Below are 72,089 nucleotides of genomic sequence, written 5' to 3' on the forward strand. Positions count from 1 at the left end.
TGTTAGGAAGAGGAGTAAGTCAGGGTTGTCCCTTATCTCCATTGTTGTTCAACGTATATGTCGAGGAAATGGTTGAAGAGCCATGGGAATGTAATTCGTGGGTGAATCCATAAAACCAGTTAGGTTTGCTGATGACCAACTTTTGGCTTGCTAGTCAGCCAAGGGGTTTCAAGCTCTATTCGGTGCATTGGCAGATAAGTGCTATAGGGATAGGATAAAAATAAATGTAAATAAAACAAAGGACATGCAGTTTTCGAGAAAGAGAAAGACTCATTAAAATATTAAATTAAGAGTTCATAAATTAGAGCAGGTGAAACAGGTTGTCTATCTTTGAGGTGTTTTGGATGAAGATAGGCAAATCTGGATTAAAATAGGTATAAGACGAATGATTTCACTAGGCAAAGAAGCTTTCACAAGAGGAAGACACTTGACATTGGGGACGTTGAATAAGGATGTACAGAAAAGGCTCGTCAAAACTTTGACATGAAATGTGGTTTTGCTTGGCGTGAAAATCTGGTCATTGAAGCAAGATGATTGGCTTTTATGGAGGATTTTGAAATAGGGATTGAGAGAGGGTTGGAAAGGGTGAAGTGGACTGAAAGGAAAACAAAATAGGATGTACGAGGCCTCGTGGAAGAGAAGAGAGTATTGTTGGATAAATCAAAGAAAGGCAGCAAATATGAATGCAGAGCATTTTGATTTGAAGAGGCTATTATTTTAGTTTGGGATGGCGAGTTGTGTTTTTTAAGAGAGAAAAGAGAATTGCAGCTGTACCGTTAGGTAACTTGTGCCCATTATAAACCTAACTAAACCAGTTGATTACCAGTAATAATAATTGAAAGAATTCACATTAGTAGGGAAATATTAGTATCATGAATATTCCCATTTGACTCGAATATCAATTTTTTTTTCATTTTGCTAGCCTTGTGGATAAACAATTCAGGAATAGAGGGCAAATTGGAGAATCATGTTCCTGGGTTCAAATCCGGGTTACGTCTCTGGGCATCCTAAACTGCGAATATCAAGCATTGCTAAAAAACCTTTGAAGACACATGATTGGAAACTGTTCTCCCTAATAATATGGCATATGGATTTCGTTTCCAATGCTCATCAGCCCATGGTGAGTTTTACCGTATTAGTTCAAACCAACCTTCGGGATGATTACAGTGATATAATTTTTCTGTCATTACATACTTTTTTGACACTTTATTGAGAGCCTTTAGCTCATCTGCACCATTTATACGGGCAGGGATTACTGAAAAACACCCAGTTGCGATTCCCTTTTCAATGATACCTTAAGCAGATCCTTTCCGCTCAGTGACGGTAACATGCAAGAATTAATGAAAGAAGAAATAATGAGAAATGGAATGGATAGAAATCATGAGAAACTAGAATGAATGCAAAGGTGTGGAAGGGGGAAATGTTTAATGAATCACAATGTGGCAAATGAGGATGAAATGGATTGAGTAGTCCGTGAGACCCAATGATTTTTTTAACGTGATAGAAGGAAAAATGTATGGGAAAGACCCAAGAGAAAGACTAAGAGAACTAGTCAAAGTCCAAATAAAGGGGATATAAGTCAGAGGATGGATCAAGGTCTTGCAGGATTGGGGAAGAAAGGCGAGCTTCAGTCAGCGTATCTTAGAACTGGACTGAGGGGTGAATGATTAATGGAAAGCGGTTAAGATTTTTTAAGAGATTGGATGAGAAATGGAGACTTTAAAGCTATCATGTATTAATGGCGTAATTAAAGAGGATCCTATATTCGCTGGTTCTTGTGTTTATTTATCTAATTTAATATTCGTTTACAAATTGCCGAACTACGAATAGCTGTTGGAAATCCATCTACAAACAAGTCCAATCTATAAATTTTCATTATTTACATTCAAGATAATTTCTTAATCATAATCTGAGGATCAAATGATCAGAATTATGATTTCTTTCTGTTTCTCTATCTTTCCCTAAAATTAAACTACTTGATTTTGACATTTGTAAACTTTCATAACAGTCTTTAACAAATCGCGCTAAGCTAAGATTGGTTTTTTTGATTCTATGAATGATTTTTCGAGGTCAGGAAGCTCATCATGTGATACTCGGAGGAAAAATAGTCATTGTTTAATCCGGGTAACATTGCTCACGCTAGATGAAATACAAATGCGTTATTCCTTTCACCACATGATACCCTCCGTGGATAGGAGAATTATATGCAACAATAATAAAAACAATAAAGCGTGATACAGTAGCATAAATGCTCCTGGGACTAATCTTTTCCGAAGAATGAGCGCTATTCCAAAAAAATATGATTTCGCAACGACATAATGCCCTTTGCGGTTGAAAGGGGAGTGTTTCGTGGAACCTATGAATTGAAAAGCAAAGACAATTCAAGAAGAATATGACAAACCGCAATCCTCGAGATGGCAAGGAATTATATTAAAAGCGAAATTAATTTTTTTCCTAAGTTGCAAGACAAACGTTCTTTAGAGACTGGGACTCTTGAAATTGTTAATAACAAGTTACCCTCATGGTTCATTATGCAAAATATAAGAAAACAAAAATAGTACCTAATTTTATGTAATACTTTTACTGTAGAGAAAGAGCTGAATCGAGGTTGACTTTAAAAAATGAAAATAAATAAATGAATCGGTTATACAGCATAGTAGTTAAATTGTACTTTCTACATCAGTAAATGGCATTAATGAAGTCGCCATACACACACTAATGGTTATTAGGTTAATTGGATTTTATCTAAATTTGCCTGTAATTTTATATATGGTATGTTGATTTGGACTTGTTATGTTTTTTGTGGTGGCGGCCAACGCTTTATGGATGTTATGAATTATTTCTAATTTTTAACTTTCAGGTGACAAAATGTGGCACCACCTCGCATATAGTAGAGTAAAAATTGATTTTCAAGATGTTTTGAGTGAAAACCTGGAAATACCCTTCATTACATGGTAAATTGTTGGTAAATTTTCTACTAAATGCATGAAAGTTAGTATATTCATCAACTATAAATACATAATGCTCATTTAGTCAACGCATTACCTCAATGAGTATTATTTAGATAGATATTTCCTAAAACAACAGTTAAAAAGCGTCTGCTAATCGTGTGATAAATATAGATATTTATATTGAAATGGTGATATAAGATAACTTACGAGTCGTTTATAAAAGCCAATAGGCATCATATACCGCATTATATTCATAATAACGCACATGCTACCACCAACCTAACCATGACCATAACTTTTAACCATATTTTATTCTGAAGCTTTCACACATCTGGTCATTCATCAAAATGCTCCCGCACTTTCTAATATCAATTACTGAAGTATTTGCATTTTAGGAGATTGGAATCCGCAAAAGTCATCAATAATAATTTTTGTTGAAATAAAATATCATGGGGTAAAAAAAATAATTTATAATATTACCATGCTTACATTTTAACTGAAGTGATTAGTATTTTGTTGGCTATCCTTAGACCAAATAAATTAAATAATTCAAAAGTTAGTAAATATATCATCATATAAATAGTGCCCAAAAGAAGCCAACGTAATATTATGGTATAAATAATGGCAGACTTTGCAAAATTTATCTATAAAATCAAGTAGGCGGCTTTCGATATCTATCAGAAATCAGTAGAAAAGCTTACCATCTATAAAATCACTTAGCCACTGTAAGAAAAACGCATGATGAAATCTCCTGTGATTTTATATGGTATTGGATACAAAAATAGTTGGCAAACAAAGGAAATAATGCGTCTCAAAATCGTTAATTCTTTAAGCGTTATACATTTCTTTACGAAAAAGCAATTCACAACTGGATTGACCGTAAAAGTAGAACACCAAATTAGATACAAGAATTAGAAAACAGGTGACATTTCAAATGCTAGAAACAGTCAGAAGAAATCCAACTTGACCTAGGTTTATCGTATTTATTCGATTTAAAATAGTTGAAGAGACATGACCATTCTCCGTAGATTTGAAGCATAAAATCCAATCACCGAAAAAAAGAATCCATAATTCTGTGAAAATTCCGATGCGGAATGTTTCTTATTTAGCAAAATGTATCAAATCGAAGCAAATTCAATTATGTGGAAGGAAACGGAGGAATTTACAGGGTGTCTTTCAAGACTACATGACATAGCTGCTTGCGGTGGTGACTGAACCAGGAATTCCTGAAAGCTCAAGGTAAATTTTGTATCACGGCCCTCACGTGCTAGAACAAATTATGATGAGATACATTGATAACAAATAATGACAAATTACCAAAAATTAATTATTTCCATATGACATATTTTGTATCATTAAAATATCGGTATCAAACCGTAAAGTAACGATTAAATAAAAAAATTGATGAACTTAAATTCGTCAGTTAAGATTCAATTGCTGTCACTAGTTACAGTGTCAGCTCAAGAAAGCGTACGTACTTTCTTTCTTCGTCCTATTATTCAATTTCAATATTCAGTAGTTCACGGTATTAAAAGGTTGAAGATTATCATCGCACGATCATGACCACACCCTTCATTTTGCGGAATTTTCTGTAAGATAGCCGAAATTTCCGTCATACGCACAGTCTTTTGAACGCTAATACCTCGCGCAAAACGAGACTCCGATTGAGTCACACACACGAAGAATCTTGCTTTTGAAACGAACCAAGAGTGGACAGCGAGTTAGTCCAAAGGCCACCAAAGCGTGCCTTATTCATCGCATGGGTTAAATTATCACCCCATTTTATGTAGAGGGAAGCTTCAGGCCTTTATAAATATATGAATACCTCTTTCTGTCACCTCTACCCTTACTCCTTCCTGTCTCATCCTTCTCTGCGCCCCAGTTCCTCTTACCCCGCTCCCCATCATTTGCATCGCCTGCTGGGGATTTTATCCCCCGGAGGAGAGGGAGGGCGGATAGGGGTGGAGCGGGTCGAGACTGGGTGGGTGGAGCGCGACGAGAGATGTGATGAATGGGGTAGGTCCTTCCTCCCTCTACCCAGTGGCTGTACGCCCCCTTGCGAGGGGGAATTGCGAGGAAGACGATCCAAGAGACGCAAAGCGGATTAACCTCAGCTTCACCCACGCTTGAAGCCAAAGAAAATATTGGCATCGGTGAGGATGGGGCGTGTGGAAGTCAAGATACGCACGGCTCCCATGTCATCCGCTCGAAAATTGCAAATTATCCAGCTGCCCTCAAATGAAAACACGTCTGTAATATGAAGCCACAGCAGAGCAGTGAGCACTGGTCAATAAACATTCTCCCGGTTGCGATGACTCTGAAAGAGGTAACATTTCAGCATGGCGTAAATTTAGAATTCATTAAGAACTGAAAATGTTTTCACCAGCTTTGAAGTTCCTGGGACAGTGGTAGACAGGCACACTCACGTGGTGACTGTTCTTCGTGACATATTATATATTCAAGAGAGAGTGAAAAAAAGGCGTTTAATAGTATTCTTAGCATCTCCGTGTGCTGCCGGAGAATCATTAAAATAAAATGGGTAGCCACAGTATACAAATGAAGAATTTAAAAGAAGAGGTGAAAATAAACTTACATTAAGGACACCTACAAGAGGAAAAAGAAATCTACGTTTGATGGGGCACATCGTGGGTTACGTTAGTTTGCTGAGGATCGCAACTGAATGAAGGAGGGAAAGAATTACAGAGGAAGGATAAGAATGAAATACGGGAAAAAGTGATGGAAATTTATGAGCATTATAGGCAAATTGAAGACATAGAGACATTGGTTGGGGACAGCACATTTGAAGGGTTGCATAAACTTCTCTTCAGGTCGAGTTTCCGTGACGATGATGGAACTCTGGATTAATTCGAAATTACAACTTCACTTGGTTAACGTCAAAAGTTCTTTATACGTTAGAACGAGGAAGTGAGAATGCAATAATGTCAAATGACTGGTAAATATGACTCAAAGAAACAAGACTGGGGTGGCTAATAGGGCTAGGGCATCACTCTGAAAGCAAATTAATATGATAACATTAGCTCCAGTCAATTAAGTGGCAGGAATAGAAGTAGTGTCACACCCTTTAAAGTGGGAATAGTAGACCAAAGAGATGACTGGGTGGTTAAGGAATATTTTAGCTGAGAGTGTTAGTATCTACAGGCTTGTAAAACATTTCCATATTTCTAAACCGCCGAGTACATCTTAAATTCATTGAATAACATGTAAAAATTAATTTTATCCAATAAATAGTGAAGTGCTGAGTATTCCAATTAAAAATTAAAATTTTAATTCAAGAAAAGAATGGATTTCCGAGTGAGTTAAATCGAATAAATTATAAATAACTATTAAGGAAAATTCAAAAATAATTTTGAAATCTTGCAGTATACTTCAAATAAATTATCCGAGGGGAAAAATAAATAAAATATGAAACCATGAGAATTTCAGAAGTAAAAAAAGCAAACTAAAACCGATTCTATGTCATCTGGTGAGTGGTGACTAAATGGATGCTTTTTATGATGTAAAATCAGGGTCGATTCATCGAATCGTCTTTGTACTTAGTCAGTCAATGTGCCGTGGGCATCCGAGCTGATGAGAATGAGATCTGCCTCTTTCAGTCATCGTTCATGGAACGGGCACTAAGGATTTGCCCGTTCCAGTTTTTCATTTGGAGTAAGCAAGTTCCTTTCCGTGAGAAAAGGAAATCCGTAGGATGATGAAGAGGCGTGAGGGGCTTTGAGAAAGAGGCTCTTTGGCAATCGTGGCAAGAATGTGAAAGGGAAAGCCGCGAAGTTCGGTCATATCCAGAATCTTTCGAGAAATGAGAAGAGTTTCTTGAACTATTGAGAGTGTAAGAAGACAGTTACGAGGAAATCGCATTCGTCATTTTAGTCAACGTAAAAGGAAAAAATCGTGATTCGAGGACTAGCAAATGAATACAACCACTTCACCCTTCCGATTGAATTTCATTCCTTTCCAACCCGTCATAATGGATAACGGTGTTATATTTCAATGTTATTTCAAGTAATACACATAGAAGGAAAACTCTATTATGAAGAATTAAACGGTAGATCAAGGATTAATGGAGAGGTACATATGGGTATTTTCATGAGGAGAATGAAAATGAGTACTCCAACTGGGATTCCTTAAAGTTTAATACCGTTTTTCGTCCAAATTGTTGACGGTTCAAATTATTATGAAAGTAAAGTACGATAAGTTCAATATGAACTGTACAAGTAGTATTTACCAATTACATCACTCCGTTTAATATAAAAATATACATTCTAAGTTGACATTCGGCAACTAAACTATAACTACTGGCTTAATAGCTGCCAACTTATAGAAATGTATGGGCTCCCTGTCATCACTCCCCTACTTTTGATGCTAATTAGCTATCTCTTTCATATAAAGGTTTAAAACTCTCTAATCCAATATCCAATTTCTATTGGATAAAAAAATGTGAGCATTTTATTTTTCATTTGTAAACACATTCACCCATTGAATGACTCTGAGACCACCTTTAAAGATCATATGAAAAACATTTACAACGATACCATCAAAGATTTAATGAGGGATTTTGATGTACCTTAGATTTCAGAGAAATTCTCAGAGGATTTTATGATGAAGAATTTCGTTTGAATTAAATTAATGCATAGCATACATTTTTAAACCAACTTATTAAGTAAGTTCCTTATTCCCTTAAACTATTATGCGTACATCTGGAAAGATATGATAAATAATGAATCCTAAAATATTGGGCATTAATATGCTGTTCACGTGATTTGGATGGTCAGACGATAAGATTCCTTATGGATCTTCATGATGGTAACCAACTTTATCCTCCAAAGAACTCATTTTAGGATATTGAAATGAAATTTCAAGGTAATAGATTGTTCATGTATAGGAATAATGCAATTATACACGTATGTTTTAAGTAAATCCTGGGAATCGGAAGTTAGAGGGTTCGCATTCAGCCTCAGGCATGTATACTTGCCGTGGAATGTTTTAGAATGATTACAAAATATCCATTGATACACCAAAATATGACAAATATTTGTCATTTAATAAAAATACAGAACCTTCAATGAACAAAAGTGCTCGCCCAAATGATACTATCTAGGTGATCCCACGGTTTCGGTTTTTAAATTTGAATGGTAATAAAATGAGACCCCTGAAAAATAATATTGATAGTTAATGTAAAAATACTTTTGGTAGGTTAAAACTTGGTGGGCATGGTAAAAATAATTTAGGTAGATCTGAGAGGTCAAAGATGAGCCAAAACTGTGGCATACCTTTTGGACCCTATATAATGTCACAATAGTTGTTGAATTTCTTGAATGAAAAATGCACGAAGGATTTTTGCATACACATGTATAAAACAAATCTAATAATTGAAAGCGTAAATGCACTGCGTTTGATTTGGAGAAAGAGTGATTGATTTCATAGGGATTGTCAACGGCGGCATGGTTTGAACAAGTGGATAACCTTATGTGTGCGGGCAGCAGGTTTTCAATAGATGGAAATACATTCAGAAATTGAAGAGCTGTGAATCCTAGCAGAAACGGTTATTAGAAATATGTAGACTACCTAAGGAATAAAAGGTATGAGGTAGCAAAAATAACGGTACTCGAAATTTTCCTTTTACCTACGTTATTGTGTGGAAATAAAACTGATGTGTTCTTAGGGGAATTAAAATGTATTATCATTCATGTCGTAATACGGTATGAGAGATCATGAAAATAAGATTAGAGTGAAGTGAAAAACCGATTAATTAAATATTTTCCGCAAACGATTAAGTATCAGAGTAATTGCAAACTGCAGCATTGAGAAGAAAAAGGCATTTAAAAAATTATTCATTTTCTAGCACGTTGTAATTATTTTTTAGCTTTTATTCTTTATATTTCTTCCTGATAGCAACTCGTCTAGAATGCATGGAAAAGTATTTTACACTTAGAGGCCATAGTTTAGGTACTGTGGTTAACATAATTCCATTTTTTTAAATATAAATATGTATAGGACATATTTTTTTAAGACCATAGTGAAAGGAAAGCGTGTAAGAAATATGATACTCTAGATTGGTTATATTGGAAAAATGGATGAAATGACTCACATAACATAACGCGAGGGAAGAATGACTGGTTTGTTTGAAAGGAATGGGTAGGCCGATAAAATCACGGGCGAACGCGGTCGATGAACCTATGGAAAAAAAGCTTTTAATCTCAGGAGCAGATTAATATTTATAGGATAATGAATGAAAATAACAGAGAAAAAAAACCCCGCAGGAACAGGATGGTAGCGAAAAAATTTGCGAAAATAAGGAAGATCCAATGAATGCTTATAAGGAAGTAATGCTTATTCAATAACCATAGATATGATTTCCACAAAAAAATTATTGCATTTAAGTCATCTTAATAGTGCATTAAAAAGCTTAAAAAGTCACAATAATCTGTAGAGTACTAATGAATGAAAAACATTTAGGAATATGAGTCAAGGTTCTCGGATAGTAAAAAGCAAATGAGTAAACGACTATCTATATTAATAAGCGTGAGAAAAAATACTGGGATATTATAGTTTGAAATCAATAATCATTATTAAATAATGTTAACATAAAAGCTAAATACGTCTTAAAATTTAGGAAGGTTTGAAATGAGTTGCCCTACCTTCAATTTGTAGAGATATCCAGAACATACAGATTTCATTCTTGAAATATAATCGGCGTAAAATAAAACTGGTACGATCTTCATTTAAAGTGACCCAGAGGCACAAACCCTTGAATACAATTAATTAGTTTTAGCACAAATACAGGTATGATATGTTTTCCTGAGAGTAGTACGACTATATCCTTGCCTGGTATAATTTTCCTAATTACTACCTTTCCTATTGTAACATATTTAGCCATTGAACTTTAAAGTGCCTTTATGAAAACTACTTGCGTATAATTTTCTTTTAATAATGGAGATGAAACTGAATAAGCTACATAAGTAGCTATTGCATCAAATGCGTTAAATGACCTCATTACGTTTTAATCAAAACTCATTAAAAATTGCATAGAAAAATGCATGAAAATTGACTATCACATTATTATTCTTATGCCAATTACATCTGTATTATTTTTCTTCCATGCTTTTGATTAAACAAGGATATATTTCTCCACATATGTGCATCATTCATTCTGCTACCATTGAAATAGGTATTAATGTTACCCTCATTGTGATTTTAAAAAATAAAAAAAAAATGATATTAAATATTTCTTTTAAATTTCCATGGCGTTAATGACTAAAATTTTAGTTATGACAGCGAGCAGCGATAAATTACGAAAATAATAATAAAAAGGTTGCACAAACAGAATGATTTTAATGAGGAAATAAATTTAAACTTATTCCATAAAACATCTCTTATTTTGCCGCGAGGTGGTGAGCGAAATCCTTTGACGACGCAAACCCGCCTCAGCTTTGTGAATGCGAAGGTTGAATTTTGCATGCAACCTATCGGTCCTTGTTTTGCCTCATAAAGATAAGTATTTAAGACCAATTTATTAAAAAGAATATTAGTACCAGGTTTTATTTATTTAGGAAATAGTACTATTTAGTATCATTTGCCTAAGAACATTGGAAAGTATCCTAAAAGAGCCATTCATTCGGTGATAAATGTTAAGTTAGACTATTGAAAGAAGCCCTTTGCGACTGGGTATATCATTATATTTATAAAATGTACGTAATAATGTATTTAATCACTTTCATCAATTTAAATTGTTCTATCAAGTTCTTATTATCTAACTGTTTGTCTAAACTGCCATGACACCTTGAATATAGTGTGCAGTCAACATTTTTTCACAAACCTACTTTACAGAAGGTTGACTGATGTTTTTCCGCCGGTAAATGTGCCATCACCCGTGAAGGGATTGTTTACGGCGAGTATCTTTGACCTTTGGTCATAAAAAAATTCGCTTTAAATCTTACGTCATTATTTGCACACTTTTTGCGTACCTTTTCTTTCTCTTTGAAGTTAGTTCCCGTTTCTAATGATATTATTAAAGATATAATGGAATCGGTTGGATGATTAAGGTAACAATCAGTTCTATAAAGTTGTGAAATTTCACTTTGAGTTTTCTCTTTGTTAAACGATGACTATTTTTAAACGACAGCCTTAATATTTTAATGCTTATTTAAAACTAGTAACAGCAATTCCTGGGGTTTTTTACTTATTACGAAGCCAAAATTATTATTTTCTGAATGAGTTACCATAAGGAATTTAAAGTTCAAGAAGAGATTCTTGTGTTTACACAAAATGCTGTAAAACACAGCGTAGTAGAATATGTGGTGGAAATAAACATTACTTAAAGATGGAAATGTATAAAATTGATCGAGGTTCAAAGGTATTTTGTAAAATGATATCATTATATTAAAATCATGGAAAAATAAATAGATAGAATTAATAGCCTTGGTTAACTTAAACGATACTCATTTTTTTATTTTTAACTGGTTTTCAAACAATAAAGAAAATTTCTAGGGATATAAAGCAATAAAAAACTACATTGTGAATTTAAAAATAAAATATACAGAAAATAGTTATAATTAACGTTTTTCCATTGACCATGACATTAGCCGTACTTATGAGAACTGCAATACTCAAGTAGAAAAGGTTTTCACTCATTATCATAAGGTAAAATTTCCCATTTCAATGAATTTTAAATGCGTAGGTTAAAGGACTATGTCAAAAAAACTTGCAGCTACATCTAGCAATACCCTATCATCATAATTTTCCTTTTCTTTTTTAGAGGAAGAACTTTAGATAATGCCTATTAACATGTAATATGATGGGAATAAAAATAATTCATTATTTGATATCATATTCATTAAGCTGACGTCCTTTAGGAATGTATGTGGACTGTGAAAACAAATGGGCCTTAAAATATTCTAATATACTCTTTATGAAGGTCAATATTACTTTTTGTCCTTCTACGTTTGGCAGTCCCATATTACTCGTATCTTTTATTGGTTAAATTCATTTTTTCCCAGATTTTATCGATTGATTTCAATTTATCTTCCCATAAATATAGGAAAATTTATAAATTTTGGGTTTTGAATTGTGAGCATAATTTTTTAATATTATTTAATGTTTCACAAAATGTTCATATTTAATTTCTTCATTACGTAAAGGATAATTTAAAATTACTCTCAATTTACAGTGCGATTTAAAGCAGTCTGATGTCGAATTCTAATTGATAATCAATTTGAAACTAAACGAAATTTCATACTAGAATTGAATAGAGGGAAGAAAGTTGATTAAATCATCATCTATGTTTGTTTGATAAATTGGTTTTCATTGGGATTGAACAATTGAACTGAATGGTTTCATTAGTTATTTTGGAAAACCTAATTCCGCGACTCTTCAGGAATTTAAAATGAGGTTTCATCCTTTCCTTTCTCATTGAACATCGCATTGTGGTCATAACAGGCAGAAAAGAGAGATGAAAAAAATTTCGAAGGAAGAATGGCGAAAAAAATCAATTTTATGGAACCTTAACGTATAACATTACTTTAAAAACATCAATAAAATGAGAAGTTATATGAAGAAAAAAGACGGAAATTTGAAAAATAAAGTCAGAAAATATTTTTTTTATTTACGGAAATTCCCAAATAGGTTCGTCGTTAAGAAAGAGACAAAAGTGCACGACTAAGAGATTACGTGGTCATTAATTAAAAAGGGTTAATGACGCATATAAAAAGAAAGATATTTAGAGTGATCACAGAGAGAAGGTTTAATGAGAAAGTGAGGCATAGTAATAAGAACGAATGAAGGATAAAATTTGCTTCGTCCATGCGAAATAATTGCTACTAGATGTAAAAGGCTTAACCATTTATAAGTTTATTATTATGGCAGCATATTACTTACATGCTTAAGAAATAGATATATTTTGAAGCATGCGTTAAACGGGAAGTGGGTCTTTACTAATGAATCATAGTGGTCCCTAATTTTATTGAGATTGATTTTATTTTAGAATATTGCAGGATAGTTGGGGAAGAGAATTTAAAAAGTATTTTGTATTTTATGTGGTAAAATCTTGATTGTTTACCACAAAATTATTCAGTTTACATTAGCTACGTCTGCTATGGTTATAAACTACATTTAAGGTTATAACACTGGTATAAAAGATATGATTTTGATAAACGTGGTAAATTTGGACAAATAAACATTTAGCATTTATGTTTCCTTCTAGATTAGGACGTTATGATCAGAAATAGCCATTGAGAATTAGTTGTGATGAGGATTAAATACTGATAATGACTTTTACACCATAGACTTGGAGATGGACGGAAATACAGGTAGATTTTTCGTAGAGATGTCTGACCTAGAGATGAAGAAACAGCGAAAAGAAACCCAACGCCGGCATTAGCTAAACAACAACGAAAGAAGCGGAGAAGTGATTCGTTTGGTACCCATCCAGATGGACGCAACTTTGCTCTGTACAAGACTCGCAAGCAGAGATCATATAGAGAAATACTTACGAAAAAATTGCAAATTATGTAGTTTCAATGGAGGAATAAAAGTACACTTTGTTTTACCACGGATATTCTGCTGATAGAAATACACGTAAGGATTGGGATAAGAAAAGATGATACACATTTAACATATTAATTAAATTAAATTTACCCGAAGTAAAATCAACCGTGAATTTATTTAAAGTAAAAAGTTCGAGCAATTAATGAAGTTCTGCAAAACATGACAGGAAAGACATAACCTCCAAATAACGGAACCGACGGTTGATTCCAATAGAGGAAAGAAGTTCATCCCCAGCCTAAGACAAATGGGATTAATAAATTCAGAGTAGAGACACGGTGTCTTTCCTAATGCCACCTGAATTTTCCCACGAAGTTCTGGGCTGGAAAAAAATCAAATCACCTGGATGTAGAATGCCTAAAATTTTAACGGGAATGCATGGTAGCCCAAACTTTGACCAACAAGGCTAATTTATGACATTTTTCTTTTTCGATATTGCTATATATCATAATCAAATTTTCTGGGTACTGATGTTGGTCAAATGACAATGCATTGATACTTGCACGCTTAATATTTTGTATTTTAATAAAAAAAATGATTTTACGAATATTCGATACGTTTAACTTTATGTCTATTATGAACATTCGAGGAGCCAAAAAGATTTGAAACGGAGATTTCAATAGGATAAGAGGACAGGTTGTGATTGAGTATTTATTCAGGGGAGTAGAAAGCCCTATTTCCCTCACATAAAGTAATAAATAAACACGAATACAGTCATATATTTGTTGAATAAAGACGTATATTTTTTATTCAGGATTAAGTATGAGGTAGAATAAATACTATTAATTTCTAATCATACCCTTACCAATCGCAATGCTTGTACTAATTCATGACCATTAAATGGAGCAGCTTTTGAGAAATAAAGTAGGAAAACAATAAATGCGAGCGCAGTTATCTTGATTTTATTTAAATTCAAATCTGTTTATATTTACGGAATCTTTTCCATGAGTTATGCTCTAAATAAAGACGCTGAGCCGCTTCCATAGTTCTTATAGGACTTTCATTTTCTTGTAGTTTCCGATAATTTTGTGACGCGCTGTCTTCCTTAAACTTATCTCCATTATTAACGTTAGCTCTGCAAGATCAGATCATTCGGTCGATAAATGACTTCCTCTCCATGGGCACCTGTAGAAAGTGTCTTGCCTCTATTAAGCCTCTCTCCCTACTTCCCAAAACTCTCCTAATAGATGTACATTTTTATTCCTTCAAAAGTAATGGGAGAATAGGAGGTGAAGGCTTGTAAAGAAACTTGCCTTTTTTTAGCAATAGAGGAATGTTTTCTTGATTTCGGGACGCCGAGATAGTTTTAATGGTTCTGGTTACGTGAGGTGGAGGCGCTGGGAGGGTGAGGATATCGAAAACTGAAGAGTTTCGTCACGTTCACCCTTCTTTCGGTAACTTCTTCCTCGACTAACGTTGTAGGTATAACAAGGAAAAAATCTTACTTTTCCTCAGAGTTCCAATCTCTCCTCTGGTCAAATGGGAGGGAAAGTCCGAAAAGTTCTCAAATATGCAACAGGGGCAAGAGAAATCGGTTCGTCGCTCGAAAAATTCCTGATGTCAAGTAGTGAGTAATGAGAATTGTTTTAAAAATTTAATAGTGTTAATTGCAAATATTACAAGTTTAATATTTGAAGATATACATGATGCGTGGTTGCAGGCTAAATTTTCGTAATTTTCAAGATTATTTTTATACTATGTTTTAAAGCACCCTCTTAATGCCATTGAAATAAGGTTCATACATCGTGTATGAGTATACAGAGGCAAACAAATGTGTTTTGATTGTATCACCTGCATTAATTTGAGATAATATATATAAGCAGTAAAATATGACTAGAAGTAGCAGGGATTGTCTAAAGTTATTTGTATTGTTCAGAGAATAAATGAAAACAACATTTTTAATAAAGAAATACAGACAATAATAGGTAATTAACATAATGCCAGGTAATAGAGATAAAGCCTTAAAATTTCATTAGCAGTTAATCTTAGTTAGTATTAAGAAATACTTTGAACTTTAAAGACGGCTTAATCAAAACAGTATGTATTTATTACTGATTACTAGACATCTGCAGATTTTGGGTTTAGTAGACCGCGGAAAGTTTTATTTTTCTCAAAAGTGTATGAAAGCGGTAGTATTTTTAGAAAAAAAAATGGAATTGGGTTTGAACCAAGTAAATTATGACTAAAATTACAATGCAGCAATTTCAGAGTGTAAAAATTATTCACCTTGACCGGGATTTGAACGCGGATCCCGCAGAAATTGGTGCATTGTAATGTATATTAGTGGATGACTCCGTTAAAAGTTACTGTTGCGCCATCTCCCGCAGTTTCTTGGAAAATGACTATCATCCCCCTCAGGTGTAGGCCTAAGTCAACCAACTCTTGTGTCTCTTGCTGCATTATAAATTATATTAATTATTTGCCCTTAAAATTTTATTCACCTTATTGAATCAGAAGATGAGCAAGATGGTTTAAATATTTCTCTCGAATGGTTCAAACATTCAGGAAATAATCAGTGCCTGAATAATGTCGTGTATTGAAAAGGATAGAGAAATTTACTTTCATTATAATTAAATTATATCTACAACTCAAGCGCCGTGGAAAATTTTACAAGAAGGCCATTGGTGGCTGGGGCGTTGGCCGAGGATGATAAGATAAGGCTCGTTTAACCTTTGTTATGGAGCGTGGTACGGTGCGAAAACATGGCCGTTGAAGAAAGATGATAAGCGTACAAGGGAGGATTTTGAAATCTGGGTGTGATGAAGGATAGAGAAGATGAAATAGACAGAAATGAAAAAATGAGAAAGTGCTAGGGGGAGTGATCCTACGGAGCGTTGTGGGGGAAGAAAAGGAACTGTCGACAGAAATGAAAAGGAGAGAGGAAAAATTAATGCATAGCATTTTAACTAGCGATGGGAGTTTGTAGATGGTGATAAAGGAGAGAATTAGGCGAGGGAGCTATGACGAGGAAAGGGAGCGTATATTGTGCAAATTAAAGGAAGGAAGGATGCAGAATAGAAGAAAGGGTATTTGCAGGATCAAGCTGTGGTTTGTTAGGATAGGCATCTGTATCGTTGTTCAGTCTCTGCCCAGCAAAATATCACTTCAACGATATTTTATGAGCAATAAAATATTACAACTACAAGGGTGATGGAAGGGAGGAAGAAATAAGTTAACTGCAGTCGAGATTTTATTTTCTCGAAAATGTTTACAAGGTGTAGTACTATACATGTGTTTATGTCTCGGTGATGGTTAGCCATTACTCATGGTACGATACGTGTAGGTCGTTAATTTACGTTCTTTGTTCTGGAAAGATGCCTAGTGTAAATGTAATCTATCTAAACTGTCTTCAAGAGTAGAATATAGAGAGATTTTTGTTGATTCTCAAACTTACTGAATTTTCTTGAAATTTTTCTTTCATGACTCCAATAAACCAGTCATTAATCTGGCCGGGACGAGTGTCTCGCGAGTAAGTAGGATGGAAATCTCGTGTAGTTTCAGTTGTTTGATCGTTTTAAACGAATTTGATACACTTAGCATGTGATGCCCACTTTAGGCGTACATTGTCACTATTAGTTAAATGACAAAGACAATTTTTTATAAACATGTTTAAAAATTTGTTGTATTCTGCCAATATTATCACCGTAAGATCCAATAGAAAAGACCAAACAAATACAATAACGCGTTTCAAATTGTCGCAACTGATCCGGTTCAATTTGTTTATACTTGGTCACCAGCTAGCCCTATGGAGTTGAGAAAAAACAACTAACATTGTATTCGAGCCATTCAGGCGTCATTCCTTGTGTACTCATTGAAGGAGCACTTTCAAGTCATCGGGGAAATATAGGGAGATGACAGGAAGAAACAAGTGAATTCCTGATACCGTCAGCCTGAAATTTTGTAGTTTATATAGTATACCTCTTTTTCTGTAGGTAGCTCTCATGCGGTAACATTGATCATGGAGCCCGAGAGGTTCGTGGTAATGTAATTGGCTAATGAAACTGTCACAAAAAAAGAACTTTATACTCATAACTAATGTATATTCCATTTATTTCCGCGCGTCTAAAAGGTTAACAACAATAATGCTAATATGACTTTGCATTAATATTATGTGTAATTAAAATTAAAGTACATCGTTTTAAAGATACAATATCCTTCATGCTGTCCTGGAAATATTTTTCGAACAACGACAGAGGATATTTTGAACTACGTTTTGGGACATCTGTGACATGCGGTAACTCTGAATTCTATCATACCTATTATGATCGCGTGAAATTAACTTACTTTAAAATTATGTACAAATTGAGAATTTAGTGTTTAGCGGAAAACTACAACTCTTGCCTGCACGTCTGTTATTATAAAGTCACAATATTCTCATGCTCTGCCAGTCCATTTATATGTGAGAATGGCAAAGCTTTGAACTACGGTGTTATGAAATTTAAACTATTTATTTCACGAATCAAGACGCAGGATTTCTAAGAACATTTTTCTTCTTCTTAAGTGGCATGAATATCGAAATTCTTAATTTTTTCTGAACATGAGTACCTTTCAATCTCCCCACGTAAGTAGAGTAATACATTCACCTCGACAATGAGGACCTCAATTTTTATAGGCGAAGTGAAAATAAAATTTAGAGTTGTTTAACGGCTATTACTATTGCTTCTAACTAATTTCAATATTTGTGATAGTTAAAATATAGAACAGCATGATTTCATTCATTTTCCCTGCAATAACCAAATTCTAACATTGAAGATGAATAAGAGACAAGATTGCATTCATTTGTTGCATAAAACTGCAAAGAGTAAAGTCTGATCCAAAATAACGGCCGAAAATACCCAATTCCAAAAGAAAGAGGATTAATGCATAAAATCGTGAATGAATTTTTAATACTATAAGCATAACGAAAAATTGTTTTTTTTAATTAACCAATTCACGTTATTAGCGACACGTATTCAACATTTACGTAAACAATCACCTTATTAAATTAACTAGTTTTTTGTGTGCCCAAAGACTGATTGCAATATAAATCGGATTATAACAAAACTCTCATACATTTTTGTAACCACTGTATATATTCTCTTTTTTTAATACCTGAGCATTAGTGTGAAGTTCAAGCGGCTGCGGTAGAGTAAATGTATTTACTCTAAATAGTAACAAGAAACGAACACTACAATAAGAAATTAATTGAGCACTGTGTATTTATCTATCTGACTGGTGACTATACTTTTTCTGTAATCTCTCCATGCTCATTTCTCCAAATATTATAACTCAAATTTAAGTGGAAATGGAAATGATCACATTGCAATGTAACTAAACAAGAAAGGGATATAAAATTAAGTAGGGGTATAGTCAATGAACGTCGATGGGGAAGTACGGTGAGACAAAGGAGTAGGAATGGGAGAACAGTAGGGATCAAAAAGGGAAATAGCAACTCACGAGTATCAGGCGATCGCTGGAGAATCCGCTGACGATGGGTGCCTGCGCGATCAGTTTGATGTTGAGGCACTTTCACTTGTTTTTGAGTGGCACAAGATAACGAAGGGTCCCGGGGGCTGTGATGCGATATAAAGAAAGACGAGTGTAGAGAGCAGGAAAGACTGAGAGCGGGGAAAAATACGTTTGAGGAAAAAGGATCAAAGGATAGGGATAAGAAAAGAGAGACAGAGGAAGTCGAAATGCCATGTCTATCAGGCAACATAAGATTACCAAATAACTGCCAAACAGAACGAGAGTAAGTATAGCAGAAGGGAAAGGTGCAATTGGGAGATAGGGGAGGGTCCGGATATAGTGATAAGGAAATTAAGAGTCAGTTAAAAGTCTGAGGATAAAAGAAAGAGAGAAGAGTTAGTGAAACCCGTCTGATTTAAAACTATTCACTGATTAGCGGATTCATGGAGGTCGAGGAGGTTGTAGGTGGAGCTATTTTAAAGATGTAAGTTTGCGGTAGATCTATCTATAAGATTTATCTATAAATGATCCATTGTTTTTTAAAGGAATGCGTATTGATTTAAGGCAGAGGAACTGCAGGCAAGATTAGAGCTAAAATATCTTATTGATAGCCTTCGCACAATTAATTTTTCTGACCTTTTTTCAAGAATCTAGCATAAAAATGAATAAGAGTAAATAAATTTTACATATCCATGCAGAAATTTTAAACTATTTTAAAACTAAAAGAATAGCATGGAATGAATTTATAATGAAATAAATATTCAATTACAGAATCAAATTGGCAAATTTTGGGTGAACATTCATCCACATCAGTCAGCTGTTCAGCTTACTAGACGTGAGAGTATTGCGGTCAGCGTTGAACGAAATTCTCATAGACAAAGGGTATTTTAAACGCCTCTGTAAGCACATATTCGCAAAAGGGCGTCTACTCATTTTCTACGCACATTTGCCGTTGCTGAACTGAGATTATATCCCCATTTTATGAACCCTGGCTCCAATTGTCGTGAAATGCTTCACCACAAAAGCACCAGTCTTCAAATTATCTTAGATCCATTCAACCTTACGAAGCGCTTTAGAAACAAAGACTCTCTTTCGTCGGAAGCGCGAGGGATGAAAGTCGAAATTCCTGAGGGGGAGAAGTATTTTCCTAATCTCAAAGAACTTATCTTCCTTATATACTCCACGTTTATACAGAGCATGAATTGAATAATAAACTCCATGGAAAGTGTTCATGAATTTTGGAATTTCAATTGCTACCAATTACTATTCGAATCAATCTATGATAAAATGAGTCAAGCTGCCGAAATAACTTGAAATTGGACACCTCAACGAAATTATTTGCAATCAATGACCGCAAAATTTGGTCTTTGATTATTTGTAACAGAAATACATGGATATGTACAATTACCTTTGCATGAAGTACAGATTTCATGATACATTATCGGTTTGGGGAAACAGAAGTATTAAGTTAGTTTTTTGAAAACTTGTGGAAATGTAAGAACATTTTAGAACGTTTACAAATTACTATGAAGTTAAGAACAATTTTGCCATGATCTATATGAATTGTAACCATACCAGTGATTTGAATGTAGATTTTAAATTTGACTGGCAACCAGCGTGAACTTAATGCTTCAAAGCAAATATGAATTTTAAAAAGAATTGGTTACCCTTAAGTGACCGTTGTCAATGAGTACTTATGACCAGCCAATTTCCCCATCCTTCCAGAAGACATAAAGGAACTCTCTCCTTCTTATCTCTTCTTTCCTACTCTTTTTCATCCTATCCGTGTTGAGTATGAAAGTGAGTAGCTGTTTCATTCACTTTCGCCATCTGATGATTGTAATAATACACTGAAACCTGGGTTGTGTGACTATTTAGCTGTGGTATTTAAAAGTTTCTCAATTAATAAATTTCCATGAATTACCCAAAAGTTTCGAAGGAATGACTTTTTATTTATAACTTAAAATGACAGGGTGCTGCTTTATGGAGTCTAATATGCATGCATTATAGGACATGACATGCTAAGAGAAATACTAAGTGTAATTGTCGATAAAGGTTTAACCAGACAATCGCAATAGGCAATATTGATAGAGGCCACCATCATAAAGTTTCTGCTGATAAAGAAAGTAGTATGATTGCAGAAACTATAAGGTTAGTATCTTTTGTTTAGTAGCAAGGCTTCATGGCCGGGTAGCTAAATAGAAATAAAGAGGGAGACTACGAGGGAAAGAACGGCATCAGGTAGGACAATCGTGATCTTTTTATAATTAGATTATTATTATTAGGTAATCTACCGGTTAAAATAGGTTTTAGGATGGACACTACTACTAAATAAATATTTTGTGACTCCTAACAAAACACGAAATCCAGCATCCTACTCTATATCAGGTCCCTCTTCATCTCTGAGTACTTTCTTCCTCCCTTCATCCCGTCCAACATCCCTATCCTGTCCCTGCCCTTTCCTCGTTTGCCCAACATTCTCCCCTCTTTTATAGTCTTCAACATCCCACTGCCGGTCAATACCCCCTTTATCCACTTTTTCTGCCTCCCATAGGATTTCTCCCAACAAACCCCTGTCCTCGCCCACCATACCCAGTACTTCCTCATTTGTTTCCCTTTCACCCTCTCCATTCTTCTCTAGACCCACATTTCAAAAGCCTCCAGTCTACGTCTATCCTCCTGCTTCAATGACCACATTTCCGCGCCGTACATAGCTACGCTCCATATCAAAGTTTTCTTAACATCCTTACTCGACGTTCCTCTCATCAACTCCCTCCTCCTTGTGAAAGCCTCTTTGCCAGCGCAATTCTTCTCCTTACGTCCCTACTACTTTGACCTAGTTGGTCCAAAACACTTCCGAGATGCGTAAAATGTTCTACCTGCTCTAGTTTTTGTCCTCCTATATTAATGTTTAGCTTAGCCTTTTTCTTTCTAGAAAATCGCATAACCTTTGTTTTATTAATATTGATTCTCATCCCATACCTGTCGCACTGAATTTACAATTCACTAAGCCATGCTTGCAGCCCCTTGGCTGACTGAAAAACTAAAGCTTGGTCATTAGCAAACCTAACTGATTTTACGAATTCCCCGCCCACTTTCATTCCTAACAATTTGATATGCAATGAAAAAATAATAGATCAAGAAGGGCCCGTAAATTTTAGTTACCTGGATTTGGAAATAGCATATGACACCGTGTTATAAAATATATCCGGTTACGCATGGTAAATGTTGGGGTATAAAACTTTTGCATCTTAGTACGAACTTCTCTTTGTCATGAATACAGTTGTGCAATGAAATTCGGCCAGAATCCACCATTGAATTTTCAAGTGACATTTTTCAGGTTGTTTGATAATAATTTTCATCCAACAAGGGACGAAGACAGGGATGCTTTTCTACACCATTTTTATTTAAATGAAAACCTGAAAAAAGAGGAAACAAAAATGTTTTACAGCGGGGATACTAGTAGACGATGAAATACTGCATGATTTATTATACACTGACGACGAGGTCGTTATTTTCTCCTGGCATCAACGATTCCAGCTACATGCTCCGGAATAAATACAATAATACCACTAGTGGGGACAAACAAGAGGCACGAATAAGGCAGACTATATGACAGTGGCAGATGATGAAAAGTCTAATCTAGATATGAAAACAAAAAGCATTAATAATTACTCATCTTCCAAAAAACTATGTGATAGCATTTCTAGATTAAAAAAGGGGGAGGAATATAGCTTATAGAATTAGAAAAATCTAAAGGGTCAATAGGCAACTAAAGACTGTCCTTTGTAGCGAATCAATTATAAATAAAACAAAACATTTATGCACAAAACTAAAGTGGAAGGCATAACTGGTTTATCAGTACTGGCCAGAGACTTGGGAAAAAAGAGAGAGAAACAAAAAAAGATTTTTATCCTTGGAAATGGTCTTTATGGGGAAAAAGTACCAGGATACGAAAAAGGAAGCACGTAAGGAATGAAAAAAATGATTGTAGGGGGAAATATAATTGATGAAATTGTGAAATACTGTATACTAATAAACAAGCATTACCGTCTAGAACGAATAAAGAATAAACGCTGCCCATAAAGGGTGTAAAATTAAAAGTGCGAAAAACTACCCAAGAAAATAGAAAACGAGAATCAAAGAATTATTGGAGACACAAGATATTAAAAAAATGACTAAAACAATAGACAAGTGTAGATGCTAGAGAGCTAGAAACTTCACTGGCCGTAGAGTTCTCGAGAACCTGAGAACTTTATTGTGATTAAACAATTTCTTATAGATTTCATGCAGAAAAAAGTAGATTTTCCTTAGAAAAAGAAAAAAAAATGTTTGCAGTTGAAGCAATTAAGACTTGTAACCCCAGGGAAATAAAATAAATGCTCCTTCAAATTTCTGCGTTTGACGAATAACCCTTACAGTTAATAATTAGAGGGAAGCCATTAAGCAAATGAAATGTACTCCACCTCTGTCAGAAAAATAAAAGATTTATTTCGAGAAATACAATCATGGAACACGAATACGTGAGGGAGTATGTGATCAGCTAATTTTCCAAGTAAACCAATTCCGTGAGGAATTTTATCGTACACCACCTATTTTACTTTTAAAAATACTGCTATATCAATAGAAAAAATTAAGTTTTGCAACATTTTTGTTTAAAATGTAAAGTCCCCTAAATGTTAAGTTATGCCAAATTGTGTATTTAATTTATTTAACGTAGCCAACAAGCTACGTTCTTCCCAATACCCTTTGGACTCTGAAAATGCTGCGTAAAGATGGAAAAACTCAACGAAATATTTCGAACTAGTCTCGATGTCTCCGCTATTTTCTTCACTGGCAAACCTATTCTTTTTTCAAAGCGATTCTCGGGAAAAGAAAATGAGTAAAAAATAGTTTAATACATCTATTAATTTTACAATTACAACTAAAAAAATAAGGATTCCTTTGAGTGCGACGCCATGGACGATCTTCTTTCTCCTGTTGAATACAATTTTATTTTTTAATGGATATTTCCTACATTGCATTGAAAATTTAAGTATTAGGAGGGATAATGGTTTTGAAGCCCATATAAAGTTCACTGTCGAGCACATACACTAAAATGTACTAAAAGGAAAGAAATTAACGGGAATACAGTCGAACATGTCCAATAGGCCTCAAATCGTGAAATTTTGCTGAATGTATTGACAAAAAAAGAGAATATTAGTAAGCGTCATGCACTATTCCACGTACATTGTGGTGTATGCTCCATTTGAGTTTTGAAATTGGAGATAAATCATTCTAATAGGATGTTACAATTCTCTAAAAATAATTTTTTGCTCGATGGAGAGAAAAATCTATGTAAATTTGCATGCATTTAATTATTTTCCTCACTGCGGGAAACATTAAACCAAAAATTTACGAGATGGATTTATCATCGCAATCTTATGCAAAAATACTCGGTTTTCCGGTATCAGAATTGGGAGTGCATTTTTGCTTTCCCAACGAAAATTCATACTTATGGAAATGTTAACTTCGAAATTTAAAATATCGTTTCAGTGTCGGTAGAAGTAAAAAATATTTAATTACCTAAGTCAGTCAATGATTTACTGTTAAATAAATTGCAGAGGAGAAAAAATTCAATTTCGGCTATTAATTGTTCGAAATTGTAGAGAAAAACGAAGGATAAAATAATAATCAATATCCTTGAGGAGAGTTAACTTGGGCACCAATTGATTTAGTGAAGAAATATGTTTGTAAATATTGGCTCTTAAAGAATAAAAAAGGAAAAGTATTCGAGATGATATCATTAAAGTGATAACAATTATACAATAACTTATTGAGTTAATGACAATATCTAGGGGAATAATATATATATATATATATATATATATATATATATATATATATATATATATATATATATATATATGTCTAATACGAGGAGCCACCTAATGTGAACGACCATGACCACGACAATAATGCAGAAATCTATGCTCCCCACGAGTATCTGGACCAAGTTTGTGCTCCAGTAACCCCGGCTTTAGTCGCCACTGAGTAAAAAATTAAGCTCTGTGTGGATATTAGTTCCGCAGATGGAGCTTTAATTCAGTTCAGCAGACACCTCTAGGCCACGGGGTCTTACGAGCAACTAGCCGTCAATGAATCACACATCCAGTTACCAGGAAACATTTTCTCAAGCCTCATACGTGATTAAACGAACCGTAATGATGAATCTTGACCTATATTTCTTTAAAAGCAGGTAATTTAAAGGCGGTGGAAATTCAATGTTGAGGGGCATAATGTAGGGGAAGAGAACTAGGGGAGAGATGCTATGTGGTTAAATCTTTCACATACAAGAAATTAAAGAGAGAATCACATATGCAGGTAAGTAAACCCATGGTTTTTTTTGTTTTTTCTCAGGACGCATGATCAAAAAATTTCTCTTGTTTCACATGCATGCGTGAGTTTGCTTGTAATATCCGAGAAGAAATAAAGTTTCCATTCTGTATGCAAAAAAGCTCATTCGACTTAATACTTTCTTCCCTGCAAATAAAATGCATTAAAGATGTTCATCAGGGGTACTTTGAGATAGCTTCTATCTATTTATTCCAAAAATATTTCGGTGTACTTTTTCCTCTTCCATGCCCGCAATTTATATTAATACTAATTTAAATATTTACTGTTGGAGACTCACTGCTAGAAAATCTTAAAGTTAACAGTTTCAGGCTTAACCATGTGGAATGCCTTCATGATCGGGGTAAAAAATAACAGAAACTTTACACTTCCACACACTTTTAATGTCCTACGGCCTAATGTCCCATGGCTTCGATGATGCGGAGCATCGAAACCATGGTCATAGGACATTAAAAGTGTGTGGAAGTGTAAAGTTTCTGTTATTTTTTACCCTCATCATGCTAGATAATCGTTACATGAGAGTGCAATCGTGGCGTTGTGTGTAATTTAGAGCAATTGATAAGAACAACTTGCCGACAAATAAGAGGTATAGGCTGAAATCCAGTTAAGTTTTTAAAGATTTCGTTAAAGTAACTTCCGCAATACCAATTCACTAGGATAATTAACCATTAAAATAGGTTTCAAGAAGAAAACGGAGGATCAGCCAAGAAATTGGATTTGATTTAGCCTGCAAGAAATATTTTTTATCACACTCAAAATTTACATATTAGGATGTGGTGTGATGTAGCCGTTACTTCCTCTGTTTCACTTGTGGTTTCAAGTAGATTAGGCAATCCAAAAATCATAAATCTAGGGTGAAGCAGCGGAAGTAATGAGACAAACTACAGCCAGGGAACAACCTCTGATAAATCACACTCTCTACCCAATATAGACAACAATGCATGAAAACCGCGAATACGCATCAAACTTAAAAAAATGCATGTCCACCATTGTTAAGCGACTTTAAGGGAGAGATAATTAATATTCAATTTCCAAAGAATTGTAGCGAACGATGAATTGGCAAGGTAGGTTATTGCTCCAGCAAATGATAATAAATTAACAGCAGCCATTATTATTTATCCTTGACTAACTGCCTTGTCGGTCTCTATTTTCTTTACCTAGCAGAATATTTATTTGAAATATATTCACCAAAACTAGTGGGCACAGGAATTCATTATTAGATGGCGTAAATATTTCTTTTTGATAATCTGCTTTACAAACAAGAGTCTGAATTCAGAGAATCGTTAATCCATAAAGACCAGCCATGGGACTGAGAAAGACGCGCGGTATTATAACGTGTATATAAATATTATTCTATTATGCAGAAACTCTGAAAATCATTAAGCCCCATTCTACTTCTAAAAGATGAGTTACTATCCCTTCTCATTTAGGAGATAATTTCTCTTTCACTAAATTTACGACTAGCTGAACAATCTTTACGTGCAAACAAACATCTCATAGATAAACTTAATCAAAGGTGGAAACAGAAACATTGGAAGATATTAGACTTCAATTACATACATCCCTTATGGTACACAGTATCCATAAAACTGGAGCCTCTTCATAATCCATATGCTTGATCATTCATTTAAATTCACCAATTTCAAACCTGCGTTACCTAATCTGAATTTATTTACGATGACGACAACTTGATTAACTATTGCTTTCTTTAAGATAAATGGCGTATAGCTAGCATGGCTAGTGTTAATAATCAGATAATATAATTTAAATGTAACAACACAGGATTTACTTAGTCTTACCAGAGTGAGGGGAGCTCTTAAATATATTTTCATTGCATCAGGCATCATTGAACCCAAAAATGCATAAAGCAAAGAAATCTTAATAAACAATGAACCCAGTAAAATCAAACTCCACTTAAATACAATTTATTAGTTGTTTAAATAACTGAAGATCAAAAAAATGTCTTAGAACTAAGGGAGTGGCTTATAATGATGTGGTTCATCATTCGGAGTAGGCGGTATTTTTAAGAAAAATGTGATTCACATTTTTCAAGTGAGAAATGATTAATGAAATGCAAATAATATGTACAATAAGCGAAACTCCTGAAACTAATATTTCTCGAGTTTGAAGGCTTGATTAATTTACCTTGTTTAGTCCACAAATTAATAATATTAATCTAAAGCTGTAGGGCAAGATGAATTAGCGCGCGTAAGACTACTTCTTCTTTTAATTGGTGTATTTTTCATATTATGTTCTTTCACAGATTAAATCAAACCAAAAGTAATCATGGACAAAGGGAGTCCTAGAGATTTCTCCAAAATTTTTATTTTTACAGTAATGAAATCATTAAAAAATAAATAAACAAACGCTTTCTTTTGGGACAATCATTGCAGAATATCAGGAGAGGGGAAGCTTTCTAATTGACGGTATTTTATGAAAAATGATTGATATAAGACAAATAAATTGACAAATAATAATAATATAAATTGATAATAAAAATAAAAAATTGTGAATTTACGAGAAAATTAATATTAGAAAAACCACGAGACCGCCCACCACGACACCGCCCCTGCTTACGCATCGTTCCTTTGGCCCAAAACAACACACTATTAATGTTGCAGCCACCGCATTCCCCAGATCTGTCCCCTAGTGACCCCTGTCCCCTTTTTCTTGTTCCCCAAACTGAAGAGGCCCATGAATAGACGACGCTACGCTACAATTGACGAGATAAAGACTGCATCGAAGGGGCAGGTGAACAAGATCACAATAAACAAATTTTTGAAGTTCTTCGGGGATTGGGAAAAACGTAGGCACAAGTGTATAATATCTAATAGGGATGCCTTTGAAGGGGAAAAAATAGATATTCATGAATAAATAAATAATTTTTGAAGAAACGTAAAAGTCGTAATACATTTGAACAGACCTCGTAAAATGTTTAAGTGAGTAACGAAAAAATAATTATAAAATAACAAGAAAGATAATATTTTCTGATTAAGTTTAAACAATAAAACGGGCTCTGCGTCGGATTTTAGGGACCTCATCCATATTATTCCAAGTACTAGGGATCTCAGATGAATCTTAAATGCTACGCAGTAATATATAGTATTCCTGGGAAATAAAATTCAGCCAACCTTGAATTGACGTGGTAAATGTAAATACATCGGAACAACCAAAATATTGGTCATATTTGCATAGAACCAAACGTGGAGAAACTTTAGGAATAACTGAAAAGTTCCATTACATGCTTTTATTGAATGAGTAAAATACTCAAACAAAAACTTAGGGAGAGCTTCTGTTTAATGGTGAAGAGATATAATCGTGAAATCACACCCAGAAACTGGTACCTTGCAAGGGATTTAATTTCTAATAATCCAAGATTCATACAAAACGTGGAAATTTCGTTGAATTGATAATAACCTAGAAGGAAAATGTGACTGTTAGTGGAAATTATGGGTTGCGAGCCGTTAGACATAAATAAAAGACTTTCAAGACTTCAACTACTAGGTAAATGCAAATAGTATGAGTATTAAGCTGATATATTGAAAATTATATCAGACCAAAGTAATTGGTGGCTGAGACCACAACGAGATATTAATGGAAAATCAACGTTCGAAGAGGTAATTTAAACGAGAGAATTTCTCCATGAAAGCTAATTCTAACAATCAGAGATATAAACTGTGCCAATTAACAGTAATTTTCCTAATGGCTAGCGATTCTACATTCCCTGCCCTCGTGGTGGCATGAAAGGTGAGTGGTAGATGGAAATTCTCTGGGCTGCTTAAACTGATCGTGTTTCCTTACGCACTTTCCACCGAGCTTTCCTCCTGCCCACCCCCCACACTTACACACACTGATTATCAACCTTAAAGACAATTTATGGCAACGAGAATGGCGGAATATTGGTGAGTGTGTACATATGGATGTAATCAAATCAACGATGCGGCCACAGACACCCAGGATTTCCAACAGTTCAACTAAGTTTTTTTTTAATGAGAGAAAATCTGTTAAGATCAATTTTAACACGATATTATGCCTCTGAGAGAATTTAATTGGAATGGTCAAATACCCAATTTTGAGGCAGCTGTTGCAAAACCTTGTGGTGGAGATATACGTGGCAGGAAGAAGTAGGAGAAGTGGAGGAACTGAAATAAAAGAGCGGTGACAAAAAGAGATAGTGAGAGAGGCAGTAGAAAGGAGTGTTTGGATTGGGATACCAGACTATGCATACTTTTGGGGCTCTCTCGCTTTATTCTTCACTTATTTTATCTTTTGAAACCGTCTCCGGATATGGTGAATCCCACAATTTCTCGAAGCATATTGTTTGGCAGAGATTAGAAAGGACTTCTGAGCTGATCTTTCTTCGGTCCAAAAATCTTCCTTCACCGCTTCAAATGTTTTTGAATTAAAGTCTAAAATCCACGCCACGATGAGCTTTTGCATCAGCTCTGTCGTAAACCCACGTTCAAATACGGACGGGTATGCAAACCGAATACCTCATACCTGATATGAACCGAGAATTTTCAGGCACTATTCCTATGGCCTGGGTGATAGAAGAGATTTAATCTTTGACTTCGTTGATAATTTGTGACTTTGAATTCCGGTATTACTTTTTTTATCTACTTGAAGGATTACAGAGCATGCTAAGTACTTATTTTCTATCTTGTTTAATGTCACAAAAAATGCCCAGCAATGAAGGAGCCTGTGTATCATGATAGTATGCGTATTTGACCTGTAAAACAAGGACAAAAGGCCTATTGTGCGATCCCTGGCTAAAGTAAATTTTTTCAATGAAACAAAAACCATTTTCCTATCCGTTCAATCTGCTACGACTGTAGATCAGGTAGAAAATGCTCAGATTCCGTGGAACTGTAGGAAGGACTGTATGTTAAGTACAGGTTACCACCGGAACAGTTGGCTTCTTTGTTATTCAAGGTATTTTAACACTTCCGAGAGAAATTTCTTCTCGGTCTAGAAAGGCTATCCCTGATTACGCATGCAACTCTCCTTACGTAACCCAAGAGCGTACGCCATGTTTGCTTCCTATGTGCAAAGAAACGCAAGTAGCAATGTTAATATGATGCATGACTTGACATTAAGTTGAATGGAATTGTATTTCCTATGAAATTATCTATGGAAAGATAATTCTAATAAAAACAATGCGGGGACAAAATTTAAATCGACTAGAGATTTGAAAAAATATTGCAATTGTGAATAAAGATAAAGCTTTAATCTTATTAATCAATTGAAATTTTCCGGGAGGTTCACGAAATTCCTCCCTTTCCATGCAATAAAAATCGCGGAAGATACGTAGGCACTTGTCCGACCCGGGGCGATCCACAGAACTCGTGCGCCGTCCGTCCTCACTCAGCGGCTCCCAAAATTTAGTCGGGCGCACGTATTAATAATTTATCCCGCAGAAATTCCCCCCATCATTTTGACTACACGCGTCGCGGTGGGCAGGAAGGAGGAGGGAAGAGAGTGGGAAAGTCGAGTGAAAAGCCGGCAATTTGAGAGGGAATTTATTATTTCCATCCCACCACCGCGCTCCCCGTCCTCTCCCCATCAACCTGCACCAACCGGCACGACCACCGCGGCAGTTCTACACACACAATTACTGTCTATGCGGAGGGGGAGGGTGTGGGGACCGACGTTAAAGCCAGTCGTATAAGGGCGTGGGGTACGAGAGAGAAATTCGAAGGGGTTTCACCCCGACGCTCCAGGTCTCACCCCCTTTTAACTCCAGTCCTCCGCCCGGGAATGAGATAAAATTGCGAGCGTCCGTCAGCACGGAATTTACACGGAGGGCATGGCATTGGCGGTCGGCAACGTCCTGATGAGGACGATGGAAAGGAAGTGAAAGATGAACGAAATTATGCAAGGCCAAAAAATAAATAAAATAGATGATAAAAATCAGGACGTTGGCGAAATGTTCTGTGCGGGGAAAAATCGCGGAGGGATGATGAGTTATTACTTCTCTCAGGGAAGCCGACGGCAGGGCTGCGGGTGGGCCTACCTCGTGAAGGGCTCCAGAAAATTTAATTCTCTCCCCGAACCACCACGTCCCACCCCCTTCTCACGCCTTCCCGCAGCTGGTGCTACATTCTTCCAGGACGATTTTATTTCATCCCGATTGGAGACGTATGACCGACGCGTGAGTAGCGACAGTTCCGCGACCCGCAGTTGCCAATTGTGTTGTATTATTTCAGTTTCTCTTACCCCCCTTCCCCTCAAGGGCGAATTGATACAAATGCGGGGATCCACGGAACGGGGACACGCGACCTATAATTAATTACCGTCACCGACTTGAGGGTTGCTGATTAATGATGCTCGATTTAAGCTTCGTTAATAAATTACATTTTTTTCCAAACGGTTTAATGAGTAACTTAAACAAAAACCCATCAGGGTCATGTTTGGAAAAGTTTGAGTGATACATTTTGATGGCATTAAATCATTTCCGGGCCACTAAGCTTTTAAAACCTACTGCGATGTTCAAGTTACATGCAGGTTATTTCCAAAACGCAACTGGAATTAACCCCAAATTCCGTAAAACATTAATTCATAGAAGAATCATTTATGCATCAGAGAACATGCTTGAACGACCGCTCAGTGGGGATGTAAATCTAAATAGGAGAAATTAATCGGTTAGGTAAATTATGCAAACGGGATCGATCTAATCTTTGGGAATTTCAGAAAGGAAACGATATATCAAATAGCTAAAACTGCACGGAGAAAACGTACTTTTAAAAATCAAAGGGTGTACTCTAAATGTATGTTAAAATTGAAATCGTTTTTTTCAACAATAGGAAATAAAGTAAATGTTTCCTGCTTAAGAAATATGAATTATAAATATTTAATCAAAATTATGAAACAACTAAGATTTGAAATTTGAAAAATCCTTGTGGGTATCACTCAAGTTCTCTTTTCCAATAAACCAATGAATGAATTTGGCACATCAGCAAATTGAAAATATATTTATGGTGGATATCATTTCGAATGGCGAGAGAATATTCATTCATGAGGATTTTTTTGACAACGTAAAAGACGTTCGGGTGAATGGTTACTCGGAATGTTCCCAAATGATAAAAAATATTCAAATGGGTATACAAAGAGGAACTCAGGCATGCGTAAATTTCGTTGTCATGTACCCATTTTCTGTAAAAAGAATCTAGAAAAATAAATATTTGTCCATTATAAAATAAAAAATGAACATTCATTTTTACATCAATATTTTCATTACTAAACACCACTGATATAATATTTTTAGCAAATAAATATATATAATTAACAAATAATGATTTTTAGTAAACCTTTAAATAAAAGATTGTAACAATTTTCTTTATAATGATCGAATTCCACCACATAAAGTGTGAAACTACTCAATTTGTAGCAAAACTTTATTTTTCAAAGGAAATAAATCCGACGGATTGTGATAGTCCGCATTTTAACAATAAATATTTCTGATTCTCATGCCAGAATTCGAGAAATTGATTTCGCGAACAGTATTTTTATTTTCAAAAAATACAAGATAAGTTCTTTTGGGAAGGCATCAAAGTGAATTAATCGCAAATTTCATGCGTAATAAGACCAGAACATATCTCCAAGGTTCTGCTAATGTGGAAATGTATTTGATATATCTTCGTATTAACGTCGTATTAACTTTTCAAACGTACAATTGTAAAGACATGAAAACAGTCAATCGAGATTTATACGTATTACTTGCAATATTAATTCAATCGTGTCAAAACTGCGTATCAAAATACAAATAAATCAGAGTAATCCATATCCTCTAATCCTTAAATCTATTTTACGTGTATTGTTACATGAATCCCAGGTGAGATTAAAGTGACGTCCTTTTAAAAGGAATTCGTATGTCTGTGCATAATTGGTTTTGAAGAAAAATAGGCTGTGTAACCGTACTATAAATATCTCGCATGATTAAATGTATCTGCATATTAAATTCAGGCGTTTCAAGACATTCAGACATTGAAATATTTCATTCACAAAATTGAAGTATGAATGAATGAATAATTTTATTGATGCTGTGGGGTAGCCCATTAGTGGAAAGTACTGGGGACTTGAAGAGTTCTATGACCTTTAACTACTCTTTAATCATAAAACCTCCAAAATGTGAGAGAGAGGACATATATTTCTTAATTTTTTGTCATGTGCCACAGATTTTTTAGCAATTCCAAATATTCCGATACGACCAAAAGTATATTTTGTTTGGATTTCAACGGACTGAAATTTCTGATTTTTGAAGAGGGATAGCAGATCTGAGGAATTATAGTAGAAGAAAAGTCTCAACGAATCACAAAAAAGATCTTTCAAATTTGAAAAGCACTTGCTCATTCCATTGGAATATATTTCCTCTTCTCTACGAACGCAAGACACCAACTGTAACAACGGAAGATATAAGAACACTGTGGTTAATGAAAATCAAATGTTACAGGGTAATTCTTACGATATTAATTCCCTTGCCTGAAGAATTTAGGTGAGGATCACTAGATTGGAATTTTTCACAAAATAAAACAATAATTTTCACCCAAGATAGAGTTTTCACCCTTGTTTCTATTGAGGGAATCCTTTTTTAAGCGATTTTGTTGTAGTCGCTTAATGTGTTAATTTAACAAGGGAATTTTAAGCGAGCATGCGATGAGATATTGACACTGGAAAGTTGATCTGTGTTTGGATTTGGGAGAATTCTACTTTTCACAATAAAAAAAATACCCACACAGAGAGGTTGCTCCTCGGGTATGCAAAGCCGTAAATCGCGAAATATTACGGGTTTAAAGAGAGTGCGCTCCCGGGGACGTCTTTTCCAGCCATTTCCCGTTCCGTTTCTTTCAGCATATTCTAGTCTTTTCCTCATTACTATCACTGTCGTTTGTCAGTTTTAAGAGATAACATTCCTTTTTGGGGACTGGGGAATCAATACCATCGTCTTCTCCATTCAGCGATTCCCCATTTCTCTCTTTGGAGCTGGGAGCAGTGGGCGGGAGACACTACTCCGGTATTGCATTCTCCTCACCACTCCCATTACGACTTCCTCCTCCAAAACTCTCCCTCCCTCCGACTGATTATTTGTCAAACTCCGCGATTCCGCCCTATCTCCCCCGACCTCTGCGGTGGGAAACACCGAAACCTAGCGCCACAAATTTTAACCGCGTCGGGCGAGATTTGGAGAAACGAAATATTAGAGCGAACGAAATGCCGATTGTGCGCGGTCCCCCATTTTTATATTCAATGCGTCGCGCGTTTCATCGAATTGTGGATGGTTTACGTTCGGCGTGAAATTGGAACGTCAACTCTCTAAATTGGATTATCGTTCATGACTTTGATGATGCCGGGTTTTGGTAGAAGGCCGCTACGACGTAGACATGTTTAGACCCTTTGGCGTTGGTTAAAGCGGTATGCCTCATTATGGTTGACAAAAGCGTTGACGGACTCCCTAACAACCTTCTCATAGCGTCAAATCATGTCGTATTCAACAAAGTAGAGGATGTGGGTTTTATAATCGACTTGGCTCACTCGATTTTTAAGTAGCATTTTGATTTAGTGGGCGATTGTTCCTCGCTGGTTGTGAAAGGTCACTGGCTCACTAAGAAACAGCGGAGATGAACACAGAGGTCTGACGGACCCTATCATCCCTTTATGTGCCGTCATTATAGTAACTACAGCGTTCAGGTTGGCCATTAGCCGGAAAACGCGTTTATAATCATTGTGCATCTTCGCCCGTTGTTAGTTGCATTGTTTCATAAACTAGTCGAGTATTTAAAAAATGTTAACGCCCTTACGATGGTATTCGGCAAAAAATATGAATACATGTGAAATATATGATGTCATGTACGTAGTAAATATCCACCCCAACGAGAGCTAGCAAGGATTAAGTGTAAAACACAATACTCGGTGCACATAGCGCACGTATCTGGAGTGAAAAGCGTCAGCCGATGAGTTTGGAAAGTATATTCCCGGTCCGCTAGAATTTCGTGCGTAAAAACTCAATTTGTACGACGCTGACCTGATTCACGTAAATACGATCATTAACGAATTCTGCACTAAAATCTTCAAAAGAAATCCCTTGAGGGAAAATTCGTCAATGATTAACTTAAAATCACTGGTGATTTACGTTTTCGGGGAAACCATATTTTCTCGTTAATATTAAAGCTGCGATATCACTTCAATCACAAATACAATCGGTAATTTCAGTCTTATGAACATATAAGGTGGAACTCATCAATTGTTTTAACTAAAAATCTGCACTCTTCATCCATGTACTTCAAGTTGAATGTAAAGAACTTGGCTCTATCGCGGACATAAAACAGGTATGGATCGCGCCCAGTGAGCAATTAGAAGTTCCCCATAATAATTACCTAGTTATCTAAGCATGCGTTAGATTTTGGATGATCTCTGAAAACTAAGAGGTACACATTCAAGTGAAAATATTAAAGGCATCCTCTCATGCTAAACTTCTTTAGCCTTAAATTGTTATCTTTGTAAGTCCTTCATGCTCTCTACCTCTCCTCGTTCCATCCAAAATTCACATTTGCCTTTTCCGTATTCCAGTTTATCTAACGCGTTCCCCTCTATCACAACCATTCCTAGCAGATATCTCTTAGCATCTCTTTTATCCACTTCAGCATTCTGATTTTCCCTCACTACCATGCCTTATCACCTTCCTTTGCCTTCTTCCTTGTCTTAGTCACTTTCCCATTCCTATCCTTACCTACTCATAAATTCTGCGCTTCTTAGGCTCCCTTAAAAGCCAGATTTCGGAGCGATGAGAACAAATGGAATAGAAAAGTGCAATTTTATCTGTTTTTTATGAGAACGAATTATACTGTTTAGCATGAGAAAAGCTAGAATAAAAGCGTTGTTAGCGTAAAAGAGACATTAGGCATTAGATATAGAAATTTGATTCTCCGAAATCAATAAACAAATCCATTTCAGTATCAATAATGTTTTATTTGATTCATTGTCTATTTGATTACAGTAAAAGTTAATGGTGGTAGGTTATAAGAGTATATTTAGGCGATTAGAGATTATTTAAAAAGGATGATTCAAAATAATTTTTAAAGTCATGCAATATAATTTTTCCCCTTTATAATGGATAAAGAATTCTGCTTGTTAGAAATGTATGCATGTTCAACAAATTCATCCAGATATCCCTTAAGCTGTCATCGTAACGTACATTTGTCCTACGCCGCATATCTTGGTCGGCAATCTTGGTGAATTGGAACTTTTCAATATAATTTTTAATATAGCGGGAAAATAAATATTCATATATAATTACATAGGATATATAAACATGACCTATTTGTGCATTTGAAAGAGTGAAAGAATTAGTATGACCTATAATTTTCGTACGACAGTGCTTTTGTTAACAAGACAATGTTTTAAAATCAGAGCACGTTTATGTGAATGCCAATTTTATTCTAAATGTGCTGTTAAAATCTTTTGATAAATTAGCTTAATTTATAAGTATTATTTAAATGAGTTTGATCAAATTCAAATCTTGTAAAATGGTAATATTGAATTATTTAAAAATATGAAAATATATTACTCTAGTGATTAATTTATTAACATTGGATCATTAATATAACTGAAAGTCAATGTAAGACTATGATTCGTTCCTCCAAAACCTTTTTTAAACATGAAAATGCCCTCATGAAACTAAAAGGATTATTTACTACCGATATTACCCGGAAAAATAATATTTATAGCGTATAAGAGCAAATGAATGGCATTTTTACTAACCGAATTTTTTAATAATCACAAATTCATTTCACGATCAATTATTTTTAACTGATTCCATATCAATTTCATTGCAGTTGAAATTATAGTATGGAAGCATATTTAATCACATAGGCGGATAGAGATTCTTTAAAAAGGAATGGCTCAAAAAATTTCAAAAATTATACAATATAGTTTTACCCCATTAAAACACCATGTTCCGAAAATTTTACTTAATGAGAAGTTCTTGGGTTGATTTAAATTTTTTTCTTCAAGACTTAGAAACGTGTTGTGGGCGCCGTAGCGCTCGTAAGAACTTGCGTCAATCGCACAGGTGCCAGAAACTCCTAAAATATTATTTGCGGGGACCTCAGGGGGCTACGATCTTCACTTTTGGGTAGATAGCCACTCTTTTGGGCATGGCACTGGGCGAGGATTGCCAAATGTAGGCACTTGTGTGGATGTCTAGCAGATGACATCTATGGACAACCTTTAACTGAGATATTCTAATATGGTAATGTAATACATGGCCGTACTGCATCGTATACAATCAAGTGAGCAAGGTTAAATGGCTTGATGTATGTGTGGAAAGAGTTACGCGATGGAAAAATCAATAACATTTCTGTGTTGGGAGTGAAAATCTAAAAGTTACCTTTGTTCTCATACTGTCATCAAAACGTATGCAGTAATAATAAGAGATCCCAGCCTTCTTGAAGGGTACTATTTGGAGATGATCGGTACATATCAGCAAAATCATCAATACTCGTAGAGTATATTGTGATTTCCATCACCCTCTTCCCAAAGCATTCCACCAGAAATCTTAATATTGGATTAATCCCAAAATTGCCATTTAGAATGCGACCGCAGGGAAATCCTTTCCGGAGGAAAAAATATTCAACGCTACGCAGACGCATTAATTGAATTCCTTACTTTTGTGATATCAAAATTAAAATGGATTTATGGCAATTCCGAAGCCCTGAGGAACAGTGCGGATCACATTATGCTCGGCAATTTATTTTCCCACCCCTTTCCCGACACTCTACTCCCTCTCAAAACCCTCACGTTCCCCGCAGCCTCGTCACGCTCATCTCTTCTTTTACACCCCTTTGAACCAATCATATCCTCCTTCCCTTGTCTCACCCTCCCTTCCCTCGCGCGCATAACCTCCTCCTCAACCCTGCGACTCCCTTCTGCCCATTCGTCTCACAAGATTTGGTATCCCTCTCTTCATTTCCGCTTCTCCTTGTCGTCCCATTCTGCTCCACTCTGCTCTTTGTCATCTGTCCTCACGGTTATGTCTCCGCATCCATCTTACCCTTCTCTCCCCTCACAGCATCCCCTCCCATCGTCGTGTCTTTTGTCTTCCACCTTCTCCTTCCATACCGAAGTCGACACCACTCGCTTTATATCCCGAAGCTTTCTTCGCATCCCACTCTCCACCTCTCTCGCTCTCTCTAACACCCCTCGAACATCCGCCGTCTGAAAGGTGACGTGTTTTTTTATTCGACGCTACCTCCCGGCCTGCCCTGCAATTCGGGGTTAGCGCAGGGGAGTGCCGCGGGCGCGCCGTGGGCCCGGCGAACATTATTTCCGAAGGGATGAGATAACGTGCTGGCTGAATGTCGAATGGCTGCATCCCTTTTGCTTTCCTCTCAACTTGGAGGTAGACTCGAGGCTAGTGGAAAAAATGTGCACATGTTCCCGATTTCGTCACAAATCGCTTCTCGTCTCAACGAATAATTAACGAGTAATTCATCTCTGCCCAGGCCATTTCATGGCGAGCAAAGTGAATGCAGCTTTTGATAAACTACACGAGCACTTCATCATTCACACCAATCAATCCCATCGGATTAGCACAGAATGCCAGGTGCAAAATTTTAATCAGGACAGTTCTGAAACGTTGGAGCGCCGGGTGGAGTTAATGGCAGTTTCTTCTCCTACATAATCATGTTATCGGTAGAAAAGTTCCCTTCGTTTGCTCTAACATGAAAAAAATATCATCACATCCAGAAGTTCCCACTTCACATTCAGAATACATGAAACTTTCTCTAATACTGTGTGAATTTGTTGACTACCAGAGATGAACTCCAATACTTTGTCATATTAATGCAACAGAATAATTTTAAAATTTCCTAATTTACTCATTTTTTATAGCTTCAAATAATTAAATTAAAAAGCGTATCTATGTACATATTCTGTTGTAGATCGCATTTTTTCTGTTACTGTAGATCTAGCATTTTATCTAGGATTTTTCCTTGGCCTACTTTTATAATTCTAGACCTAAGTATTTTATTCTGGAGGTCCCATTTTAGATTTCACTCGGATTTTTTCCACGATTTACGGACACAGTAAAATTTTGGAAAACTGCGGTAATAGGTAAATCATATGGTGTTCTCCTAAAAATGATCTCCGTCGAGCAATCCAAGAAGGTCGGCATTCATGTATTTTCTCAAAAAACGTCAAATTTTGTTTGTGTTAATTATTGTTAATAGAGATGATGGAAGTGGAGTTGTAATCAAATACGATATCGGAAAACATAAACCACGCTAAACAGAAAAGGTTAATAATTGACAACTTCCTGTCATTTTCATTTTTTAGGTAGTTATAATTAAATTGGGACATGCATAATAGTGGCCGTAATCAAACCATCCATTGATTTGATTTTCGAAAGTTAGCAATAAAATTAACGAAGAGGTTGGATGCTTGAACAGTGTTTCATACAGAAGTAGTAATTAAGTCAATGCAGTTAAAACTATAATTCTTGGTTTGTAGTACCCAATATAGTTTACAAATAATGATACAGATGTTGTTGCGAAAGTAAACATCCATCCAATTATGTCAAGTTTATCTTGTGATCAAAGGTATGGTACAATTTTCCAACCAGGACAACATTTATGAGAAGAACATTTAGGGTCATTTTTATTCCTTATAACAAAAGTTTCATATTACAGCCACAGATAATAAAATTAAAATATCCGCGATAAGATTTAGTAAACTGAACCCGAAGGCAACGATAGATTTCTCTTTTCAGTAAAAATGTCGCATACTTTTTCCTTATTGTATTGCATTGTATTTTCCTTATTCCGCACTGTGGTTGGTGTGAAACATTTCTTCTTTTGGTGATAATAACTAAAAATTTACACCGTAATATAGTGATTGACAGCGTTTGAATTTGTTTGCATAGATTATTATTTACATTTTTTAACACTAAATTAGTTTGATGAAAATATATCACAGCAATATTCTCATCTATGAAATCAATTTTATAAAAAAATGTCCTCTCCGAAGTTAGCAAACTTGAAAGAATTATTACAACTGCATAGCAATAGGGAACAGTTAACCGTATTTCCCCCCGACTGTTTTTTCTCTGTACCACCTTTCCCGTGCAACTGCTTTGGTTTCAATCCGTCAGGCATAATACGGAACAACTTCCTCCATCATCCACCGCAAGAAATCCTTTGTTCCCTTTCCTCTATCATTCGTTCATGTCAGTTTTGCTTAGAAACATCTCACTCGCAAAATTTCCATGCTGATGGCATTGCCATCAATCAGACTGTATTCCAAAATTCGTTATTTCCATGGAGATTCCTTCCGTGGAAGAAACAACTCTGGGAATCAAAGCATCGATAGGCTTATTTCTCACCGTATTTATTTCCATTACAAAATGCTAGCGGCTTCCAGTTAGATGATAAAATAATCACTTTCAGATATACATTTTATATGGATTGTGCTGATTGTAATACGTACTATTGAATTTAAAAAAAGCATGAAATAATTCTGGAGCATTGTATCATAAGAAATCGAAAACTTAGCGATCTACTCCAATGTGGAATGGCTGATCATGCTAGAAAAGTTATTTACACAAAATGTAAAATAAAAATATCTTTAACTAGAAATAAATTTTCGTATTAAACTTTAACTGACACAGATTTAGTTTAGGCAATGATTATTTGGTGTACATGAAAATACCTGCAATAATAGAATAATTAAAATACGCAGCAGGATATTATGAAAAATGTGTAGAAAACTTGAATATAGCTTTTAATTCTGTCTTAACATCGCCGAAAAAACAGTAAGAGAGTCATATTTTTGGCGAGAGGAATACATCCCTCAAAGCTGGAATACAGTATTTGAGGACAGCAATGATTCGGAAGAGGGCGTAACATATTTCGGGTGAACACGGAAACTGAGGAAGATAGCAAGGACATAAAGAAATAACTTAGAAAATTTGAAGCAATTTGAAGCAAAGAGACGCCAAACCCGGTTATTCAGAAATTTTGTGGATGCAAACCCGTTCACGTACTCGGAAATTGAAGCAGATTCATTTAGTTCAAATTAAGCGCTTATTTTGGGGAATAATAAAATGAAGTAGTAAGATTGGAAGTTCCCAAATTACACCATAGTGCGTATTTTCAAGGAATATTGAATCCTTTCGGTACAAACGTGCCAGCGACCGATTTTTGGAGCGCGAAATGAAGTTTAAGTGAAAGTGATGCCGTTGGGAAATCAAAGTGAGAGCTAGGAATATTAATGCAGTGCTTGTGTCCATATTTATTTTCTAATTGGGTATTTAGATTGAGAGATTCAGAGAGGAAAGATAAAATTCAATTACCTCCCCCACTGATGCAGATGAGCTTAATCCAACCCTAAGCGTGACTAAAATAATCGTGAGATTTCTTAACGACGGTTTGAAACATGTTATGATTCATATATAATAGAATAACACTTTGACTGGAAAAATATATTATTCTCAAATGTTTATTGCCCCATATATCCTTCCTGCGAAAGTTGGAAGATCTTTGGAAATTCCTACTACTCTGCCCACCACCCTCCAAAATAATTAAAAAATTGGTGTTATATTCTACCCATTCTAATAAATGCATTTTTAATATCCCTGCTAAAGAGACATTCTTAAAATTTATTGAAAAGATTGAATCTGTAATTTAACCTTCGCTTTGCCACTGATTTCCAGCCTAGTTCCTCTAATATTCTGGATCCACTACGAATGTTTTCATAACAACATTTTACAAATCTAGCTCCTCTATGCTGCATTCAATCCAATTCGGCAATTAATCGAACTTCGTGGGGATCTCGTATACTTGCAGCATATTATAAATGAGGCCTAACTAACGACAGATAACATTTCTCGTTGAACTTATCATCACTTTTACGAAACAATCTCCTAAGAAATCCTAATCTTTTATTACCTTGTTCACATATTCCCCGTATGTTTCACCCAGGAGAGATCGTGAGTGAGGGTATTTAATTGAGTCTATGCATTCTATTTCGGTGTTCCCAATGCAGTAGGCGTTCAGGTGGGATTTGATCTTTTTCCAAAAATTTATGACTACGCATTTTTTTAAATTTTAATTCCAATAGCCAAGGGTCGAACCAGCTTTGCATAGCATTAAGATCATCTGACAAAGCTATTGTGTCCTCAGGATCACGGATATCACAGTAAACCACTGCATTATCGTCAAATAAACGTATTTTATAGTGACTACGGAGTCAATGTTGTAAACGTAAAGTAGGAATAAAAGAAGTCCGATAACGCTTCCCAGGGGAACACCTGAAGTAACTTCTACTGTATTTGAGCTAACTCCATCTATCACTACTCCTTGAACCCAACCATTCAAAAAGTTTTTAATCCAACCCCGGATAACAAAACATTATGTATGCCATGTGCTTCCAGCTTTGTGAGTTGTTTACTATGACGTACTTTGCCGAAGGCTTTCTTAAAATCTAGAAAAATCGCGTCCACTTGGACATTGCTCACTCCCGAATTAAGAATATAATGAACAAATGCGCAAGTTGTCTCTCGCAGGATCTACCTTTTCGGAAACCGTACTGATTTTTCATAAGTAACTTCTGATTATCGAGGTGTCTCAGAATCGAACAAGTGACGATATGTTCCATAACCTTGCATGATATTTATGTAAAGGAGATAGGTCTGTAATTGCTTGGTTCCTCCTGGTCTCCGTTTTCAAATATTGGTGTTACGTTAGCCGTTTCCCAATCTCTGGGAACCTTGTGATCTACCAGCGACTTCTCAAATATCATTTCTAGATGCGACGAAATTTCCGAAGGTAGATCCTCACATATACGAGCGGGCATTTCATTGGGGCCGGAGGATTTATTAGGCTTGATATTTTTCGACAACCGGTCTATTCCATTATATGAGATTTCAATTATGGGCATTGGTTATTCTTCCAACGAGCCGTGTCCGGGAAACGTCCTTTCAGCACGGATATGAGGCAGGGAAAGAGGAAGAAGTCTGGTGGGACATGGTATAATTTTGATCCTCACTCACATGGTTGGGAAGCTCTTAGCAGCTCCGGGTGCGAATTTTCTTCTGTTCGTCCGAGAGCACTCGCGGAACCAAATTCGCAAACACCTTTCTCATGCCCATGTTTTTGCTCAAAAGGCAATGCATATTGCTTTTATGGATGTCAAGTTCATCAGAAACCATGAAAACACTTAATCTGCGACCCCTGCCTAATGAAGCCCTAACTCTTGCAAGATTTTTATATCTTTTTGAGTCGATGGGTGTCCTGGACGATCGGCGTCTTCAACATAATCTCTACTCTCCCGAAAGAACTTATGCCACTATACAACCAACCGATCTACCCATAGTATTATCACCATAAGCTGCTTTGAGCATGTCATGTATATTTTCTCGGTTTTTCCCTGTTTAACATAAAATTTGATGGTTTAACACTGCTCCAAAAACCGTTTCAAGACGAAATGTAACGAGGTCACGCTACAGCCTTTGTGGAGTGCGGATCGTTTGAGAAGCCTAAGGAAGCTTCTCAGACGGTTTGCACTCCGCAAAGGCTGGGAGGCAACTTCCACCGGCCTCCAGCCTTTTCTGAGACTCCCCTCCTTTGAACCCAGCCAGAGAAACCGCCGCCCATCCGTCCATTTGGGAAAAAATAAGTCCTACTACCTACTACTTTGGGAGTAGAACTTATTTTTTACATTTCTTTTATTACATGAGTTAACTCTAAGTTACTTTAAAATATTTGTGTGTACACGTTTTCCATATCCTTCCATCTTCTCCAAGGTTATTAAGATTATACGCTTGTATACTCGTGTAATCTTTCTATTTTTTTTAGATTCACCTTTTGCTGTCTTTAGTGTTTTACAAAAAGTTTTCTGATGCTCCCTTCTTATCATTTTGCTAAAAATGTGCATTTTCTATTTTCTCTTTATGATTGTTTGCTTTACTTAAATTCGGCATTTGATTTCATAAGAATCAAATTATTATCCGAAACTACATCTGTTCTCGGAAAGTGTTTTAGATGATGAGGTTGACGTATGTTTAACCTAGTCTAACAGCTAGTTCCTTGAATCATACGGGTTTTTTTAAGTGAATCTACGTGTAGTATGGTTTAAAAACCAAATGTTTTTATATCTAAGTTAATACAGTTCACCTACATCATACCTTAACATGTTGAGCAATAGATTTATATTTCGATCTATATAAAGTTAAACAAAGTCTTTGCAGTCATCTCTAAACTGGTAAAGCACAATCAATAACATTTGGCATTTTTAAGTTTAAATTTGCAAGTAGATGATTTTTAGGAAAGTGGTTATGATCGGAATGATTTCCATTGTACGTATTCAAAATTTAACTCTTATTAAAGTAAAGCCCAGAGGAACGAATGACTACCAAATGGGGCTGAGGTGAAGATGAAGTATTCATTATCCTCAGCCAACGAATAATAAGCACTTATTGAATCGGAGTAAATTGACAACCAGAGCCAATGAGGCAGACAATCGTATTTCGAATGACCATGAATGAACACTTTCCAGGTTTTTACCCGTGAGCCCCGCTATACGAATCACATTATTTGCTTATTGGACAACTGAATAATTTAAGCAAAGCTGTGCGAGTATACAAAATCTTTACAAGTGCTAATATTGAAAAACACAATATATTTTAATTTTCGATTAATCAGGGATTTTAATCTGGTCTAAAAACATTAGATAAATTAAATGCCAATATTTTGCTAAAATATCGGACGAAAACGAAAAATATAATAATAATAAATTTTATATAAAATGAAATATAATAATGTAATGAGAAATTAAACGCCTTATGCAAAATTCGAGTATTTTCCAAAATACTTATGGTGCAGATGGAAAAAGGCCATAGAATTAGAATTAAATATGAAACTATTGAATGGAGTTGTAGAAAAAATATTTGCAATAATGAGCTGATATCAATGAAAGCTGCTGGGTGACTAAATGCGTGGGTGACTGGTAATAATTGGGCTATTTTGAATCATTTCAAGAAAGGTGGAGATTAAATTAGGACAAAAGAAACGATTTCGGATGGTGGGAGAGGGGATCATCAAAATACCTTGGCATTAGTATGCGTAATAATTTTAGAGGAACGCACCTGCACTTCGACAGCTGGGCTCTTTAAATCGAAGACGTGTTTTATTCCCATTTCCAGAGCCGAATTCCAAGCCGCTGATTAATCGTCGCACACACGGGCAGCCGTGAGCCGCGTTGTGTTTGCTTCGACTGGTCTCCGGCCGCACAGCACGGACGAGGTTGAAAGGGCGGGGTTAATAGCTCATTCTGTGGACAAATCTCCATACAACTCCACCCTGGGGTCATGTCTGGCGGCCTAGCGATGGGCGGAGAAATGGAATATTGCCGCTGCTATCGCTCGCACTCGTTCGAGGTTGCCGTGACGGTAAAACATGGGAAGACATCACGGTGTTGGGCCCAGTAAATTCGATAAATGCGGTCGAAAAGTGGCTAGGTGAAATGGAGCTGGCAATTGAGAAACGACACCTTGGTGAAAAAGTATTTGCGGTGAAATTGCGGAAGTGTGAGCAGTGGTTCATCCCTTTTTGGTTTATGACTTCTGTTTTTGGCCATTATCCTAATTGATACAGGCGGAAACTTATGGGCCCTCTCTTGTTTATTACTGGTTGGACTCGTGATGTATTCATAAAATGTCAACCCTTCTTTTTCAATTGCTTTTCTGGCAGAGGTTTTTTAAGTTTCAACAGGGTGTAGCATACCTGTAGAATAATTGCGACCGGCGATGAAGCGAGTTTAGATCATAATTAGTATGGTTTTATATGCTTCTTCAAGTTTGAGAAAGATTTTATTCTGGAAGGATAAACAAATTCGACGGAAATTTTTTAATTTAGAAGCAGAACTAGAGTGAGAGGCAACATACTCCTTCCAACTTAGCGCTCTGAATAACGAATTATTTTGAGCAGTGATAGCAGATCTTCTAGAGATAAGGAAAAGTTAGACCTGATTGCTCATTCTTTTGAATTATTATTAAATGCGTAAAATTGGCAGAATAAGCATTATAATTAAATCAAAGTGGAAACTAGGGAGTATAAATCTGGTAAGAATAAATTATTCAGGCGACCAAGAGATTGAACATCATTGAACGCACTAAATGACTACTGTGTAGGTGAAAATTAAGAAAAAAACGGATACAAATTTTGATCATATAAAGGTTGACCGAGGATATTAATTTAGAATTTTATAAAAATAAGCAGGAGAAGTATTTTAATATACGAGCTTTCTCTGGCAAGGCAATATGAATTAAGGTCACTAGTCACTAAATTGACAGTGGTATCTTATATCTTACTTTAAGAAGCGTTTAAAAAGGAGATCCGATTCAGGTTGTCTAGGATTAGTAAAAGCATAAAGCATAGATTAGTGACGAATTTCATATGAACAATGATATGATTGTTGAAATAAAGAATAGTATAGAAAAAAGGTGTTTACAAAAAAAGGATAAGAGTGGATAGGAGGCAAATGAGTGCGAAGTGTACAAAAGAATAGTACGTGAGATGTGGGACGACGATCAGAGAAGTGTACAATGCCATACGGGTAGAGAGCATGTGCCGGGGAAAAAAGAAGGCAGAATAAGTGTATTGAAGGAATCGGTAGTGGGAGGTAGATGAATGTTGTCAACTACAGTAAAAGGGAGAATTTTAGGCACTGAGAAGTGGTAGCCCTTCGGGTCGTCCTGTTTAGGTATTATGATGAGAACAAGAAGTATTGCCAATGCAGGGAATATCATGTAGACAGAATTTAGAGATACCTAAATATTATTTTTTAGGATAAATTTCAAAAGACATATACACCACGTTAAGAATAATAATAATGAGCAAGAACTAGGGGCATTATTAATTAAATTAACCAAGAAGAGTCATGGCAAATGAAGCAAGAAAGATAAGAACCAAGTAACACAATCAACTGACTGCCAGTTAGCTGACGATCTTATAGTTTTAGATATGCATATAGCTTAATAGTCTTCTTTGTCAACTCATACACATGTCTTTGTTTATTTTAACGCAACGTAAATATATTAATTATCAACATTAAGACGTAAATACTGTAGTTTTAAATTCTAACAAATTTGTTTGACATCAACTCTGATGAGAAACAAATGCAAATAAATAGTTGGCTGGTTTAAACGTCTATTTCATTAAAATTTTGAAATTTCAGGCGCACGAAAATATTCACTCAATGCCTTTTGTTTGGAAAAACTCTACTCAGGAATAATCACTTCAGGAATTATGTGGTCGAAGGGAAGCAACCTCAGAAGAAATATAAAATAAGCAGTTATTTATCGCAATGGATGAAAATCTAAAAATAATATTTAATATACTTCTTGAAAACCTTTGAATTACTCAAAAACACATTTGTATACAGGTGTAGGATTAAGAACTCTCGGGAGCCCCAAATGGTCCATAAGGAATAAAAATCCCTAGAGAGACATAAAAATTTCTTTCAAAAGAGAACGAACCATTTGCACATCGGATTTCTCCTATTAGATGGATGAGTCAACACATAACTACTCTGAGTATGAATAAAATTTTCCTTAAATAAGATAAAATGGTATCTTTATTCAGTGTTAGCAAATTGTTTTCCATCCATTTTATGACAACAACACGAAAAATACCAAAATGATACGTGAGGCCTCTGGGGTCATTCATAACTAAAATATGATTATTTTATCAATATTATTGTATTGTTTATTGTATTATATTGTATTATTTATCAATATTATTGCAAATATTGGTAATTAATAATTTAATTGTTTTTATTCCAAAAATATATATTATTTGATGTCGATTTCTTAGATACCATGATTTTCTTAAAGTCCTAACTTCGTTTAGTCTGCGTTCTTTTATTCGGAGATGTCTTATAAAAATTTGGCAGTAATTTAATCAATTGAACCTGGAAAAAACGCGAAGATTGCATTTGTTATTGACTGTGTTCAGATGCAATCCAAAAGCTAAATAAACAAGATGGGAGCTGGTTTGGAATCGTGGCCACATTTTGAGGCCCCAGGCAACGCTGCCCCGATGTCCATAACAGAACGAATGCTGCACCAAAACCACCCCGATTGGGCGCACGCCAAGAGAAAGGGAAAATGGATGAGCCGGAGAGTGAAGGAGAGGAGGAAGAGTATATCCCCGTCTTGGCATTAGTCTAAGTAAAATGTCTGCTAAAAGTCGGCAATAGGGGCCAGCGCACAGGAGGGAACACTTAAACAAAAAGATTAAAAAGTTTCAATGCCAAACTATAAGGGAGAAGTTTTTTAATGGTGTACTAAAACATCGAACCTAGTCACTCATGGGCTCCATATTTCCAATTAGAGGAATATGAAACTATTCCGTCTAGACAGCACGTATCCTCGCTTAAAACAATTCATTACGTAACCCCTAGTTAAAAGGACCTCTCGTCTAGATTAACAAGGTCATATTAGTTTCATTAAAAATTAAAAAAAATTAAAATGATTCATTGAACTAATCCGTATACTACCTTGATCAAAAATTTCCCGGAATTTATTCATAAAATTAAAAATACAAGTTTATTCATCTAAATCTATATTGTCCCCTTCAAAGTAATCCCCATCGACTGCAACACACTTATGCCAGCGCTTGATCCAATCCCCGAAACATTTTTTATATTCGGTTTTCGGTATGTCCATCAGTGCTTCCTGCGATTTTTCCATTACTTCCTCTCGGCTGCTAAAACGCGTTCCCCGTAATGGTTTTTTAACTCGATTGAACAGAAAGAAGTCACAGGGAGCCAAATCAGGTGAATTCGGTGGCTTTTGGATGGTATTTGTTGCATTTTTCGTCAAAAAATTACGAATAATGATAGCACTGTGCGACGGTGCGTTATCATGGTGCAAAATCCACGAGTTTTCTGCCCACATTTCTGGTCTCTTTCGGCGAATTGCTTCACGCAAACGTCTCATAACGCCCAAATAATACTCTTTGTTTACTGTCTGGCCTTCTGGCAAAAATTCATGATGCACTACACCGTTGTAATCCATGAAAACCGTCAGCATTGCCTTCTTTTTTGACTGAAAACGACGTGGTTTTTTTGGTCTCGGCTCATTTGGTGAACGCCATTCACTTGCCTGATGTCTGGATTGCGTGTCGTACTCATAAACCCACGTCTCGTCTCCAGTAATGATCCTTTTGATGAATGTGGGATCGGATTCAGCCTCGCAAATCATGTCTTTTGCGACGTCAACACGGTCTCTTTTTTGCATGAAATTGAGGTCTTTTGGCACCAACTTTGCTGCTACACGACGGAAACCCAAATCATTAACCACAATGTCTTGGGCGGATCCATAGGCAATGTTCAAGTCCTCCGCTATTTCTCTGATGGTTAATTTGCGGTTATTGACCAACATTTCTTTTACTTTATCAATTTTTCACCGACTTTCGATGTCGATGGTCTGCCACTGCGTTCATCATCTTCGATTGACTCACGACCACTTCTGAACCGCTCGTGCCACTGGTAAACGACCGTTTTTTTTAGAGAATCGTTGCCGAAACACTTTTCCAACATTTCCAACGTCCGTGCGCCACTAAATCCGTTTTTTACGCAAAATTTAATACAAGTTCGTTGTTGCAAATTTAAATCCATTTCTGCAATTGTAAAAAATCGCCAACACACACAGAGATAGATGTACTCTTGGCTACGTAACTTTTGCAAATGTCAAGTTATGACACTAAGATTTAAAGGGAATATCAACAACAGATGTACCAATTTAACAAAAAAAACAGAACTCAAATCGGAACGATGGGAGCGCCACACGGTGGTTATTCCGGGAACTTTTTGATCAAGGTAGTATAACTCCTAACCAAAAGACGGCCATTCCCCGCTCTGCGATATTTTAGGTTTTAATTTCTTGAAATAATGACTTGATACTATACACCTGTTGTAATGGACCAAATGAATTTACTGCATCCGGACTTGAGTTTTCCCACCTATTATTGCATTTATAAACTTTCCCCTTGCTTCCTCTTTTATCTGAAGATAATACATCATTCCCATAAAAATAAATGGAAGACCGAGCAAGACGTCAAAAAATGGTACACAATACTCGAGGTTATTGATACTGAGATAATTAGCATGGCCATACAATTATATGACTGAGTGTACCAAAAGGATAAAATAAGGAAGATAGGCGCAATAAAATTAACAATCAAATTAAGCCAACAAATATTCGAACTTCTCTCTCACACTATACACAGCCACAACCAAACCAAGTCTAAGCATTTCTGCTTGTTTAATTCAAAACCCCAAATGTAAACCTTTATCCGGGTCTATAATGTCGCTCGGATATCGCAGTCTAAAATGTGTCCAAGGCTAAAATATTTTCAATAAAATTAGAGTTAATGATTATGTGAAGTATTTGGTGCTTAGCGCAACCATAAGATTGTAACAAGCACTAGCGGATGACTCCTTTAAAAGTTGCTGTTGCTTTATCTCCCTCAGTTTCTTAGAATTTGTCAACGGTAAAACACCCTTACGTTAAAAAGTTAGCTTTAACATCGTGGACTGTGGCACAACGCGCACGACTACGTGTGACATCGTATGTACAGTATTTCCTTATTACTTCTTGTTCCTATAAAGCCCCCAAAATCTTCGGAATGTAAGAGGACGGTTCGGTAGCTTGCTTGTAACTGGTTAAAGCAATTAACCGGGCATAGGGTGGTAGTTTTTAGGGTAGGTGATTGACAGCATAGGTCATTTGTGCCATTAGGCATAGATGGGAACGGAGGAAGGGTGGAAGGAAACCCGGCAGCGGCATTAACCTGCTCTTATCGTATAGCGCCAAGAGGTCCGCAGTTTGACGTCACATCCGGTGGATGGCGTACTCCCTCAATGTGATCTCCGCAAAGCATCTCAAGTAGGGGTCGGGATAACACTGAAAAATATATACCGCCTCCAGGATTCGAGCCCAAGCCCACTGCGTGGGAAGCCAGTAAGTTAGCCACCACACCATCCCGATCTCCCCGGACATAGAGGGATCTGGATTTGAATCCCAGCCAAGCCAAATGATTTTTACACATTGAAAATGTTGCATTATAATGCGCATTAGAGGACGAATCCGTTAAAAGTTACTGTTGAGGCATCCCGCACTTTCTTAAAATTTGGCGATGGATTTTGTTTAAGGATTTTGGCTAAAGTTTAGAATTTGGCTAAGGCTTAGAAATTGGCTAAAAATATAATTATGTAAAGTAAATATACTATTTATAGAGATGAGAGATAGCGTTTAAGTCCAGATTTGTGCAATAAAGTGAAAAAAGGAAGACTTTTCGACATGAGATATCGCCTAGTTCAGATAATTTGCAGAAGAGCGAAAAGGAGAAAATATAAAGAGATTTTATTCAGTAAACTTGGCTATAGTAAATCCCTCTTGGCACCAACTCAGTGCGAAAGAGCCCCGGGGTGACCAGAAATTATATTACGTCACGAACGTGACATTGAATGCACATGATAAAACGCGCATGACACGAAATATGCTATCACGGAAAAGAGAATTCCCGGGCCCTTCCGATTCGTCCTAACGAGTGTTCACTGAAATACATTTATCGCATTGCATCGGCACTTCACGAATGCCTCTGGCGCAATGCCGTCTGCCGTACCCTCCCACCCTTGAATGTAGGGGGAACAATTTTTCACGCCTTGTAACCCTACGCTGATCCTCGATTTCTTCCCGACCGTCCGTATGTCTCCTCCTAAATTGGGTCACGGGTAAGTCAATGAGAAATTAGTTTCTTGAATCGGACCAAACGACCTCTTTCGCTTATTTCTGGTCGCTCCCATTTTTTATGGGTCATTTTTTTCACACTGCAGGCTTTCACAGTCTCTTTCCAAAAAGCGGAGGGAGGGGTTTTGGCTAATTGAATCAATTACCACCAGTTCGCAGCCGCCAGTTAATCAAGACTTGAATCAATGTTTTTTTTTTATTTTTACTCATTTTAATGATATGGCATTGCTCACTCCCACAGTAATGGATCCATGGGCTAAGTCTTAACGCCATTAATACCGTTACAATATCCGTCCGAGAGATACAAAGGAACCATTGTATTCTTTTGGAATTGGTGGTAAACAAGTTCTCGTGGAGTCATTAATCTTGCAAAAGATAAAATAGCACTAAAAGAAGAAAATTAAAAATTATCCTTTTTCTCTGTTCCTCGCTGATTACTCGGATCAGGAGTTAAATCATTAATCGATCTCAGAAGTTATATATAACTTCAATTTAGCCATCTAGAGAATATACTGTGCTAGGAACTTAATTTTTACGTAGATACATTAAAACTCACCATCTGCAGAGATTTCGCCCAAGAAAAAGGATTCAGTGGAGGTCATGGTACCAATTCTTCTCTCATGTATTCTCCTGTGAACATTAAAGTCATTAGATATACAAATGGAGCCATTACTTCATTCAAAGCCGTCTTTACGACTTCGGTAGAGCTGCTTAGATAGCCAATTTCTAGGAAACCAAGATTCGGTATGTCAATTTGATATATTCCAGTGCTTTCGAATTGAGATTGTTTCTCATTAGAATGCGACCTGAATTAAGTTGAATAACGTTAGAGTTGTCATTCGATTAGAAATTGAAGAGATTAAAATTACTGCAAATAAATTACTTTTGAAATTAAAATATAATTGGAAAATATATGAATGGTTAATTGATATCTCCTAGGCAATAGAATGTAACAGTGTAGGAAAGCCAAATCTTACAAATCGTAGTTAATTCGTTTATTCCATTGGCTCCCGGAATATTCCAAGTATCCTTCTCAAAATATTCATTTAATTAAATTCCACAAAAACTAATATTTGTAGCAAAATGTAATTCAAACAAACTTATATTTTTCTCTGAAAATATATATCTTATTTGTGTGCGCCAGCAAAATTATGAAATTTTTAAAAGTTACAACTTTTGAGTTCATGAACCGTTAATTCCCAAATGAACAATACGGACATTGGTGAAAGTATAGACGAACATACTCCTAATATTAAGGTGATTCAGGTGCATAAAACCTAAATTCCTTGTGAATATGTAACTCCCATCTCATTTTAAGCGAGCGAAGTCTATTTCGCCGTATGTAAGGAATATCAACGGCTTCACACTGCTCCACAGAGGAATTTTGAGAAAGAGCGGACTAATTCAATAGCTACAGAGGCTTGATGACTTATTAAAACATAATGTCGAAATAAAAAATCCGAGATGAAAATTCCGGAGCATATTTTTCCTCGAACAAAAGATTGTAATTGGCCTGAGTAGTCAAACTACTCATTACGCGAGGACTGCGCAAGAAAAAAAAAACCCCGAGGATATTTTTAGTATAATAGGACACATTCCAGTGGGAACGCTCTCATTAATCCATTATACTGCATCCATAATACGCTTGAAATCAACAGGATTTATGAAATTACAGGAGAATTACATATTTGTGTGAATTATTTTTATTGTTGCTTTGCCAAAGAGTGTAAGTTCCTTACCGCGCGCCAAAACTTTAGAAATTTCTATATAATGCTTTGGTTTAACCAGGAGAATATGTTTCTCTGTCAATCACGAGCAGAGAATCTACTAGTAGGAAAATTACTGCAATTCAGTACCAAATTAATTTATGATTGCTTTGTGATTGTGGTTCGCGAGATATCATAAAAATGTGAGATGGATTTTATCGTCAATTTTAAGCGTGAAAAAATGACATGAGTGTATTGCTTATGCCTCTTCCATTTTTTCGAAAAGATATGTCTTATGGGATAAGAAAATTCCGAAAAAAAATTGATGAAAGAAGTCGCTGAAAAGTTTTCCTGCACGAATGCGCAGTTATCCTTTCAATTGTCAAGGCAGATGTCACATTGAGCCGTATTGGTTCGTCTTCTTGAAATCCCATATGAAATAAGATTCTAGGTGTGCATTGCACATGCAATTAACATTTCACTAAGAATTACTGTTTTTATTTCTTTAGCAATATCTTAGTCACAGGAAATGAATATCAAATGTATTAAAATTTTTCTGAGGGGCACTAAGGGATCATTTGATACGGTCTTAATTCCCTTGGAACCAGCACAATCAATTCTTCAAACAGTGTAAATCAATGACTATTTTAGCCCGTATGATATCGCGGCCATCCGTCATGAAAAGGGGTTTAATAAATGAGTACAGTAAGAAGTTGAACAGACTAATTACTGTGTGATATAGATTAATACATTCGTTTATTCAAAACATTTCCTTTCATGTGAGAAATCTAAATAGACTTCATTTTTAGAAGGATTAAAATGATTGTAGTCTCATTTCAAGTGATTTGAATAAGGAAGTTTAAGAATATAGAATTTGAATGCTTAGTCTCCGAGTAATATAGTTCCAATAATTTTCACAGTTAATTAAACTGCTGTACAAATGTAGGAATTGCAGATAAATCATACATTAGTGTCTGAATCTCTCTATTAGATATGCCTTGCGAGGATTCCTAATGCATGCGTCAGGCTTAAAAGTGTATTAGTAATGGGCAAAGAGTAATTCCTTAATAATTGATGTCAGTGAAGATAGGTTCAGCCATTCGAGGGAAGTCGGCTTTAGTCCATGATGATTAAATTTTCAATAAGAGAATAATTGTGTGGGTGAACTGACATTTCTATTATTAATGGCGGCATCGAGCGAGACTCGTGATACTCAGACCCACAAAATTATAGCTCGTTAAAAGCTTAACCATTTTTTCAGTTCGTAGCTATTGCATGTAGGAATTACGTAGATCGTCCTACTTTTGTGTCCTGGCGGTCTTCTTAATATAATATTATGAACCCCAAAAGTCAAAGCACATTCACTTTAGTCGTGCATTAAAATTCTTTCCTTCCAAGAACTGTCGTGGCTATAAGCATAAAATTTATTCCCGGCTATAATTCATAGTAAGTGGATACCCAAATAATAAAATATCAAAGTATGTAATCAGGCGATTGCTAAAGTTAACGAATACAGAAAGAGTTATTTTACAAAATGAATTGATTAATTAATCAACTCATTTTGTAAAATTAATTATTATTTATTAAGATTAATTAATCAACTCATTCGCAACCACTAATCGGCATATAGACACGTTGTAGTCGTATTTAGATGAAGGACATCGCTCGACCAATTTATGTCATGCGAATTCATTCTCATAAACGTCTTTTGATGACTGCTTTTTCAGTTAAAATCTCATTCATAGCCGTAAATATTATTGGTATTAAAAGTAAACAGAAGATAGGTATTAAAGTACACAGAATGGTATTACTTAACTAGTTCACTTTGGAGAATATTTTAAGTATGATGATGATACTATACGTATATGTTACTACAAAAAACATAAGTTTTCATGAATCTATCTCATACCCAAAGAAAATGCAATAATTGAGATAAATTATGATCAAAACTATAGTGGGGGCTAGGATATATTAAATTAACTATATTAGGACCATTTATGAACAGAATATGTTCGTATTCTTTGACTGTAAGTAGAATGATTGTCATACGTAGAGGTCGTTTCATTCTTCGGCGTTCAAATCCCGGATTCCTTCCAGTTTATACCCTTTCCGTTTTTTGAGGCTGGAGAGAACTACCCTCATCCTAATACTGCTATTTAAAAACTCATTAAGTTTATTTTCTGCCTTTAGGGCGTTATAGCTGTATCTTTATTTATTAATTTTTTATTTGCAACAGTCAAACTGAATTGTACCAATTGCAACAAGAAGATTCTAGAATCACATATGAGCAAAATGGCGTGTTTCAGGAACGGATTAGATAAACAGGATGGCTGGCTCATTTTCTGTCCACGCATGAAAAATAATGCTCTAACACAGTTCTTTCCAACCTTTTTCAAGTCAAGGCACAATTAAACAAGCCAAACTAATTTTACGGAACACTACGAGGGTACGAATTTCAATCGGTATGATTAATTTCTGCTATTTCATACAAGGGATTTAATTTATGAGATTTTTCTTTAGAATACTTTTGCATCATAATACACACATTATGAGTAGAAATTAGTTTCAGATGAGTGTTTTTTGCAATCATAAGCGAAAAGTAATGTAAACAAACGGGATGAAAATACATAATCCATTTATCTACAGATCCCAGGTGAATGATACTTGACCCAATTTTCATGGAGCATATATGAAATTAATTACCAGATTTAACTGCATGACACTGAGATCAAAATATTGTTGACGATATAAATATAAAAATGACTATAAACAAATAAATTAATGACTGTGCATAACTATTCTAATAATAATAATTGGAGAACAAAATGAATACTTTTGTATTAACATAAATATCTGCAGTATTATTTTGCTATGACTCATACACAAATTAACTTCTCATGTCAGCGAGATACTGGGTCTGTTCCAAAAATTAGTACGAGGGTCATCCGGAAAGTAGTACCCGTTCGTGAAATAAAGACACAAAAGTAAATATTAACAAACATAAAAAATTTTATTTGAAAGAGGATACTTTAAACTACTTCTCAACATAATCTCCAAGCAAATTAAGGCATTTGTCATAACGTGTGACAAGTTTCTGTATTCCTGCTGCATAGTCCTTCGCCGCCAGCTCATTGAGATACGCGAGGGACCCATCTTGCACAAATTTTTGCATAATGCAGATGGTGTTTAACAATTTCATGAACAATTGTTCGAGAAACATTGGGAAAATGCTCACAGATGTCATCAATTGTGACGCGCCGATCGTTCCTCACGAATTCGTCAACTGAGCTCACCAGTTGGTCTGTAATGACAGACGGTCTCTCCGAACGCCCATCGTCGTGTGTGTTCCCCCTCCCCATGTTGAAGTTGCGACACCACCGCCGAACAGACGACTCGTCCATTACATTGTCTCCATACACCTCCTTTAATTGGCGATGAATATCACATGGGCGAACGTTTCTTGCATTGAGGAATTTAATCACTGCCCTCACTTCACAACTGGCGGCGTTCTCAATTTTTTTAAACATTGTAAACAATCACAGAAACAACACAGGCAATGCTAGCGTCACGCAACTTGGCTCAGAGAAGGCAGACAAGCCACTGAAGCTATCTGACCTCGTCCAGCGGCTACTCGCGTCGTCAGCACTTCATGCGGCACGAACGGGTACTACTTTCCGGATGACCCTCGTAGAACGATCTTAAGCCTCCAATGCAGATGACTTGAGTGGGGTGATTTGTGGTGTGAAAGGTTATAGGCTTTGGAAAGCAATGCGGCGCACGTTAGTTAACTGTGGGCATTTACAGTGTGCGGATTTTTTCTAGACTGGACCCCTGTTCTAACGGCACAAATTCACGATGTGATTTTCCATAGAGCAATGATATGCGATAAAATTGTGTAGTAAGCTTGGAGAATAGGGTTCGGAGACCATGGCTATAGTTAAGGATGCTTATAATGATGGAAAAATGTCTTAATTGATGATTTTCTGCTTGCACAGGATATTTTGGAAGGCTTACGAGGAGGTTGACGATGAGGAATGACCTGGACATCCATCAACAACACATTGTGGCAAGAATGTGTAAAAAGTGAGACACATGATCGATTCTGATTGACCCGAAATGGTCAGAGTGCAACATTCAGAAAACTACAGTACATAGTATTCTTACAGGAGATTTAGTAAAGATGTGCCAATATGGTACCCAAGGTCCTGTCAAAATACTGCTTGTGTGACAATCTTGCTTTGGACCTCTTGGACCGCAGTGAAAGTGGCCCGAACTGTTTAGAATAGGTGGTTAATGGTAAAAAGACACGAGTCTTTGAGTACGACCCAAGTAAAATCCCTTTGAGTACCATTTTGGACAACTGGATTATGTCCAAGAGACCATGATGAGGTGCCTGAACAAGGACCCTGTTGATGCCACACAGGAAGCATACTTCAACTGGCGGAGGCACTGGAATTGTTATTTCGATACATAAGGGTGTTTTAATGAAGAATTTTAGCAATTTGTACTTTGATCTGTCCCCCCTGATATACTCTACTTAATTTTGGCACATACATTGTACTTTGGCTTGTTTCTGTAAACAAAAAATATCTGAGTCAATGGTCTGAAGAGATGCATGAAATTCATGATCAAATTTTTAATTATCTCTTCAATTTCTTCACAGTAAGAATAGAAGGTGAACGCAAATTTGTTCAATAATACGTCTGGTAGCAAATGATAACTTAAGCTAATAATTGATCTACAAAATTTAGCAGTCTTGTAGACGATAGATGGAAATTTCATTTTTGCAGTTACCGAGATTCGAGATAATAGAACAGCATCCTTGAACTTAACTTTAGGGATACGATCACTCTTCATTAAAGGTTCACAGATTTATAATTGTTCAATATATTTCAGTGATAAATCAAACAGCATGCAATCTAATAACGATGGATTAGATTTCTAATCGAATCAAGTTACTTTGTCTCCGTTCATTTAAAGTAGATGATTCTTTGCGTCAAGTATGCATGCATGCTAATCTACAAGTTCTAGGGGATGCTTTTTTAGTTTCATAGAATAACACCGGACAGTGACCAAACTTTAAAGGTTGCTATTTTCTCAACGAATTACCATTTTAATTTTGTTCTTGAATTCATTGATTTTATCAGTACAAGATATATACATGATTACGCAGGCCTTCTGTTGAACGAGTAAGTTTACATAATTTAACCAGCAAGTTCACCCAGATGTTTAAATATGTCAGCTAAAAACGATATTTTTCATTCAGTTATTGCCTTCTTAATTTACTGAATACATAGCTCTATAATGACTCTTATAAAATCCTTTAAATTTTTCTTTCAACTCATGCATTCTGGATGTAATTTTATTTCTCGGCAGCCAGTACAATTCAGCATGGAATAACAAAGATTGAAGGTCTGATCCCATTTCATTGCATAATAATGAAAAAATTGGCGCGATTTAAGCCGTAGATATATTACCACATTCACTATTTTTATGTGCCAATAAATGTAAACTTTTATTCTGGAAGTAAACTATTGGGCAGATAAGTTATCTTTGAATAAATCTGTGCATTATGTACAGATCAGAGCTTTTAGAAACAATTTTCAGAACGAAAACAACAAACCGCTGACTCTTCCCATCATTTCAGCTGCGCCATCAGTGCATAAGCAATATGAACGCAATTTTTCCATAAAATTTCCTTAACGCCAAATTATCTATTGATCTTTTTAATTATTTCCTCCCAAGTTTTCCGTTTCGGAAGTTCTTTGAAAAATTAGTACTACTCTTTTCACCATTTCTCATCGGGAATTCGTACAAGTGCGAATAGTAAAAGTTGGGGATAATTTTTTTAAGTAATTACTTTTAAGGAATAACCAAGCCTTTATCTCAATAAAATTTATTCTGAATTTAAATTTACCTTTTGGTGCATAGTTTTCTAAGTTACAGCTATTAACGCTGACTTATCACGTTTCATGAAGTCGTGGATTTAAGAAATTCGCAGTATGGAGAAGATCTCGTGATTTAGGTCCTTTATTTGAAAGATTATAGTGCCCGTATATGGCCCGTCATATGACACAATTCTGAGGTGGAAAAGGAATTTCCAAACTGTCTATGCTATGTTTCTCGCAGATGATCTAACGCCATCACTCAAGGACTGTGCTGCCACAGTAAATAAGAAACTGGAAGATTTTATCATAATAGAACAAAGAGCAAGCAGCCAAATGATCATAAATGGGACTGATCTTAGCTATGGAATTATGTGGGAACTTATTCACAAAGAACTGAATATATCAAAGATGTCAGCACTCGAAGTCCACGACTACTAATACTACACGTAAGCAAACACGGCGTGACCTGCAATCATGATCGTGGAACGAACGCCTTGGCCTCGAGCTTTTACCACATGTGCCCTTTTAACTCTATCTCGCCTCAAGCAACTTTTTGTTATTCTCAGAACTCGAAAAACCATTGCGAGGTCGGAGATGTGACAAAAAATGATGTCATTCAAGAGGCGGAACAATGGTTTCCTTAAATTCTCAAAATTTATCTTCCGCCGCAAGGGCGGAAGTGCTCGGCCGAGTCTCCTTGTTGGAAATCACCAGCCCCGAAAGGTGGCGTGAAGGTGTCTAAAATTTTCTGGAAAGCGTTATTTTAATTTTAACCAACATATCTTCAAAGTGCCTGGTATTCATTCTATTTGAAAGCGGTATTTTGTCAATTTCTTTTTTTATTAAATCAAAACCTAATGATCAACAATTTCTACCCAAGCCGGTAAAATGGGTAAGCCGGTAATTATGTGAGGCTTTTCCGCTTAAGCTATCAATTATGCGACTTTTTGATTTGCTTCTTGGCCTCGGTCAGGTATCTTTGTGTATCGATGAGATAACTTTGTGTTTTAATTTCATTTTTAATACGCTTAAAACATTTGAAATACTTACCTATGCACGAAGGATGCTTTATAAAAAGGTGTAGAGTAAGTTTACTTACCCAAAACCTTTTTACTACCGCTTCATTCAGCAAGAAATAATGAGCTCTACGGCCTCTCAATTAAAGAAGAAAGGGGAAGAAAACTCCATTGGCCGTAAGAATTAGTTGCCAATCTCTCGTCAGACCAAATGTTGTGTTGGTGTGACGGGAATCACGTCAGGGACCAACCACAACCTCTCTACCAGAATACCCTCTGTGGTGGTTTACGGGAAATTAATCCGCGTCAGGGACCAACACACAGCCACACGCACACTATCCTGACTGAAATCCTTCACGAGGCTGTGAGACCCTGTTAAAGAATTTCAGATGGAGATGGAATCCTTCACGAGGCTGTAGAGTAGACCCCGTTAAAGATTCCAGGATATTCTCAAGCACACACTCTGTGACTGGCACAGACCAATCACACACACAAGCACTCAAGACACGCACACACACTCAAAAGGGCCCAACCTCTGGGAGAATCTGGACACAGGTAAAGAGCAACTAGGAAATGCGTCGAACACGCGTGTTTCGGCCACAAAGTGGCCCTCTTCAGCGAACCGAAGGGAAAACACCTCCAACACAAGGTTGAAAGTAAACAACCGGAGACAAACGTCATATTTATATAGAGACTGTGGGAGTTGGGGGGACCAATCGAAATAGGTGGAAGATGGAAAGGGGAGGGGTACTTTAAACGTATTGGTGAAGAGGAAGGAGGGGGGGAGGAAAAACAGATACCAAGGGTGTCAGATACCAAGTGGAACGGGAAGGAGTAATTATTGAAGGAGAAGGGCAAAGGGCTTGGGCAAAAGTGAAAGGTATCCGAGTAACGGATTATGAAGGGGAATTGGGGGGGGGGGGTTGGGTTTAAACATATTTCCGTTGGACCATAGTCCAACGGAAATATGTTTCAAAACTAGAGAAGTCATTTCAAAAGGGAATACAGTGGGGAGAATGGAATCGGCCCTTTATCGTTATTGACAACCACATTTCTAAATTTGTGTATGAAAATGCTTTCGTATGCGTCTAAAAGGTGGTTGGGGGTCTGTTTGATCAACTTACAATGTACAAGGGCATGGAAGGTGCCCAGTTTGTGACTGTTGTGTGTGAAGGAATCATGATGTATGTAATTGTTGGTGTGTGTTGGTTTGCGATACACGTCGTATGATATTTTAGTATTTCTTTTTAATAGCAGATCAAGGAATGGAAGTTGGTTATTCTTTTCTAATTCGTATGTGAATTTAACCGAGGGGAATAAACTGTTTAAGTCGTTAATAAACTGATCTATGTTATATGTAGTGGTGTCAAAAATTGCAAAGATATCATCCACATATCTAACAAAAACGGAAGGGAAATAACTGAATTTCTTTTTGAACTCCTTCTCAAAGTGAGTCATAAATACATTAGCTATGAATGGGGATAGAGGGTTTGTACACAGATTAGTAAATATTCCATTAAATAGAAACAACTATTACAAAGAATTAAAAAACATCAAACTTATAGCTTTTAAAAATGGCTTTAAAGAGTCAATAATTGACAATCTAGTGAAAAAGCACAAACATAAAAAACTAGTTCAAAACACAACCACCCTCACACAACATAAAACCCCGCGGTATATCAAACTGCCGTTCCACCCACATTTAACAAAAGGGCTAGGAAAGATTTTTAAAACCGTTGACACTAATATATCATTTAGCAGCAACAACAAACTAAAACATCTATTAGGCAACACTAAGGACAAAATCGACGCCTCAAACAAGTCCGGCATTTACAAAATAAACTGCTCCTCCTGCGATTCAACTTACATCGGCCAGACGCGGAGGAATATTAAAACTAGATTCAAAGAACATATGGCCCATTACAGATACAACAGATCAGATAAATCGAGCATTGCCCTACACTTACTCAAGGAAGACCATAAAACATCAGAAAAGGAATTGAAGTTGATCAAACAGACCCCCAACCACCTTTTAGACGCATACGAAAGCATTTTCATACACAAATTTAGAAATGTGGTTGTCAATAACGATAAAGGGCCGATTCCATTCTCCCCACTGTATTCCCTTTTGAAATGACTTCTCTAGTTTTGAAACATATTTCCGTTGGACTATGGTCCAACGGAAATATGTTTAAACCCAACCCCCCCCCCCCAATTCCCCTTCATAATCCGTTACTCGGATACCTTTCACTTTTGCCCAAGCCCTTTGCCCTTCTCCTTCAATAATTACTCCTTCCCGTTCCACTTGGTATCTGACACCCTTGGTATCTGTTTTTCCTCCCCCCCTCCTTCCTCTTCACCAATACGTTTAAAGTACCCCTCCCCTTTCCATCTTCCACCTATTTCGATTGGTCCCCCCAACTCCCACAGTCTCTATATAAATATGACGTTTGTCTCCGGTTGTTTACTTTCAACCTTGTGTTGGAGGTGTTTTCCCTTCGGTTCGCTGAAGAGGGCCACTTTGTGGCCGAAACACGCGTGTTCGACGCATTTCCTAGTTGCTCTTTACCTGTGTCCAGATTCTCCCAGAAGTTGGGCCCTTTTGAGTGTGTGTGCGTGTCTTGAGTGCTTGTGTGTGTGATTGGTCTGTGCCAGTCACAGAGTGTGTGCTTGAGAATATCCTGGAATCTTTAACGGGGTCTACTCTACAGCCTCGTGAAGGATTTCAGTCAGGATAGTGTGCGTGTGGCTGTGTGTTGGTCCCTGACGCGGATTAATTTCCCGTAAACCACCACAGAGGGTATTCTGGTAGAGAGGTTGTGGTTGGTCCCTGACGTGATTCCCGTCACACCAACACAACATTTGGTCTGACGAGAGATTGGCAACTAATTCTTACGGCCATTGGAGTTTTCTTCCCCTTTCTTCTACCGCTTCATTCGACAAATTTTCCAAATACAGGAGACATTGACGCACAGAAGAATTATCTGAAGTAACTTATATCCTAAATAATACTCTTCACGTTGTACTGCTGTATATACAAGCCTTAAACTAAAGGTATTTCTTTCTTTTATGACAGTTATAGCTTCAGCTGTAATGAATCATACACTCGTTGACTGGTCATAAAGCGTCGCTGTCAGTAAATAATAATTATTTGATTCATAGTCGACAGAATATCGCAAAATTTAAACCATAAATTCAGTCCTACCTGCTCTAGCTTTTGCCTCCCATTTTGACGTTTCCATTAGCTTTCTTCGATCTTGAAAACCTTGGTTTCGCTTGCATAGACTCTCATCCAATATTCATGAGGATAAAAGAATCCGAACATCGTACTAACAGCATATTCAATCGAATGAGAAGTGTAATGACGTAAATGTATTTAAAATGTGTGGATGGAATCGAAGAATAATCTTACAGGATAGTCGGACGATAAAACACTGCGCAGCTGAACTCTGATACAAGGAACCGTGCACATTTGACATGTCAATAACAACATAAATAATAAACTCCTTTGAGTAATTCTATTTGAAACCTGGTTCTGTTCTTCAAACAGAAATGAAAAAGCGGCTCTGTGATTACTGAAGTAAGCGCATGAAATACTGAAGATGAATTGTTCTGGAGTGCAATTAGTCGGACAACTTCATATCAAGGATGTGACCCGAAATAATTAATTCCTTTATCAAATGCCTCATTATTTCTTCAAGTGTTTTTTTCAACTCAGTAGGTTAATGCTCAGTCAGTTCCAAGCATACTCATAAGAGAAACCCCGAGAAGTCTAAGTTAAAGGAGATGTGGCCAAATTATGGGAACGTTTAAATGGCTTAAGTTTAAATCATAGCAAGATCGCCCATTAGCTTGGTAGAATTTCAATCGGGAGACTAGGCGAAAGTTTAACACTAATATGTTTATTGTATATATTCTGGGAAATTGTGAGAGAGTACAGCGGGGAACCTGTTGAACTCTTTTACCATTGATCACCATTTTTTCACTCGAAATTAAGTATTTGATGATATCTAAAATCATGAGAAATATCATGAGAAAGAAAATATAGAAAAGAATGTTCCATGGTACAGTGGCTTCTTCTCCTTCGAAATGAACGTCATCGCATTACATGATAGAGGACAGAAAATACTTTATATTGTTAAATTGCTATTTTTTGGAGGAAATGTTTCATAAAACATGCAATTATTGCTTCTGCAATACTAAAAGTGTGCAAATATAAAAATGCCATTGGATTAAAAATTACTCCAATAATAAATGTTAGGTCTTTCTGGCCATTAAAAAATATATTAACTGCTAACATACATACTTATGTGAGGAAAATATATTAAAAATTATGTTTATAAATCGACCAGAAAAATCAACTCAAATCTACTGTCACCCTTTCTCTGCACTGCTTTAACTAAGCTGGTAACTTGAACACATATCATGCATCTCAAACTCTACCAAAACGTTTTTGATGAGACCATTTCCAACACTTATTAGATCTTGAAATCATAGGTGGACCGTTCGGTATAACACATATTTCCGATTTAATGTCCGATATGAAATATTTTCAAAGGAATTTTCAGTAGCTCATGAATGAATAAACCAATAAACTTTTAGACTCAGACCTCATTTTGATTTCAAGTTCCTCTGATTGTCTCTTAATGAAGTATTCCCTTATTATCGGAAAAAAGAATGGAAGTTAGAAAGATGGGCTAAGAAAAGCTCTTTAAGAACAAGAAATGTAACTGCAAGTATTTGAATTAAATTTTTCATAATCCATTTTACAACCATAATGTCCTCTTTATGTACATATTGAGCATGGATCCTTTCATTATAATCCGTAAGCCCCTCTTAAGATCATATATACCGATATGAAATCTGTATTTTTTCTGACTCCTTCAAGATTTTGAAATGGCCACTAAAAGATATTAACAGTACCTTAAATACTCTGCATAAGCTTTTTAGAACGTTTTTGGTGCCTATGAATGTTAATATAGATCGCCATAGGCATTGTTACATAACTTATAATTTAGTATTTAATGAGTAACTTCAATGATTGAATTCTTTCATTATGTAAGTAGTCCCAGTAACATTATTATAAGTGGAAACGCTTTATTGATTGCTTAATCTACAAAAAAGTATTATATTTAGTTATTTAATTTCAATTTAAATATGAAGATTTTCCACCAAATGACGCTAGTAACTGTTTTATTTATTAAAATGAATTATAGAATTGAGTATTACAATAAATATATTTCTAATTTTTGATGAAAATTTGAGGAATCACTGAAAATTGTAGTGCGGCTGGCATAAAAGATATGGTATTGACGTTAGTTCATAGAGTATAATCCACCAAATGTTTCGGGAATCATTTTTACGTGAAACAACACTGAACTGTCAAATTACTTTAAAGAGAGTTTAGGGTGGCTTTTGGTAAACCTTGATGCTAAAACTACTATGAGCTAGAAAAACTGGGTTGCGTTTATTACATTTCCATTTGGGAAGAGTATACCGAAGCAAAATTTCTTTTTTGTTTGTTTTCTCAAAAACAAAAGGATTGCTCGTTAATTAAGATCTACCTTTTTCATCTCCCTCCGCTTTAGACAATCATCTAATTTTCCCACCGGAGCGTTCCTTTTACATTATGACTCAAGGTTCCCCCAAACTCCCTCCACTACCTCCTCAGGCCTCCTAGTTTTTTTTTAAATACCTCTCTCCTCCAAAAGATTTAGTTCCCGCAGCAAAGGAAACAGAGGAGGAAATCGTACACCGACCCAAAGAGACGAAAAATTAGTTCCGACGAGAACGGGGGTGAGAAAGAGGGAGATGGTGGAGGAAAAGTAGGGAAACCCGGGGACGAAGGGGGCGAGCAAAGGAAAAAGTGTGAATGGAATTAATGAAAAACTTCAGTGACTAATTGCTCCTGAAATTGGCGGGTGGGCTGGGGTTCGCTGGAGCAGTTAATTGTTGGGATAACAAGGCCGTGGTGAGCTGGGCCTAAGAGAAAGGGCTGTGTGACCGTAGGCGTAGAGTCGCCAACGGGAAGTAAGCAAATTCGCCGCCGAAGGATATCAATATGAGACGGTGGTCGAGGAAACAATGTGCCCATTATAAAATGCCTACTTCCGCGAATAAATGTATACCCCGCGGCACGCGGGAATGCGTCCAGAATCAACGTACAGTGATCGAAACGGCATTTAGTTTTAAAGGATCTTGTCGGGAAGTGGGGGAAATTTTAAGCAACTAATATCACCTTTAATTTGCGTTGAATGAGAGCTCCTGAATCAATTACTTTTTGCCTCTGTTTATCTAATTTTACAGCTGTGCTACAATGGGCAAACATTCTTAACAACGCCAACTTAGCCTGCGTTAAAACTTGAATGCAAGTGTTTGACGGGAGATCATTGGTAATCAAAAAGTGGATTGAAAGTAAAAGACGCTAATTCAATACAAAATTTTAATTTTGATCAATTTCAGAGAAAAATAATTAGTTAGTTAAAAATTTAACCCAATATTTAAATGATTTTCCTAAATTGAGTCAGTCTGAATTAGCCTTTTAAAATATCACCGGCAAGTGTCTTTGTGTCATTTTTAGCGGAACTTCTCTTCTTTTTCATCCAAATATTCTTGTGTATAAGTAGTATAACAGTAAAGCTAATTAATACCAAAGTGTTATTTAGCTTTGGTTAAAATTAAAGAGTTTACATAAATAGCACACTCGTGTATGGTAATTAATATCTCGTAATGCAACACGATACTTTTCAAAGAGTAAGTTATTGATCTAGATTCTCACCAAATTCGAAGTCATCCTAGCATAAGTACGTGCGTTCATGCTTCTGTGGCCGCCCATCGTTTTCCATGAAGTTTCTAAAGCTTCTTTCATTCGCCTCTGATCTCAATTGTTTAAAAAATCTCCCTAAAACGCTTCTTGAGAGCATTTTCTGGAATCACGTTTATTTTTTCATTGGACCCCCAATTAGGGAAACAAAGTTTGAAGGTGAGAGGTGGCTATTTTCACATAAAATTTCTGCCCTTAGATCAACATTTTTCTCATTAAAACCCCTTAATAAAAAATAATAGAAACGGATAATTTTTAAGTGAGTTATGTATTCGGGAATTTCTGCCTTTGCAAAATGATTTTAATACTTCATTCATTAGTAATTAAAATATATTAGATTATCACGATGCATTCTTAGAGCGATAATTGCTTGATTTCATTTCATTTGATAAAATTGTCGTAGTACTTTTTAGGGAAGTTGACCGACAGCTAAGGTAATTTCCGCCATTAGAAATAGGTGAGTCATTTTCATTTGGAAGAAGTAGGAGGCTGTTGTCACCATTACCCTAGTCTCCACGAAACACGGCCTAGAGGTCCACAGTTGAACATCCCATGCGACTGACAGCGTAGTTCACTTGAAGTGCTCTAAACATAGTCGGGTTCGGGATGCTACTGAAAAATTCTGCCACTTCCGGGGTTCGAGGCAGATTCCTTACATTGGCCACCACAAATTGCTCACAGCATATTGGTTATTGCACTATCGCATTCCCCATTCAAGAGTATCTCAAAAAAGTTTCTTACATTTGTATTAATATTTTTCCTGCTAAATGGGATGGATAATCATTGGGGCAGCATTTAAAAAAACGAAATTATCAAGCCAAATATCATTACTTAGTCGACAAACAATCATTGAAAAAAACCAACAGCCGAAATTGTTTTTACAAGGTATTTTGAATAACTCATTGTTGTTGAAATTCAATTGCACGAGGCTAATCCTAAAATGTTATTGCATGAAAATAGAGCTAATGTGACAGTTTTATTATGATGACAGCAGCAAGGTAGTTTGATAATCGGCCAGAGGACCCTGGGAGGGACAAGGAAATAGCTAGCCATCATACTCTGATTTTTTATTTCAAACGATGAAAGTTATAGCTGTAAATTAAAGATGTGCTTAACCATCAACTTTCAAACTAATCTTCGAGTTGATTATTGCGTTTTGGTCTTAAAAATCTTGAAAGGAATAGATAGAATTTCTCGTCGAATTGCGAAACTCCCGGCATATACTAGGAAAGGAAGAAACGTCGCGCGCATGCACTAAACTATCAGTTCTACGCAAGCGGCCACCCACGAGTCAACCGTATCGAACCTGCCTAATTCACTCCCGAGAAGAATTGCTCCAGTATGGTATTTCATGCTCACACCACTGAGGTTGAGGTAAAGGTCATTTGAAGGTCATAAACAGGGCGAGGTTGGAGGGAGAGAAATTAGGATTGTAAAATATTCGAATTCGAACTTACGTCTGGCAAACTAGAATCCCCCTCTCACACGTCCACTTCGTTCCGTCATATCTGAATAAAAATCCGTTCCCACGGAAACTCCCAGCAGGTTATTCATTTATGTATTTATGAACTTATTTGGATTCGAAAATTTCACCCAGGGAGGGAGATTTGGAGCATAATTTATTTGCGCATTTTACAGGTGTCGTTAAACCCATTCTCTGGACACGTTGAATAAAAATCATAATAAAGAAATATCTGGGACAATGGTGTTTACTGGAATTTTCCATGACATGCGTGGGTAGCAAGACGCACAGGAGGGGAAAACCTGCATTAAAAAGTATTTTTGCTTGCACAGCGTTAACATTTATGAGTGATTTGAAGCGTGCTTAAAAGGATTCGCTTTTGTGCGATGAGCAAAGTTTTATTTATTTTTTTGTTTTTCATGCTCGGCGTCCCCCTTCACGTCTGTCCCGTGGCGTATTTTAAAGATATATCAATAGCGTGAATAATTAATTACTTCTGAGCGGAAGATATGACACGTTTGCATAGCTTAAAATGTCGTTCGTTTCCATCTGTTTAATTTTTGTGAGAATTAAAGCGACGCTCGAAAAGCTGTATTTACTCACCCGATTCCTACCTCATGGAATCAGTGATGGAAGGGACCCTTTTCACGCAACACAATGGTGCACGAGCCCCCTAACTTGGTAGTGCACGTGAAAGTAAATTGCTTATGAATGCTAAGACATCACGAAAAATAAAACTTCGAAAATAAGACGGCTGAAAATTATCGCAACAAATACAATCGCTTACTATCCATCGAAGGTAAAAATATCAAGGTTACACAATCGATGCTTCTTCTCGTAATTAGACTGCTATGCTTTAATATTAAACCCTTTCGACGCAGCCATGTAAGAATCAACACTTAATCAGTACGGAGAAATGCCGATTAAGGTATTTTTCACTTTGTGGGCCAACAGGCATTTATCCCAATTTTATTAAGTGTCCTTCTTAAATTCACCTGGCCAGACAGTTTCATTTCGTAATAAAAAAATACCAAAATACGAAAATTAAATAAAGAACAGGTCTTCGTGAAAATATTCATGACCTGATTTGTGAAATATAAATTTGAAGATATGATATTAGGTTAGTTCCATGTTTTGCCGTCATCTTTGTTCAAACGCATTCCTTATTATTTAATTTTTATTTCGAAATTCATATTATGCACATTATAAGGTCTGAATGCTCCCCTATGTTGCATGAGTGTGTATCCCTGGTTGCTTTTTTTTCTTTTGAACTGGTTTCAGAATTATAAAGGTGATTTCTCAATACCAGAGAACACTTTCAATATTCGTGTGCATGCCTGGTAGGGCTTGATAGAGGAATGGGTTGAGGATTGGTTGGGAGAAAACTAAAGCGGAAAGGATCGGCAACTGCGTTGAAGACTGATAGAGGGGAGAACTTGAGGCAGTTGAGAAATGGTAGAAATGGGTTGCATGGAAAGAAGGGAAAAAGAATTTTGCGGAACTGAGGAGAGGTTCGTGTAGTATTTTCAGATGTTAGGTTGTGTATTGTTAGGACAGGCAAGGAAATGAATCGCTTCTCTGTCAGTGTCCATCCGAAATCTTAAATGGTTAAATGCCAATGATAATATTCGTGGGAATATTCAGTAAAAAGCAGAGGAATTCGTCGATAGCGAAAAATGTTTATTTCGACAACAACAGGTGCATTAAAATGTCCTGCTGCCAATCCAACTGTTTTATTATGTATGCAAAATGCATAATTAAACGGGTGGATTGTCCTTCTTGGCTGGTAGTTATCTGTTAAAATGAAAATGGACCCATTCTTCATCACGAATGAGAATCATAAATTGTTTCAGGGCAAGAATGAGCTATATGGCTTATTACAGATTCGCTAATTTGGTGATATTCTGTATGATTTCGCGTAACGATGAGTTGAAACGACGAGTTGAAAGGAGGTTATGTTTAAAAATAAATGTATTTGTTTCCAAAAGTTTTGTGATTTCTTTGTTTGGTCGAGTACTTCTGGAATCAACCTCATACATAGTCGTTACTAATTCAATTTTATTGTATTACTAAGTAATGAAATATATTAAATAAATATAGAAAATATATGGCTGTCGAAATACTATCAGAAAAAATTGATAACAATTTTGTAACAAAAATTTGGATTTTGGAAGAATGAATATATTATATATCTATGTCGAAATGAATGAGACTGCAATGTGATGCAATGCATAAAAATGGCCGCGTTTCCTGACGACAACCTGCGGGGGCTTACTGTCGTTTTTATGATTCCTTTTAGCTGCTTAACCAATGTTGTAATGTAATAGAATCACAGATGAAGCCTTCCTCAGTGTTTTTTTTCACGTTACTCTGTCACTTGGAAGGCATCACATTTGTCTTCAGACTCTCTTACATTCGGATTACTAAAGACCAGACCAGATTAAAATCCTCAACTCAGTCTGTATATCCCTGCATCTTTTTTTGACATCGGTTGTCTATCAGGAGACGTTTGTGATACCCCCTGTCATCTTTATGCGCATCGTTCTTAGTATTTGCATCAAATCAGGCTTGCAGCAACTTGAGCAGCCTCTTTCCCTTTAACCTACCATTTCTTTGAAGATATTCGGGCCACTGAATAAGTATTCAATTTCTTTCAGTTTAATCATAAATGATAAAACACCTTGCTTCATTCAATTACAACTCCGAATAAAAGTCCTATTGAACAGGAGCTTGGAAACATTGCTGAAAAAATTCTTTGGACACTGGTTTTAATGAGGAGCAAATTGAAGTATCACGAAAATATATTAGCAATGACTACGTGATATACAGGTATTCTGCCGAATGGCAGAATACATGTATAAGGCTAAACTAAAGCTGTAAAAGACTGTAGCGAAAACGCATTGGTAGAGCTCTATAAGCTACTTTAAGAAAGGGATTTAGGTAAATATTGGTGAAAACTTTTATGGGAGCTTGTTTTTATATGGCTCGGAAACTTGGTAGTTTGAGTCAATGTGGTGTATATTGGAGACTCTTGATAATTAG

Source organism: Hetaerina americana, unplaced genomic scaffold (genome assembly GCF_022747635.1).
Source record: "Hetaerina americana unplaced genomic scaffold, ioHetAmer1.1.p SCAF_9, whole genome shotgun sequence".
NCBI classification, from domain to species: domain Eukaryota; kingdom Metazoa; phylum Arthropoda; class Insecta; order Odonata; family Calopterygidae; genus Hetaerina; species Hetaerina americana.